The following is a 72,089-nucleotide window of genomic DNA, read 5'->3' on the forward strand; positions in this document are numbered from 1 at the left end:
AGCTTCGAAATGGTGGGTCCTGGACCTTCATCCGATAATCGTAGTGCTTTTGGTGCCAAAACCGCAAAATGATGTCAAAAACTATTTTTTTGGGTTAACACTTAACCCCATTTCCGGATTTTTCTGGTTTCCTCTAATGCTTATGGAACCCTATTTTGATAGTATTTGGCATTGGTTTATGGCTCGTTATCGAGTCTTATTGTACTTGTTTGCATGTTTTAGGGCGTGACGGTGGTTTACGACGCTCCTTTGACGGAGGTGTATGAAATATCATTTTCAAACTTGGTGAGTGTACTACGCACATGGGTGTTACTATATGGCTTTAATACTTGAACTTGATGCGTTGAATGTTTACTGCACCATTGATATTGATTGAAGGGAGGGTGTACTTTATCACTCTCACTTATATGCCTTATATCATTGTTTATCATGTTATTGGAATGTTACATGAAATGAAAGTACTTGACTTGGTGTCGTTTGGACGAGTATCCAACGACCAAGATTTGTTATCATTGAGCTCAACCCCATTGGTAGTTGATTGAATCGAGCCGGCGAGGGCTTGGTCGTGCCAATTAATGAGCCTTGGGGACTGTTATATGGAATCTTATAGTATGAGAGACTCTCGATTCCGGTATACTCGAGTAATACCACATTGCAAGTGTTTGGAGTGCAGGCCCGGTAGGGGAATGTTAGGTGGACGGAATGGAAGTAAAGTGGAGCCTACGGTTGGTTACTTTTAAATATTGACGGAGGGTCAATGAAGTCCGATCAAGTATACAAACGAGGAAAGGGGCTCTTGAGAGCCGTCCGTATCCTTTTATTAATTTATTGAAATATGACCATGGCTTACTTTCTTGTGGAATGCAAATCTCATGCTTATATGAACTTGGTTGCTTGAGTGGTATTATCTCACTGGGCGTAAGCTCACCCGATTCCTTTTGTTTTCCTTACAGGAAATAAACACTTTTGGAATGACTTTTGATAGTTGGTTGCCGAATTGAGTTAGTTGGACATATCTTTTGTATAGCTCCTTGATTGAAACCCTAAATGTACTTTTGGGTCTGTTTCTCTTTTGATTTGGCAAACCGTACATGTATCCACTTTGGAATAATTTTTGTATGCCACTTTGGATTGTATATGCTTAATTTCAACATGTAAATATTTGCTTGATGTTCGGTTGGATTTTGACATGTCGGTTACTATTCATGGCCGACTCCGGCTTCATTTTTTTTATTTGGACATGGTGACTCGGTTACGCGCGTTAGTATGTTCCGGCACGTCTTAGATCGATGTGAACTGAACCGTTAGTCCTGGCGAGAGTTGGGCAGGCAGTCCGCTAACCCCTTTGGTTCGCATTAGGGGAAGGTGGGGCTGTCACAATCAGGGCCCCTCGGCCAGACCTGGATCTTGTTTATTCATCACCCTATCCATACTACCCAAACTCCCGTCCTATCCACCATACTACCATTAACCATTTTCGATCTCGACCAAATTATCGTAATATACTCACACCACCCTTTCAAAATCCTCAACCAAATCTCCAAATTAGACCTCTCCCTCCTTTTAGCCCAAGACCTATTCCACCCCCTAGCCCAAATTACTACTACCAACAAACCAATGACACCCAAAATTCAACACCATACCGAACCTTCACCAATCTAGGTCGGCCTGTTGACCAATTATATGAGCAATTGAAAGCTGCCGGGAAAATTGGTGTTATACCCCCTAAGATCTATTCTAAGTGCTTTCCCTCTGACTATGACCCTCAAGCAGTCTGCGCTTATCATTCTGGAGCTCCCGGGCATTCCACCAATGATTGTCGGGCATTGAAACATAAAATCCAGGATATGATCGAATTCGGAGAAATAGTGCTAAGGAAAAAGGTTGAACAAGGACCGAGCATAAGTACAAATCCCTTTCCCGAACACAAGGAAGCCTTTGAGGCATCCACCCCCAATGAAGAAATTTGAGAATCCTGGAAGGGGCAGAATTAGTGAGATTCCTCTCCCTTGAAGGGAGTTTCGATAAATTTGGGGAGTTGTTGTGACGGCCCCACCTCACCCTAGGCGTACCAAAGAGTTTGGCGGGTCGCCTGCCCAACTCTCGCCGGGACTCACTCACTCGTATCATGTATATACATCCATAGACAATAGATGCTCAAGTAAAAGATAAGAAACTTCTACACACCCGAAGTCTTCAAAGTTTTTACCATTCAAGTACAAACATCGAATATACAAGGGTTCTCATTCCTCATACAACCAACCCGTGCCAAGCACTAGGGCGAGAACCATTACAAGGCCAAAGAACTAGATCAACTAGACTATACGGAACTCTCGTCCTTGCCCGCCTTCCCCTGCTAAGGAAAACAATTGACGTGGTATGAGCTAAAAAGCCCAGCGAGGTTCTATATATATAAACAAGTAATTAAACAAGGAACATTAGTCATGTAAACACAATTAATCCAGAAAACATGTCCAATATAAAGCAATGATAATACATTCATTAAAAGGATACAGGCTCACAAGGAGCTATTTGTTTGTTCGTTCGTTCCCTTGACATTTCCCCTTATTCCTCCAATGATTTGAAAATTTCCTTTTTGAGAAGTAAAACCCTCGTGCCTGCGTTCGTTCATTCATCCATTTCCGGACGTTGGCCGGACTCCACCCATCCGGACGTGGGCGGACTACAAGGTAATACTCGAGTATACCAAATTCACCCAGGTCACCATATCGCCCGACCGAGTCCGCTTCTGGCTCGAGTCGATCGGTAACAAGGGCAAAGGCCCCGTTCAGCCAAAAGGCTTACATTCATGCGCAACTAGTATTTCAACATTTAATCACCGAAAATTTCATATTTATTTAGGTCGAGTGCGATAAAGTACACACTCGCCTAACAAAAGTTCATTTTAGAAATCATAGAAAACATTTAACATTTAATCAAATGTTCACAAATAACCACATAGTCACAACAATCCACATAGTCATAGAAACAAAACGTATATAGAACACTCACCTATTTACGCACAACAACGTGCAAAATATCCTTCCGGATATTATCTTTAGTCACTGAGAAAACCTAAAATTAAATGAAAAGAATATTACCACTCATTTATCACAAACAATTAGGTGCAATCAAAGAAGCTCGACAAATGATGAGTAGAACGTATAAAAGACTTTAAAGTGGAACGAGGACATTTGGACCTGTGGACAAAAATAACTAGGGTTTCCTAGACCATACGTATAGAATTTTCTAATGGAAACACTTGAACTAAAGACAAGTCAAAATCCAACTAGATAGACTGAGAAATACCGTTTTCAGAATCGTTTATATGGTTGAAACTTATCTCATTTTCAAGTAGATATTATAGACTACTTGTCTTAATGAAATTCATGAAAAAGAGAGGACAAAATACTCAAGAAACTCCTAAACCACTCCTCTTTATTTGGTAAGAGTAAGTAAACATTTGGAGTTTCCAATTGAAGAAAGATCATGTTTTTAAGATGGAAAAACGGTCATAGTATTATACAAGTTTAAATAGAACTTAGCTTTCGGGCGAAAATTTGGGCAGCATGCCCTTTGTGTTTACCTAATTTTCCAGCCATTTATGGCTTCATGATTTTTCTCAGCCAATCCCAAAGTCATGTACACCACAAACTCATCATAATAGCCATTTCATAGGCTCAAGACAATATAAGAACAAAAATCAAAGTAATAACAGTGTGGAAATGCAATTTGACAAAAGACAGTTTTGACGGGTTCATGCATAACGGTCACAACTGGAGTTACACTTATCGGATTGGGATGAAACTTATGCCGTTTCGAAGCTAAGACACAGGGCTACAATGTTGAAGAAGGTCACTCAGTCCAGTTTGCCCTGTATCTAGGTCGAATTTATCAAAATGATCCCAAATTTTCTAGTTCAAGGTTTACTGTGGTAGTCTTGATTCATCCACTATGATCTCAGCACACATAACTCCAAATCCAGTAATTCCAAAGCCATATGAAAGCTAAGACAAATGTATACAATTCTCATGAAGATGCCTTAGTCAGATTTACAATGCAATCTAGTCAAATTCCCACTTTACAGATCCAAAATCCAACTAGTCGGTTAATTAACCGCACTGCATTCAAATGACCATATCCCAGTCTACCGAGGTCCGTTTAAGACGTTCTTGGTGGCGTTGAAAAGATAATACAGGGTACTAAAACTTTCATGTTTTGACAATTGGCTAAATCTGAACGGATTATAGTGAACAAACACAACCAAAGAGACTAAACTGTCCACGCGGAATTCTGGAAAGTAACCTAGATCAGCGAGGGTATTTTCATCTTTTCACAAGCTACGTTGCTCCGATTGAGCTGAAATTTTGTGGGAAACTATAAAATACCATTCTATAGAACTTTCATGTTTTGACCTAAGGCCAATTCGGCCTCTAACATGAGGCAACAAAACCAGACAGAAAGGGGAAAGAAATTTCCAGAAATCTGGAATTTTTTATTGTTAATGGAACCTTTCTTGATTTCTTGCTCCCATCATCACTACAACCACTTATCTAAGCTTAGATACAACATAGATCATCCATATAGCAAGTATAGACAGCACATACCTCAAAAACAAAGCTTGCAAGAGTACCACTTCACCTCCTCTTGAAAATTTTTGTTCCCCTAGCTTCCAAAGATCACAACTCACTATTTAATCGGTTTAGAATTTGATTTCCTCACTTGGTTGGTGCAAATCAAGAAGAAAATTGTTTTCTCTTGCTATCCCTTTCTCTCTCTCTTTGGTCAGCCATGAAGAAGAAGAAATGAGGAAGATTAAGCTTAGTTTGTCTTATAAGAAGGTAGAAAGATAAGAATTAATTCTAACCACAAGTTTGGCCAACACTTGGTTTAACCTCAACCACAAAATTTTTCTCTTTCTTTCCTTGCATTTGAGCCACAAATTTCGGTCAAGAGATAATCATGAGGGGGAAGATATTTTGGTCAATTAGTAATGAGCTTGTATGGTAAGAAAGTGGTGATCAAGTGGAGGTTAAATCGGTAGTGCATGGTACACGTCGGTGTGACGCGTTTTCTATTAAATCGCACGTACTAGGGTTTTTACTTCCAATTCACTAACTTTTTATCATTTCTTCTAATCACATATTATTTCTCACTTAAAAGTCACTCTTAAGCACCAAATTTGATCCTTACTCGGTACCGGATAATTATACTGCGGTTACACGAAAAAATCCGATTTCACCTTGAATTGAAAACGAATAGGAAAACCCTAATTTCCTATGGTCATTGGCACTTTTCTAGGGTGATTGAACCATGGATAACATGAAATAATAATTTCCAAATAATTTTCAAATAAAAGGGAATTTTTGAGAAATATGTAAGGAATTTGTGAGTCCTCACAGTTGTTTTGGTTAAAACCAATGAAAATCATTCATACATGTGTTTTTTTGTTTAACTATGTTTTTTGTAAATAGTTTTCAATCAAGTGACTGCTAAAGACACGTTTCATGAATATTAAGTTTGGTTTTTGTCTGGAAATTCAATAAAATGTACAGTTTTATATATTGTGACTCACACATTCTTTTCAGATGGCCCAGAATAAGACCGTCTGACCCTTTGGATACCACTGTTCAGAAATTTGATGGCAGCAATCTCACGAATGTGAATTTCAAAATGAGAGGAGTGGGGAAGAGACATTCGAAAATGTTTCAAAGAAGCCCGAATGGAATAAAAGAAGTTCAAGCCGAATCGGGATCAAGATTAGGAATAAGAAGCAGTTAAACACAGTCCATCATGGTCAATATGATCAAAAGGATTGGTCCATGATTACCATTAAAGGGTCAAATCATGACCATTCAAATGAGAAGGCAAAGCATTAAGGTGGTTTTCGTCAGTACAAAATGAAGCCAAAAGGAGAGTTTGCCGCGAATTGGTAAGGTGCTCTTATTATCAAAAAGGTATCGCCTGGTGGAGCACTTGTTCCCTCAGCCAATCAATTCGGAGATGTGTAAGCAATTTTCATCTGATAAAAAAAAGTTTTCTTTTAGAGTTAATGCGAAGAATGGAATGAAAGTCAGGCCCTCTTCTTTTCCCATTAAGACATTATATCCCTAGTTATCCCTTTTGAGCCTTCAGAATAGATTATTTCATTTGGCAACCTCTGAGAATCGCAAACCCCACACTGGGGCAAATTTAGTTTTGAAAGAAAAGAAAAGAGAGAAAACCCCACACTAGGGTAAATTCAATTTTTGAAGGAAAGTCAAAAGAAAAGGAAATGAACAAAAGAATGCCTCAGTTAAAAATAAACTGGGGCAAATTTTCAAAATTTTGAAAGATGAATGAAAAAAAAAGGGGGAGAAAATGAAAGAAAAGAGAACCTCAGTTGAGAATAAATTGGGACAAATTTTGATTTAACCCTAAAATAGGGTTAACATGAAAATGCGATCTCAGATCATTTAAACCACTTTTTGAAGTCTGCCTTCAAGCCTTAACATTTCCTAGCACCTCACCAGACCCCATTACAAAAGCCAAAAAGTCTTGGCTTCCATTCTTGGCATCACCTCTTTTAAGGAAATTTTCTAAGTCACATGGCAAATGATGTCAATACGCCTTCACTCATTTTGTAAGGGAAGGGGTTGTCGCACTGATGCCATTATTTCTTAAAACACATTTTTTGAGTTGATAAAGGCTATTGGCAGGATTTGTTCATCAGGTGAAAATCCGAAAAGGGCACCTTTGAAAAGAAAAGGAAAAGAAAAGAAGAAAAGAAAAGAAAGAGAAAAAAAAGCAAAAAGAATGAAAAATGAAAAAAAACAAAAACAAAAGTGGGAGTAGCTTTAGTGAAAACATAAAAGGGCGCTAAGGTAGAGTTTCATGAGGAAAAGTGAGATTGGAATTAGAAAGCTGGTGGTTCGGTTCATTTGAGATTCCTCCTCGCATTGTGGTTTTTCTGTGGCCAACATCGAACTCCGGGCGGATGATATCTAAAGGGTCAAGCGTGGCATTTTGTTTGAAGTCGGAATACTTTGGTTTCTCAAGCGTAAATTACCGAATTTATAGATTCATTTTTCAAAATTAATTTTCTTTCAATAAAAATAAATGATTGTTTTCATGTTACAGAAATTTTCATCATTTGTTGTGTAAATAGAATATTCTTTCATAAGTTTCATGGTTTTATTTATCTCTTTGGGTTCATCAGATGGCAATCCCCCTGATTTATTTAAAATCCCTGGATACCAAGGGCCTTATTAGCATTGGAAGTCAATGGAATTTGATCAGATCATAGAGCAAAGTTGAGTTTTCGAAGTATCAAGGGGAAATCATCAAAGCACTCATGTTTACACATTTCTTGAAGGAGGAATTGATCGGATGGTGGTGGCATTATTTGTTTATTTCTTTTGCAGGTCTATGCTCGTTTCAAATAACGAAACTGGGGCAAGTTTTGAACTGTGAGATGTCGTCCAAGAATTGAATATTCATGGTTTGAGCTAAGAAAAGGGACTGAATCAAAGTCTTGAGGAAAAGTAATAATACCATAAAGCAGATCGAAAGATCGGTGACACAATAATTGAAATTGGGGCAAATCATTTTTTGAAAAGATTCTCCCAAATATCAAAAAAAAAAATCAAAAATCAAATCAAGTTTAAATTTTTGTTTCTTTGAAAATTAAATTTAATGTCTTTTTTGGCGAAATTTCAACGTCTGCCGCGCACCCTTCTATCCCCACCTTGACAATCACATTTAATTTTTTTGATTAACCTCGTCAGGACCGGATTTTATCCCGCTGACCGCTTATATCACGTTGGACCTGGATTTTGTGCCGCCAACATCACAAACATCACGTTGGGCCTGGATTTTGTGCCGCCAACATTACAAACATCAAGTTGGGCTTGGATTTAGTGCCACCAACATCACAAACATCAAGTTGGGTCTGGATTTTGTGCCGCCAACATCACAAACATCAAGTTGGGCCTGGATTTTGTGTCGCCAACATCACAAACATCACGTTGGGCCTGGATTTTGTGCCGCCAACATTACAAACATCAAGTTGGGCTTCGATTTAGTGCCACCAACATCACAAACATCATGTTGGGCCTGGATTTTGTGCCGCCAACGCCGCCAACATCACAAACATCATGTTGGGCTTGGACTTAGTGCCACCAACATCATAAACATCATGTTGGGTTTGGACTTAGTACCACCAACATCACAAACAGCACGTTGGGATCGGGTTTTATCCCACCAACTACAACAGGATTGGGTTTTATCCCACTGATCATTCACATCACATTGGGCTTGGATTTTATGCCACCAATGTCGTTAGGACCGGTTTTCATCCCGCCAACCTCGGCAGGATCAGGTTTAATCCCGCTGACTGTTTATATCATGTTGGGACCGGGTTTCATCGCGCCAACCTCGGCAGGACTAGGTTTTATACCACTGACCGATTCCCACTGACCGATTCATCACACTGGAGCAAATCTTTGGATAATTTTCCGAAGCAAGTCTTATACAGTTTCTTCGTACATACCAGCATTTCATTTTCTTTGCCGCTAAACATAGGTCAGTCCCACTAGCATGTATTTCATCTTTATTACCACTAAACATAGGTCAGTCCCACTAGTATGCATTCAGTTTCAATTTCCTGTTCGGATCAGTCCCGATTTTAAATTTTTGTTCCGGGTCAGTCCCGATTTCAAATTGCCTGTTTCGGGTCAGTCCCGATTTTTGAGTTTCCTATTTCGGGTAAGTCCCGATTTTAAATTTCTTGTTTGGGTCAGTCCCATTTTTTTAAAATTTGGTAAAAAGGGGTCAGTCCCCATTTCTAAGGCGTCCATCGTTTGAGTTATTCGCAGCCGAATAACACAAGTAAGTATTTGGTGTCTACTTCTTTGTCTCAAGTTTTTTCAAAACTCAAACAAAGAGGGGCAAACTGTAGACACCAAAATTTTAAGTTATTTTTGTTTCATTTTTTTAATTATTTTATTAATTTCACGATTTTTCTGTTTTTAGGCATTTTTTTAGCATACTAGATTATTATTATTTGTTTTTATTTCTATATTCATTCTCGCGCATTTAGTCGTTTAATTTTATTTTAAGACTTTTAGTATTAAAATTTGTCGGAAAAAGAAAATTCTTCAAAAAATATGCCTTATTTAATTTTTATGAAATGTTTATGAAATGTTTATTTTTATTTTCTAAATTAAGTGAAAATAAAAAATTAAAAAAAAAATTCCATGCATGCGGCAGATGTACATACCCATCGGAGGGCCCTAGGATGCCCAGCAAACCTCCACTCTCATCCTCACCTTTCAGGTGAGGGTTTGAGAGTATGTGTTTGGTATAAATAGAACAAAAAACGCAGCTTTTGAGAGAGAATAGATGATGGCTGAAGGAGGGAGCTGAGAGTGAGGTTTTGGGACGGCAAAAGAAAAACAGAAGAGTGAGGTACAGCGGCTGGGAAGGGGAGTAAGAGAGATAGCAGAAAAAAAAAATGGGGAGCTTCGGCTGGAAGAGAGGGCAAAGAAAAAGGGAGCGAAGAAAAACGGCGGAGAAAAACTCTGGAAAAAGGAGGGTGTGTTGCGATTGGAAAAAGGCAAAGCTGAGAAACCAAGAGAGAGCGAGTGAAAGAAACAGAAGATGAAGAAAGCAAGAAAGAGTTGGCGGCTGGGTTGGGTAGGAAAAATTAGAAGAAAAGAGGGGAAAGGAAGAACGGCAGAGTTTTTGAGAGGGAAGGATCTGATAATGGCTGGAGAGGAGGTGAGGTCTGATGAGGGTTCTAGTTGACGGCGGCTGAGAGAGGGCTTTGAGAGGGGAGTAGGTGGCGGCTAGGTTTTTGGGTAGGAAAAGAGGGTTGAAGAGGGCAACGGCAGATTGAGAAGCTACGGGTTTTAAAGAGGAAAAACCAAAAAAACAAAACCGAAGGGGGGAGCGTCTGCGGCTGAAAGCAAAGAGAGCCATTGGAACTGTCACGCCATCTGCAATCGCGGATCTTCATCAAAAGAAGCCCGAGCACTGCTAAATCTTGTAGCTGTGCGTAGATTATAAGGTGAGTTTCGAATTTGTGTGATTGAAAGCTTGTGAACCTAAAAAGCCATCAGCTTTCACGATTTCCTTTGCCTCCATGAAACTGAAATGGATGATTATCTGTTAGTTGTTCCTTCGATGATATCTATTGTTTCAAGAACTTGGTTTTATGGCTTACGTTTACCTGAAAATTTGGAAACAATTTGAAGTTTGACGGCTTGAGTGAAGTGGTTGAATAATTTCTTTTGTTCCTGATTGTGACGCCCCCGCTTCTCCCAAGGGCGAACCTTAGGGTATCAGCGGGACGCCTGCCTAACTTGCGCCAGGACTCGAAACACAAAGCTAATAAAACTATATTAAACCACAAGAAAACTATTCATAATATATACAACCGCCAAAAGTTCTATTTACATCTTCAGAAGTATCGAGGCGAACCACTCTAATACACTATAACAACAACCAGCAGAAGGTAAACCCTGAGGAGGGTCCTTATACAAACCACCAAAACAAAAACAAACATCCTAACTGTCCAACTATTACAAACTAAACCTAACTATACTAGCGGCAGTGTCCCAAAGTTCCCCGCATCGTCCCCTGCTAAGGAAAATAAAGAAAACGGGGTAAGTTAGAAGCTTAGTAAGTAAACAGGGGTAAAAGTGTAAATTTCACATTTTAAATAAACAACTATTTCACAAAATGTCAAGTCAAGTGCAAAAGTAACAACACAACAAAAGGATACAGGTTGGCTCCAAAGCCAAGTCATTTGCCATGCGTGATCTCCTGCCGACACTCCGTCGACCACAAATAATGGTCTGTAGAACTCCACTTGTGCTCCTACCGTACACTTTATCACCCTCTCTGGGCAGACACCTCACAAACTTGCTCGAGCGAACGAAATTGAGATTGGTTCACAAGCTCGGGTCACAAACATGGTCCACATACTCGGTGAACCGGATTCACAAACTTGGTGACCTCAAACCAGGTTGGACTGACTTCAACCAAAGCCTAACCGGCTCGAATAGTCCATCTAGGTCATGAGATCGGGCCCCAAACTCACAAACTTCACAAACTTTACTCAAAAGTCACCCCGAGCCACAAGCTCCAGGGGTTTAATTCCAAAATGATTCATATACATATGCCATGTATAAATATATGCGCAAATTAGGGTTTAGGTCGAGTGCGATAAAGTACACCCTCGCCTAGGTACCCTTTTCATACATATCGAAACACATAAGCAACTAACACATAAGATCGGCCTGAATACTTACCCAACGAACAAAAGAGCTAAAGTTCGAAATTTGTGCCGCGAGGAGTAGCTAGTAGGCCCCACCCGCTCCACCTAACTCACCAACGTCTGAAATAGAAGATTGTGTCACAATATATCACAAACGGCTACTAACATAGTTAAAACAAGCAAAACGGCAAAATCGGCACATACGAGTGCGGAAACGGCATACGGAAATCGGAAATGGTAACCTAATCGCTTTGCCATCAAAACTGTTTTGAGTCTAATTGAAACTACGAGTGTCGGATCAAGGTACATGAGGTACCGTTACGAAGCTAAGAGGAAGGGTTACACTTTTCATGAAGACACCTCAATCCGGATCTAAACGGAAATAGGTCGAAAGTATAGAAAACCGTTCCAGGAATTCGCACTCTAAAGTAACAGACAGGGTATGTTTGCTGGACCATAACTCCCAGCTCACAAATCCAAATCAGGAAATTCCAAAGGCATTAGAAAGCTGAGACATAAGGCTAAAACTGTGATGTTTTGGCCAAGACCTGAATCCACTCAGAACAGAACAAAATTTAAGTGTCAAAGTACCCATTAGAACTGTCCAGATTCAAAGGTAGTTCTGACGATCGATCTTGTTTTGGTCATAACAGGAGCTACGGATCTCGGATTTCGACGAACTTTATACCGTTTCGAAGCTAAAACCAAGATATACATTTCGTATGAAGGAGTCAACACCCAGATCATACGTTATCAAAACAGAAAAATGCACGGTCAGAGGCTAACTTCAAAACGCAGCACAAACTAATGTCTAAAACAGGCCTGAGTGTTCTGTCTATAACTCAGGATACACTAATCCGTTTGACCTGAAATTGTACAGGCATATTCAAGACTTAAGGGGTTACAATGTTGAAGAAGGCCACTCAGTCCAGTTTCGAGTGTAACTAGATCAAAATGCAATATACTACACCAGAATCGCAAAAACAGGTTCACAAACCGCATTCTGGGTCAAACATCATAAGTCAGGCTACCTAAGTCCAAACCAAGTGATTCCAAAGCCATCCGAAAGCTAAGATACAGGGTTACATTTCATTAGAAGACCTCAACAACTAATTCTGAAGCATTCCAAACCAAAATAACCAATTACAGTCGCAGTTCTCAGGTTCGGGTAGAAACAGGACAGCAAGGTTAATTCCGTCTTTTCACGAGCTACGCTACTCCGATTACCTGAAATTTTGCAGGCATCTCTAAAATATCATTCCCTACAACTTTTATGTTTTAATCCAAGGCCAATTCGGCCTCTAACTATGTGCTACAGTGCCGGGCAGAATGAAGAACAATGAAACCCTAACTTTCTAATTTTCTTTCCAAAACAGAAATTTTGTGAAGACCCGAAAAAATTCTTATTTTATCAAATATTAATGGTTTAATTAAGTATTTATTCACCTGTTTTCCCCAAATAATTTATTACGACCATTTTAAATCCATTCGTATGGAATAATGTCTTCATTATGTTTTTGAAATGTCCCGTTAACAACTTCAATTTTCGGAAGGATTGTTTAGGTGAGAAATAGTGAACACGAGTGTTTTAAGGTGATATTATATTCGAGAGTATGATTATCCTGGGAAAATTAAGAACGGACAATAGCAGATTAAGAAAAGTTAATCGAGAATTAAAGGTGATTAAGTTCTAAGTGAGCATATATTACTCACGCGTGGATAGTTTTCCAAAAGACGCATGGATACAAATTTATTGGAGATTTGCGGAGTTAATACTCGACTCATGTAAAGACTCGTAAAACTCCTATTAAAACCCTATTTTGAGCCTATTTAATTATTTACTTGTTCATTTATTCCGAGTATTATTTTCTAGACCTATTTAACCTAATTATGTGGAAATATAGCTCCATTATATTTTTAAAGTGACTTGTTTCAAAAAATTAATTTCCGGGAGCGCGTTTAGTGAGAACAGTGATTAGTGCTTGGAAATTTTATCTGATTGAGAGTACAATAGGCTTGGAATATTAAAGACTTATACAAGGGACCTAAATTAGGTATTTTAACGATTAAATACTCCAGTGATTGTTATTAGTATTATCGTTATAAGGATTTCTTGGAGGTTTCGCGTTATCGCGCTTAAATTGGTGGTACGCGTTTGCACACGCTTGATTTTAATTGAGGGACTTTAGACCCTTATTTCGGGACAATTAAGAGTGAATAATATTTACATGAATATAAGTGCATTAGAGGATTAGTGCACTAGTGAAACAAATGCGAGAGAAATCGAGCCGAAACGCGCCCAAACGCACCCTAGTGAGAGTTGACTTTGGGGATGATTTTGCACCACACATTGTGTCTTCCTTAAGAAGCTAAATTTGGACCAAATACTCTCTCTCTTAGTCTCTCTCTTGGCCGAATTCTCAGCAGCAAAGAAACAACACAAAGTTGTCATTTTCATCTTCAATTCTTGCACAAAACCTTCATAGATTCACACCAAATTTGAACTACACTTAGCTTGTCACTTGGAGAGTTCATCTAGCTAGCAAAAGGAGGAGTTTTTCACGGTTTCTTGGAGCATTTTGAGGGCCAAAAATTCTGATCTAGGACACTAAGAAGGTATAACATGATCCATAATCTTAAACTTGATTTATAGTAGTAGATATGCATCTCTAAGTACTTGCATGTGTATGGGTGACTTGATATTGTTGGAAATTTGAAAAGTGGGCTCTAGGAATTCCCACACTTGGGTTGTTGCTGATTTGATGATTGATGGTGGTTATATTGTTGGTTTAGTGGTTAAAATGATGGATTAATGGTGTGTTAATGGTAGAAACTTCATTGGGTGCAAGATGCGAAAAATTTCCGAAAATACCCCTGTTTTGTTCGGCCATGATAAGGCCAATTTTAAATGATCTAATGGCTTGAATTGGATGCTTATATGATGTATTAGATGTGTGGAAAATTTCATTGAAAAATAATGAGGTTTAGTTGGGCAAATGAATTTTTTTGTAAAAACTAGCAAACCTAGAAACTGCTCACGTATGGCTCAGACCAGCGGTGGTATTTCGGCTATAACTCTGTCCTCGGATGTCGAAATCATGTGCCGTCGGTGGCGTTTGAAACTAGACATCCCAGGCTTTAATTTGAGATAAAATTCATGTTCTGGTTCCTTGTGAGTGAGCCGAACCATTCGTTTTAAGATAGCTGTCCTGTCTCTCGGATCTGCTGGAATGGTTTGTAGAAGTAGTAACTTGAGGCTCAATTTCGACCTGGTTACTTGCCAAATTTCAAAAAATTTCCTTCTGTGAACTTTTAGTACTCTGAATGTATTATCCAACGCCATAAACCATGCCCAATTCTGAGCTAAATTTATTGAGTTGTGACTAAAACATTAGGACTGCCCTGTTTTGGAAAACGTAATATTTGGACTGATTTGGGACAAAAACTTGGGAGTGATCTTATTAATTGAAATTTTGATGCTAAACCATTACCAATGGTATCATGGTTGTATCTTAGACCTTTATTTTACCAATGAACCATGGTTGGATAGTTTTCATGATTAAACGATTTGAATTTGGAAAATGAAAGTTTAAAGGCAGATTGCCTTAGAATTTTCCTGAACTTTGGTTGACTAATTAACTATCTTTCCGAGGGTATTTTTCCCTGAATTTTGACAGAGGGATACCTTCCATATAGTATTGAAATACTGCCAATTTTGGTACCAATCCAAGTTCATTTCGATACCCAATTAAATTACTAAAGTTAGAGGTTCAAATCTGGAAATTCTTCTCCAGTCTTGAATTTCCCCAAATTCGGGCTACCGTATCTCGGTACTCGAAGCTCCGATTCTTGATCCGCTTGTTTTGTTATACACCTCACTTGCAACACTAATTGAGCTACAAATTTCAGAGGCCGGTTTGCAACGTGTGAATCGTGCCGAATTTCCAAAGTTGGCCGAAATCCAACTTAATTCTGCCATGAAAACCAACCCTGCGTCTTCAAGCTCATTTTTGAACACATTTCACTTCGATTCATAGAAAAGTGTCTTCTAGAAACTTATAGTACTTTCTAAGAGGTTTCCAACGGTATAAAGTTTTCCAATTCTTGACTTATACCGAACGAGTTACGATTTTTCAAAGATTTATCGTAAAACTGAAAAATTTTCCAATTTCAAAGAAATAGAGTTTTTCAAGAACTCTTTATTCTTTTGATATTCTTAAACGTTTTGCCCTCGATTTTCATGATAAAAACTCAAATAATATTGTACATAATAAAAGGCAAGTTGAACCTCGATTTACGTGTAATTGAGGTCCCTTTTTGCAAAATAATTCTTAGATTGTACTAGTGTACAATCTTCTTGATAAGTGGGTTAATTGTATGATTATCCGCTATTAAATTGCCAGGCGCGCAAGGAGACCTTCAAGAGGATCTCACCGTGGACACTTGAACTCCCAGAAATATATTTCTTATCGAATTGCTCGGTGAGTGTCAAGTGTGTGAATTTTGATACTTGCTTATTTGTGGTATTTGTTGGAAGTTTTAAAAATAAGGGCGGTGCGTACTTTATCGCACTCGTTCTAATTTCAAATGAACGAATGAAATGTAATGAATGAATGAAATGCAATGTTATGTCATGAATGCTTATGTCGTTGGAGTGAACCTCCTCGACTTTCAAATGAATGGGGGACGCCCAAACTCATAGGCCAACCTTAGACTCGAGCCGGTAATGGGTTTGGTCGGGGACTGGGGCGAGCCATGAGATACACATAAGCTCGACCTAATAAGAGGTCTTGCTTGGCATACTCGTAGAGTATCGCCCAATAATAGACTTGTGGGCCCTTGGGGTGTACGGTGGACGGAGGGAAGTAAGTGGTGATCTACGGAAATGGAAATACCGACCCGGTTGACAGGAGGGTCAATGCGGGAAGGTATACGAATGACATCGGCAGATCGAGTGGAACTTAGCTCCTGAGAGCTACTATATCCTTGAATTGTTTCTGATTACTTTTCCTGTTTAAATGATTGATTATTGAAAAGACATGACTTTATTTATTAAAGTTGGGTTTGTTATTTGACTAAGTGCTTGCATGTGTGTTCTTGGCCTCACGAGCGTTTAGCTCACCCCATAGTTTTGTTTTCCTTAACAGGATCGAGTCTCGGAGAAGTATGGAGAAAACCTTCGCTGTACTTTTGTTTTAAGGTTTCTATTACATTTTGGCTATGCCCTTTGTTGGGGTTGTATTTTGGAATTGAAGTGTAACTTTTGGGCCTGACGTATATTTGGGATTTAAGTTGTATCTTGAACGCCTTATCTATGGGTTGGATAATGGATGATTGTTAAGCTTGAACGCTTTCGCATTTTGTGTTTATGTTATTCTATCTTGTTGTGACGTTCGGACTGGCGTTAAGCATGAATAGTATTGCTTGAGTCCTGGCGAGAGCTGGGCAGGCGTCCGCGGATACCCTTTGGTCCGCCTTAGGGAGATGTGGGACGTCACAAATTTCTTACAATTAACCACCATATACACCTTCTAGCTTCATCCTATATCATTTCCCATCATCATAAATGACCATATAATAATAATCATAGAAAAACAGAAAAATCACCACTAATTATAAAACTTCACCAATTCAACCCAAAATCATGAAATAGTGCCCACAATCATCACCTCAACTCACATAAGTTACTAAGTAAATATTATTGGAAAGAAAAGAGTAGTTTCTTAGTCACTCACCTTATAAAACAAGAAAGGAAGCAATTCAACACCTTAGCTTTTCAAACAACTTCACCAATCACTTCAAAATCACCAAGTGGAGGAGTTTTGTGGAGCAAAACCAAAATCAAACGATAGGAGTGGAAGATTGAGCAAGTTTGGATCAAATTTTTGGAGAGCTTTTCTTTTCTTTTCTTCCTAGGGAGGGCCGGTTTCAAGCTTGCTATTTTTGGGTCAAATTTTTGAGTTATTTGGTAAAATGGTAAAAGCATGAATAGTAAGTCAAAAGTAGGATTAAATCTCTAAGTGACACATGTCACTTTCATTAATTGCTTGCCTAACTTTTGTCTCTCTCACACCTATCCATTTGGTACCTCTAAATATCTCATAACACCCGATAAATTAAACCCAGTATCCAAAACTTAACCTAACTGGTCGAATTTTTTCGAACTTACCGCACTAGTGGGTCCCACGTCTGATATACGTTCTTAATTTCTCAAAAACTAACTAATACTAGAAAAATCATCTAAAAACTATATTTACTCATAAAAATTATCTGGGAAATTTTCTAATAAAAAAAATGTAGTAAAGGCGGGCGATTAATAAAATAAACCCTAGAAACGTAGAAAATTCTCGGGTTCTCGCACTCCTTCTTTCGGGGCGTCACACTGATGATCCCCTATTAATTCGTCAGAAACCAACTGCAGTTTTCTTTACCTTGCAATTCCCTCATGTTTTCATTCGCTTGGATTGTCAGTGACTATGGTGTTCATCAAGGGGTGTTGAGGGTTTCTAGGGTATCTGTGTTGATGAATGTTTGCTTTTGATTTGAGTTTGGTACCAGAATTCATTGCACGTAATTGCTGGAATCTCAAAGTACCTGAAATTTGCTGTAAAATGTTGATGTAGTTTAGTTGCACGTTAAGTTCAGCAGCTTTGTTGTATTGTTCCTCTCTCTTGTCCCAAGTTTTTGCATTCTGTTTAGCTAGCGAACCAATTAGAACTCTCTTGTGGTGTTCGGCATGTATGCATCTAAGCTGCATAAAAAAAAAGTGTGTAAAATGGTTGCAGAAGAAGGAAGTGCAGAACCTTCATGGAAATAACGTCTCTTTGGTTTGCATGCATGAAGATCTTTCAAAATTTGCATTTCAACCTCATATGTTTCTCCTCGTACTACAAAGGCCCAATTATGTGCTGATTTCTTGCAATTAGGTCCTAGAGTAATTGCAATTTGAACCATTGCTTGACCTTTTCATTATTTATGGGTCTTGAAGTTTCCTAAAATGTTTAATTGGGTTTGAATGCTTGGTTAATATTTGTAATTGGGTCCTTGGTAGTTTTTTCTATTTTAGAAAATTTGATCAATAATTTACCTTCTTTGAAATTATGCATTATTTGAGTTCATTTAAGTTGCAATTAAGAGGGATTTGATGATTTGTTAAGTTTAACTTGTTTTGTTTGATTATATGTTACTATTAAATTGGTGCCTTGACCCCTTTATGGTTTTTGAAGCTAATTTCTCTTTCATTGGATTTCCATTGCAAGGGAGGTAACCTCTATCCTCTTGATTTTATTTCTCCTACGTGCTCCTACGTGTTATGTGTGAATATGCATGCTTTAATTCGCTTTTCATTTTTAATTGCCTGTTTCGCTTTCTTTTTATTTTGTTTTCTTAATTGGCAAATCATTTGAGGGCATTTGAACCCCAATTTGTGATAGCTAGGTTTTGACGCCTCTTTTGAAGACATGTCTTAGCTAGCCAATGTAATAGTTAGGATTTACTTTTCTAAGTATTCCCCCTTTAGATTGTAGTAGGCATCCCCCTTTGTAATAGATAGGGCTTGCGTGCTATGTGTTTGTGTGTGCCTATATGCCTATGTGTTTAATCGCTTTCCCTAGGATTATGCATCTAGACAAGCATGCTTATGTGTTATGTGCTCTATGTGATTTATGTGTTTACATGCTTTTAGTGGGTCTTACATAATTTATTTGATTGTAACCGATGTGTGACGTCACCACACTAGTCCAATGCTAGTTGTGGTCAATTTCTCGAATCCACACTAGTCCAACGCTAGTTGTGCCTCTTTGTTCCGACTTTTCTCACTAGTCCAATGCTAATGGGAAATTGTAGACATGGGTTAATCCAACGCTAGACCCTTAGGAGCCCCTCGAGCGTTAGATCATGGTTGTGTGACACTTCATCTCATGCATGTTTTCACCTTTAGGGTTTTACCATGTTGCATGACACTTTCTTATATATGTACATCCTTTATCCCATATTCCCTTCTACTTATATCCCCTATTCCGTATTTTCCTTTATATATATATTCTTTACCCCTTTGTATGAAACATGACATTAGACTTGCTTTTCATCTAAGCATTAGACCTAGATTAGTACATTTGCTTGATTAGACTAGGAAAAACCCCCTGGATATGGGATATGGACGAGTTTGGCTTCTCTAGCCTTAACACGCTCGCATTCCCTCTATTAAAGGGAACATTGAGTCACAAACATTAGTCCCCCGCACCCATTATGATGCATTCCTTTAGGTCATACACATTTGTATATTATTATTTTCTTTACTTTTTCTTTCTTTCGAGTCTCATGACTTGCATTATTTGTGACTTCTTCGAAGAGTTTTTATTGGGCGTCACAATTAATGTGATTGGTACCAAGTAAGTTTTGAAGATACATTTCGACCCCCTGATACCCTCCTAGGTCTAGGATTTGCATTCATATAGTACATCCAAATGTGATAAATTTTTAGGTTAAAATAAGAAAATTTTTGACTAAATCGCGCAACTAGCCTTGGCTAGGTTGAAAGGGTGCCTTGGATTCTTATCCTTGCCTTCCCTTTCTTCAAATGTGACTCCCAAATCTTTTTCTCTGATTTTCGTAGACTTGGAATCGTTTAAAAAGGGTTCAAATTCATTTTTAGGTGACTTGGTACACCTTAACTCTATACCAAGTGGCGACTCCATTTTTCGTTCAAAAAACCCTTTTTAAACTACATTTTGGGTCAAATCGTCGCATTTTCAAGTCCCATTTAGACCCAAGTTTTTTTCAAAAATTCATTTTCCAATAAAAAATTGAATCAAAAGTCATTTTTTCTAAACTCGTCATTTATTTTATTTATTTTATAAAAAATGGGGCTCGATGGCTGGCGACTCCACTGGGGACTTAGAGAGTCCGAACAAATTTGATTTAGTCAATCCTTTTCTTTTTTTAACCTTTTCATATATCGCATTTGGATGTTTAGGGTTGCATTTTTCCTTTGTTAGGATTTTTGCATTTCGCACGTATCAACTCTCTCCCTCACACATTTGCGTACGATTGATTTGATGGGTGAATGATTTATGTGAGTGATCTCGCGCTTTGTATTGCATTTGGGTAGGGGGATATTACCTTAGAGCCTTGCGTTGGTTCTCGATCTCTCCCCTCCAAACGAAGCACTTCATACGTGCATGTATAGTTTTATTTACCCTATTTTTTTTCTTTTTCGTGGGCGCCATCCCACACCTCCTTGTAGGATTAGGATTGATTGCCTTGGGTAGGCGGATGGTGTACTCTGCGTCCATAGCGCTACCTAAGGGATCACTCGAGCCACCGATCAAAGGCCCTGGGAGTGATGACCCTTCGCCTTTAGGTCTGAAGGCTTGGGAGCCGAAGCCTTATTGAGTCTAGATGCATTAGTGAGCCAAACCTCATGCATCCATATTAGAATTACCTAGGGTAGAGTCGACCTTACCCTATTAAGGACACTATGCACGAGGGGAGGGGTCCTACCCTTTTTTCCTTACTTATCTTTGTTGCTTTTTATATCATCTAATTGCCCAACGTCTTATGTGATTATGTGTTGAACTGACGTTTCATTGTCTCTTGTCTTTTGCATTCACAAACGTTAGGAAAATAAGAGGTCTAGCATGATCCTCTTTTAGGACCAACCCTCATAGATAGGCTATTGCACGTTTAGAAATTTCGGTATATTTCATTCGTAAATTAATAATGGCATGTCATTTTTAGGCCTACCCTGGCATATTAAAGGGTTCCTTATGTCACGTTTTCATGTAAATTGTATATTTTATTGCTTTAATAAACTGGCATCATGCATCCACCTTAGAAGGGAATGTCATTTAGGGGATCCCGTATTATGAACAAACCGCCCTATATCTCGGATATATAATCCAATGAGACTTGCACGTTTATATTTCCTGTACTGTCCGAAGGGGGAGTGCACAAGGTAAGGTAAGATCCGATCTTTTCAAAGACGGCAAAGCAATTTTTGCACATTGGAATATGGGCATCTAACACTCATTTTTTGGCCATTTTTAACAAAATTAGTAAGCAATTCCCTTGCGTAAAGGACTTTAATTTGAAGAAATTCATAAATAATTTCCCATTGTTGAGACGATAAATATATGGAGGCCAAACCTTGATTTTAGAAGGCTCATAGACTAATGCATCGCAATGAGTTTTGAAACTACCAATGGGTCGACAATTCAATTGATTTTCAAATGAACCATCAAATTCATCCAGTCCATTTTATCAATCCACTCATTTTTAGGGCAATCTAGTCGTTGTTGAATAACTCATCAATTTTGTCCGCTCCATTTGACCAGTTTACCTGTTTTTAGGGCAATTCGATCGATTTTGAATAAATCATTATTTCACTCGATCTGTTTGGTCAATTGATTTCATTCAATTCATTTGATTAGTTTACTTCATTTTTAGGGTTATCCATTCAATTTTGAATAAATAATCATCAATTTCAATCAATTCATTTGACCAATTTACCCTTTTTGGGTAATCTGGTCGATTTTTGAATAAGTCGTCAATTTCATCCTATCCATTTGACCCGCTTATTCCCTTTTAGGGTTTAAGTCTAAGGTTCACTGAATAAATTAGTCGAGACATTGCAACCCTTTCAAGAGCAGGCTCTTTTGCACATCATGCGTCGATCAAAACAAGCAATCCATTCGGACTTTGTCCTCATTTTTAAGACAAATGTCTCTTCTCACTCCAATTGGCCAAGTTTTCAAATCATTTTTTCACTCAATCAGTTAATCGGATTCATCAGGTATGGTATAGTGCCTACCTCAGAGGATTACATCATGTTAGGCTTACCCTTGGCACAAAAAGGGTCCTCCAATAGGACATGCATCCGAATTACTTTAATTTTTACTAACTCCTGTCTTTTTCTTTTCTTTTTGACAACAGTCAATCAAGAAGGGCATCTAATAAGGGTTTTCCTACATTCTCAAGTAGTAATTACAAATATAGCTACCCGAAGAAGCCCCATTATCACCCGATCACGTAGCCGAGCTTCAAGAGATAGTGTAAACATGAGTACCCATCCAGAATCATCTGATAGGCCCGCAACCACATCACCGATTGACTCGGCAAATCTGGGAGCTCAACTGAGCGAAATTCTAAACCGATTTAATGAGCTAAGCGTTGAAATGATGGCCCAACGGCGCGTAATCGATCAACTGGTAGCCGGTGGTGCTAGCGGTGAACAACATGAGCCCTTACCCCCTGGCCAATCTGAATCTCAAGCCATATTCTTACCTTATATTCAAACCTTTGTTACTTTCCAAGTTATAAATCCACCTGAAGAAGCCTCTCCCTATCCCACTCATGGCCCACCACCTACTTATGCATCTAACATCCAAATTAACCCTTCTCATGCCCAAATTCTCCAAAGCGCCAATTGCTATGAGCATGCTATTCGAACCTCAGGGACCCCATTATTACTCTACCGCTGAGCCATTTACCCTAGATACCGCTGCCCAAGGAAAAGCTGAAGTTGGGGAATCATCTGCACCAGTGGATAAAAACTTGCTAAAGAGATTGGATCGGTTTGAAGAGTTCATAAGGAAAAACCAAGGTTTGAACAAGCAAGGAGGTTTGGATTACAACGAGCTGTGCCTGTTTCCGAATATGCAATTGCCAATGGGTTTCAAAGCACCCAAATTTAGCAAGTATGATGGAACTGGCAATCCCAAAACACACCTTCGGATGTTTGCAAACAAGCTAGGGAAGCCGATAGATGATGAGAGTCTACCTATGCGCTTATTTCCCGAAAGTCTAGAAGGCGACGCGTTGGATTGGTATTCCAATTTGAAGCCTGAGGATATGAGATCTTGGATGGATTTGTCAACTGCTTTTATGAGGCAGTACGAATATAATTGCGAGCTTGCTCCAATGAGGACCACATTGGAGGGGACTAAGAGGAAACCATCGGAGGACCACAAGACGTATACGAGGGGATGGAGAAAATTGGCTGCCAAAGTGGAGCCTCCCATGACTGAAAATGAGATTGTTCGCACGTTCATCAAAGCTCATGACCCGCCCTATTTTGAGGAAATTTTTCGAATGACTGGGTGTTCCTTTGCCGAAATTGTCAATAAATTGGAAGAATTTGATGAGTTTGTGAAGGCCGGAAAAATTGTTAATGTGTCAACATTGAAGATGCAACTAGAGGCTCTGCAAGGCCAGAATAACAGTGGGAAGAAATCCCAATTTAAGGGTAAAGAAGAGGAAACTGCTTTTGTTGGGGATCAGTTTGAGATCCCGAAATTTATTGGGTTTTTCATGATCTTGTTTTAGAATTGAAGGTATTATGTTTACTTGTTACTTGTTTCTTAACGACTTGTTCTGATGAATTGTAGCCTTTTGAATCTAGTTTTCGACACCATAAACCATTCTCAATTTGAACTTGTATTGAGTGAGTGATGATCTGAATAACCAATACCAAATTAAAACCATTGCTGCCCTGTGTACGTTTAAGAGAGAGAAGATCAATAGCCAGAAATTTCCACCTCTTCTGAAAAGAGTCTTCTAGGTGATTCAAATGAAGAAGTTTTGAGAGCCATTCATGAAATTTGTGGCCCCCATATAATTCTCCTTGGGATTCTACCTTATATATTTCTTCAACTTTCATGCAGTATCTTTCCTTGCATCTATATATATTTTGCTTGTTTAAATCTTGATTTTCTGATCGCTATTAACCTCATTTTTTATTTGGATTCAGCTGTCTTTGTACGGGTTGTTTTCTTATTCTCAAACGCTACAGTATTGGGATTCATCTACATTTAGCTTAACGGAAATTACTGCAAATTTGAGCAATCATGTGTGCAGAGGAAGGTACTGTGGAGCATGATATTAAAACCAAAATTATGGATTACTTGAACATTCCTGAGAATGAGTTTGTACTTGTTTTTACTGTTAGTCGAGGATCTGCATTTAAATTGTTGCTGAATTTTATCCTTCCCATTCGAACAAGAGGTTGTTGAATTTTTTGGACATATACTGATATACATGGGACAGCATCAGCAGCGGAAGCCTACCTTTTGATATCTTCTTTTGAATTTCATGTTTCTTTCAAACATTATGGGAAAAAGTCCAAAGGCTCTCTTACTTTGGCACAAATCAAATACAGCAACTGTAGTCACGGAATCAAAGAATATATGAACTCCTTGCCCTCAAAGGTCTAATTATATTAGCAGAAATGTAAACAAAAATATCAAAATCAATTGAAGTATAAGCACAAAGTATTATTCCACTTAAAGGTCTAATTAATCCATGAACGCAATCCCATTGTCTCGTCCTCCATTTCTTCAGAAGCATCTTCATTCAATTTTCCCATTTTCAACAACTTGTTAATCAGAATCATTATTATTTTCAAGTTCTTGTGCCTACAAAAACGGACCCAAAGTTAGCAAATATATTGAATTATAATTGTAAATTATCAAACTAATATATATAAGATTAAACAATTAATCAAGGTTTTTTCTTACTTGGACAAAACTTATTGATGCATGTTGTTGTGCTATTGAACTTGAAGACATCAAATCATAGCCTGTTTTGCTCCATTGTTAAATCATGCTCATTGTTCCATCACTTCACTTCTTCTTGCTTTTTCCCAATGTAAGAATTTGGTTACATTCTTTACAAGACATACTACACATTGACATCACCGAGACAAAACAAAGAATTTTCTCCCTTAGTTTAACCCCATGTTGTCACAATTTTGCACAATATTTTACGTCACACTCAACATCCCAACGACTTGAGGAAGGTTCATTTGGAAAACACTACCAATACTCTTTTTTTTTTTTCAAAACTACCAATACTTTTGTGGCTCAAAAAATTACTAGTCCCATGTGAGAGAGTCTGAGTCCCCATCGTGGATGGATACTTGATATTGAATTTCACGGGTCTTATAAATAATAATCATAAACAAGAGATAAGAGTAGTAAGACCAAGGTTGCCAATTGAATTCACAGTCCCTATCACAGATCAAAGGACGAAATTTCAGAACATTCAGTAAAGTATCCACGATGCAACCAATCAGCAGTTTCACTCAGTACATTCAACAATCAACCGCCCAAATATCCCTCCACTTTAACCAGAAACAAAACCCACCTAACGCCATCCATCAAAAACCTCAAACAATAAAAAAATCACTACAAATGGCATAAAAAATAAAAAAAAAAACCGCAACCGAGAGAACAAAAAATGAAACCGCAATAAACTCGTCCAAGGTGCACTAAAAAGCAATCTGGATTTTCTAGAAAGGCCAAAGATAAAGATAGCAGCTTGATACCCGACAATAGTTTCAATTGCTTCAATGGAGTGAATGCCATGCTTCGGAGCAGCGCATGTGACAATTTTGAAAAAGCCGTTGGAATTCCATCGATGGGTTGGAGGGGGGAAAAGGGAAAAGGTTTTGAGGAATCCGAAGGAGGAGGAAGAAGAAGAGTCAATGAAGCAGAGGCTGAAACGACCGTAATTATGTTTTAATTTTAATCGGTTTTGGTTATATTGGTTAAAGAGATTAAGTTTCTTTGCCCGATTAATCGATTAATTAACTTAATATGGTCCAAGTTGAGTTGTTTGAGGGTTTGGTTTATTAAGGGACACTTGGCGAGATTCTAAAGAGTGGGACAGAATGTGAGACAGGGTGTGGTACAGAAGATCCGTTGCCCCCCTAAAGTGGTCTGGAGTAGCAGTAGGAATATGAAAAAAAAAAAAATCCGATGCCCCTCTTAAGCAGTGTTGGTGATCGGCATTCACAAGATGGAACTTTTTCCAAGTTAATCTCAATTTTTGGAAAAAGCTAACACCTTAAGGTCCCTCTAAGCTTCTCATGTGTGCTTTTTAACTAGTTTAAAAAGAAATCTATATCTTAGGCTTCAATTACACCCATCTCAACTAGATTCCATCATATGCTCTTTTTTTTAACACCGTCAAATACTTCTTTCTTCCAAGAAAACGAGTGACCTTTTGGCGAGTTTCATTAGGTACTCATTAAACAAACCCTTTCAATGTTCATTTCTCAGTCCGTTCCTTCATTCAAATTCATATCTTTAGAAAGAATTCATTCCCTTTATTTTGTTTGTTGCTTCAGTTTAGTACATTTGTACAAGTAATGATAGTCAATGAAGGAGATGACGAATAAAACACATGTTCCTGAAAATACGTTGCAAATCAATGTATCTAGAAACCAAATCCCATTCATTGTGCACATAAGCAATAAATATTGCCAGGATCATTCCAAAAACCTTGCTTAATTCCTTTTCAATCAGAAACAAATTAGCAAAGTTCCATCCACGCCCCTCTGAATTCTTTCACATTCTGTATTCAAATCTCAAATTTGCTTATAAGTTTCTTTTTCACACATAATAAGGAAACATTCCATGAATACTCCATTAAAAATCTTCCACATTTCGTATTTCTTTCTCCATTTTTGGTTCCAAAACAAATCTCCTTGTGACTTTCCATATTCTTCCGTTGAACCCTTAGGTTACTATAAGATGGTAGGAAAAGAATACCAATCAGATTCATATTTTCTCCAGGCATCAATCTTCTCAAAATTCCTAAACCATGGCTGCAAAGATTTCTGTTTTCTGTATCTTTTCCACGCTAAGATTCCTTGTAACCTTGATTCTTATCTCTGAATTTCCACTCATTGAAGGAAAAACTGGTGGCTTCTCTGTTGATTTAATCCATCGTGACACTCAAAAATCCCCCTTTCATGATCCCTCCAAGTCACACTACGAACAACTGAATAATGCCTTTCACCGATCGTTCTCTCGAGCTGCATATTTCAAGAAACGAACTTCTCAATCTGATTCCAACCATGCACTGGATTCATCAGCACAAATCCAATCCTACATCACATCTAAGAATGGGGAATATCTAATGAAAGTATCCATTGGAACACCGCCAGTAGATGTTCTAGCAATTGCTGACACGGGCAGCGATCTGACATGGACACAATGCAAGCCTTGTAGTCAATGCTACAAGCAAGATGCCCCAGTTTTCGATCCTCACAGAACATCAACCTACAGAGAAATATCATGCGAGTCTGCATCCTGTGCTGCTGTCGGAACTTCCAGTTGTGATGATGGAAACAATTGCGCGTACAGATTGTCTTATGGAGACAATTCTTACAGTATTGGTAGTCTTGGTGCAGAAACGTTTACATTTAAGTCGAGTTCTGGAAAAAGTATTTCGATCCCAGGAGTTGTTTTTGGTTGTGGGCACCAAAACGATGGCACGTTCAATGAAACTGCTTCTGGAATCGTTGGACTTGGAGGGGGAGCAGTTTCTATTGTCACGCAATTGAGCAAATCAATTGGTGGAAGATTTTCCTACTGCTTGACGCCTTTGGTTTCTGAATCAAACGTTTCAAGCAAGATCAAATTTGGCAACAATGCTGTAGTTTTGGGCTCTAACGTAGTTTCAACTCCATTGATCAAGAAAAATCCGGACACTTTCTACTTTATCAATCTTGAAGGCATTAGTGTTGCAGATAAGCAGATTGCATACGAAAATTCGTCCTCGTCCAAGTTGGATAACACCACTGACGAAGGGAATATAATTATAGATTCTGGAACAACCTTAACATTCCTCCCTCAACAATTTTATGATGATTTGCAATCTACATTGAAGGAATCCATCAATGGTAAACAGGTATCCGATCCTAATGGCCTCTTGGGCCTTTGTTATCAGGTGGAGGATAACATCAAGTTGCCAAATCTTGTGGTACACTTTACTGGTGCAGATGTGGTATTGCCTCCAACTAGTACATTCATTCAAGTGAGTGAAGGGACAATTTGTCTCACATTTGTTCCTTCCGATGATATTGCCATTTTCGGAAACTTGTCGCAGATGAATTTTCTTATTGGATATGATCTTATAAACCAGAAGCTCTCCTTCTTGCCAGTTGATTGTACCAAATATTAGTAGAGAAATTTGGTATGCTTTTAAAGCAATTGTCTGCAGTTTTATTAGATCATATTGTGATTCACATTTCACCGTCCAAATACTGCTGTATTTTTCTGCTATGCTAGTTTGAATTTATTGTGATTAATATTCCAAAACTCATCTGTTTTGACCTCATCTCAAGCCAGATTTGGTCCTTTAAACTATACTTGTATTCCCATTTTTTCCTTTAATTTTAAAATGAGATACTTTAATCCTTGCAATATAGAATTTGACCCAAATAAGTAAATTCTTTAACTGAACCTTAGATGTTATGTCTAAATGAGACAAAATTTTATACTTTAAAAAGGACAAAAGTGAAATGAATTTTGTACTTAAGAGATTAAAAATAGAATAAATTTTTATATTATAAGAATTAAAGTGGGCATATTTCATATTTTAAAGGGTAAACTATTCCATTTTAAAGTTTAAGAATAAAGTAAGAATTCAAATATAATTAAAAGGTACAAAGTAGAATTAACCTATATTGTATTTGTGACAAATGCTGCCGTGCTGTGAGATAGCATTGGAAATGTATGTTGAAACAAGTTTTATTTGCTTTAGATTAAAAGGGTAATCAAGAAAATTGGTTATGTTGAAACAAGTTTCTTTTCATCTTGGAATTTGGCTCCTCAATTTTCTGGTGAGTTTTTCTTTTGCAATTTTTTTTTAAAAATTTAGTTACAAGAACCTTAAAAAAATTTCTCAGAATTTTTAAAATGCGTACTTTAAAATACTTTTAAAAAAAAAACACACTAAACTTTTTCCCTTCCTTCTTTTCTTCTTCTTCCCTCCCTTCTTCACCTCAACCGCCCACCACCAACATTGTCGGTGGCACTAGCTACTCCTCTCTATTTGCTTTTCTTTTTTTTTTCTTTTCTTTTCACCCTCCCTCCCTCCCTATCCTCCTCGCTCCTTCCCCTATCCTCCCTCCTCTTACTCTCCTCCTCTCCTCTTCCCATCTCCTCCTCCTTTCTCCCTTTCCCTACCACCTATACTCCCTCATGGAGGCAGGTGAGGGACGGGTGAGGGACGGATGAGGGAGAGGGATCGGTAGGAGAGGGGAAAAGGAGAAGGATGAGGGATACGAGAGGAAGTGGGAGGAAGGAGAAGGGAGGGAGAGCGAGCAAAAGGAAAAAGAGAGGAAAAAACAAAGAGATGCCAATCCAAGGTGATGATGGCCAACGAAGGAGGCCGTGGTTGGTGGTGATGGGATTCGTGGCAGTGGCAAGGATGAAAAAAAAGAGAGAAATGAAAAAGAAAAGAAAAAAAAGAAATTTTCATTTTTTTTACAAAAATATTCTACCACTTCTACGGTAAATTACTATAAAGTTTATACAAACATCCAAAAAACTCACCATTTAAGTGGGGCCTATGTTATGGACTTTCTTTTTTGGTTTTCCTTTTTGCTTATATATAACGATTTCTCTGTACAAAAATGTAATCATGTTACACGTTTGTCTTTCTTCTCACAAGATATTTCATTGGTTGATGAATGATTTTATTGGTCTAAAATGTCGAATTTCTTTTGATCAAGTGATAATCAAATAGATGCTGACAAGTGACTAATTTATGTTATATTTGAATGATATTTTTAGTCATTTTGGCAATATTGCAGAAAAGAAATGGAACATTTTGGCTATAATTGGTGTAAAATGCTTTTAAGTGATTAAATAAGGTTTTTGTCACTTTTTACTTGCATTTTGTCCATAATTTGTATAGGAGTTGGAACTATACTTCATTTGGATGAAACAGGAAGTTGACAGCTTTGACACATCTTTGTATTTCGGCTATAACTTGAGCTATAATGATCAGATTGAGATGATTCTTGAACTATTTTGAAGATAAGAGATAGAACTACAATTCATCGGGAGACATCAAAATCCAGTTTGAAGGTTTTCCAGGTCAAAAAGCCGAATTACAGTAGCTAATTTTCTATGGTCGAAGCTAAGACAAGGCAGTGAGCAGTCAAGGGTATTTTTGTCATTTGTCCACCTACACAAATCCAAATGAAATGGTTCTTGATGCATTGGAAAGCTAACTCAAAGAGCTACAAGTTTTATGTTTTGGTCAAGAGTTAATTCAGCTTCTATCATTGAGAAAAGTCCAATTGAATTTGATAAAAAATTGGAATGCCTTGAAGACTAGACAGAAATTGCTAAGTATGGCAGGGGAGCAATCCGGCAAGATGAAGGCCGGATTTGTGGCCGGATTCTAGTCAGAAATGGCTGCTCTCCACTTGCACAACTTGTTTCCTCCTCCAATAATTCACAGCTATTATGGACGTGTGACAACAACTTTGTAGCTGTAAAAGTGATGTTTGAAGCCTCATTTCTTGACTAAATCATCTATAAATAGCCATGGACTTGCAAGGATCAAGAGAGCTTGGAGAGTGCAAGAAATACCACAAAAATGTAGTTCTTACATTTTCTTAGTGTTAGGTTAGTATAGTATAGGATAGTTTAACTAGTAGTTCATCCTTCTTGTTTATTAGCTAAGCAAAGATGAAGATGGAGATGAAGAAGGCAAGGAAAGAGCTTATATGACAAGGGTTACTTTTCCTTTCCAACTATTTATCTTTTGTACTTGATTCTAAGTTTAGTTAATATACAAGTTTGGATTCTATGTTTATTATGTGTGTCTAAAGCTTATGCCTTGGGTTTGGTTGAACTTTTTGTGATTGTTGGTGTTTATTTTTTGGCTATTTGATGCTATTATTTTGAGCAAGTTATTTAGCACTTTAGCTCTTTAAATCATGATTAATTTGGTACCATATAATCGTGATTATCCAAAGGTGTTATTTCTTCAATGAAAATTCAGATTTAACATTAGTTCAAGAAGTGTTAAACCTAGGGAGTACACTCACGAGAGTAGAGGTGCACCTATGTTGCTTTAATGATTCATTTCATATAATTTCATAGAAGAAATGAACTTGTAGCTAAGTTCATAACCACGAGAGTAGGTATGGATTAGTTATAAGTATAGTTGATTCACTACGAAAGTAGGTATGGATTAGTTATAAGTATAGTTCATTCACTACGAAAGTAGGTTTCACATACATAAGGAAGTTACGCCAAAACTAGCCCAGATAGTAGTATTGAATGATTCAAAAATAACACTTGCATGAGTAGTTAGGAATATCATGACCTAAGGAGCTTTCATTTGTTTTTATCTTGCATAGGTTTAGCATAGTTTTATCTCTTTTAATTCATTGATTTTCTAAATGATAGAGAAACTTTAGTAGTGCCGGTAATTGCCCAATCTTCCTTGTGGGATCGACCCGATATATGCCCTAAACTACTAGTTGACCTGTATACTTGCAGTCAAACGGGTATAAATTGGTTTTAAACTTGTATTTGTATTAAAATCCCGTCAGATGCTTTTAATATCTCATCAACAAAGAAAAAGCTATGTATTTCCAAGGCATTATAGATGCAATGTTAAAATCAAATAACTAGAAGTAATTAATCACAGCAGAAAAGGCAAGGTAAAGCAGAATATCTCGAACACATGAAATAAAAACCATGTGAAAAATAATGCTGGCAATATTTGCCAGAGCAAAATGTAGCTTCCAGAGCAGAGTTTGCATTAAAAAAAAAACAATTTTGTCCATCATCAAACAGTATTGTTTTACATAGCTAAATAATTTTGGCACCAGCATGCATTCATTGACAAAAGTTTCTCACTTTAGCAACTTGCACTAGTCAAACATTCTTGTTCTTGTTTCTTCTGTGAGGACTTGAAAATTCGTTTATTTTTTTATAATTCTCTTTTATTTTGAATAAGTTAATTTATATTTTCTTTAATACTAATTTGTTTCCCTTAATAGTTGTAATAAATAATAGAGTCGAGAGTTTTGCTTTTACTTTTATAGTTAGTGGATGCCCCAAGGTTTTGGTGCATTGGAGTAGTGTGATCAATTGGTGAGGTGTGTGCACTAAATTTGGTTGATTAGAGTGGGTATTAAGCAAGAGAAAGTATGTGATTAATAGTGCTATGAGTAAATTAGTGAATCATAAGTTAAAAATACAAGAGAGACAAAGAAATAGGCTTGAATCGAGTCGATCTGCTTGTTACCGGTCAAAGACACTACTTGACCAAGATTTTATTTCTTTAATCTTCTTATTTTCCTTTTGTTTCCCATCCCTATTTTTCCTTAGCATGTTGGCTGAAATTTTTACTAAAAAGAGAGGAAAAGAAAAAAAAAGCAAACAAGGAATGGTTGGATGCCAAGTGTTGGCCATCAAGACAACCGTTGACCAAGAACCTTTCTTCCATCTTTATCTTTCCTTTCACCGAAAATTCCCTCACTTTCAGCCCTTCTTGGCCGACTCTTAGAGAGAAAAAAAAGAGAGAAGAAAACTTCCATTTTCACCTTGCTTTTGCCTTGATTGAGTGAGGAATCAACAAGAACCACTAATCTAATCCGAAGGAAGTTTCAGCAAGGTGACAAGAAGGCTTGTAGTGGAGTGATTTGGAGAGGAAAGATTTGGTTTTTCATTTTCTCCTAGAGGTTTGAAGGTATTAAGTTGGCAAACTCTCCTTCTCTTTCTTATCTTGCATTTTATTGGGTAGATGACTTGAATATAGAAGTTTTATGGAAGATATCATGGATTTGTGAAGATTGGTGAATTTTCCAGCTTTGTCTTATATTTTCCAGCCATGATATGATGATATCTAGCCTTGTTATGGGCTTGAGAGTGTTAATATGAAGATTTCTAGCTATAATATGACTTTTTAGCTTCCAAATAAGAATTTCCAGCTTTAGTTCCAAATTTCCAGCTTTGGTAGAGAATTTCCAGCTTAGGTATATGATGAGTATATGCTAGGTATATGTTTGATATAGTTAGTTTTGTGCCTAAAATAAGCACCCTATGTATCTTATAACTTGTAGACTTGATTGGGGCTGTTTTACTATGGAATGTTAGCTTTGCAATTTGAGGAAAAGTTGAGGTAAAATAGGGAAGTGATGCCCGTTTTTCTTCTTGTGGGGTAAGTGAGTGAAAGTGGAAGTAGAGGTGCGATTTGTGATCGATTTCGACTTAACTTGCTTAGGAATGTTTGAGTTGACCTTGGTAGTGATATGTAAGCTGAAATTTTGCCAAAAACTATATATTTTGCAAGCGGAAAGTAATGGCCACTTTAAACAAGATTTTCTAGATGCATATATCAAGCTATAAACTTAAAGATTTCAATCATTTCTTTATCAAAACCAAAAGAGTGGGCATGTATTTTTTAGGGTTTATTAAGTATTATGATTACTATTTAGATTAGTTTTATTTACTTGATTTTTCTTTGATATTAATAAGTGAAGATCGTATATTTCGAAAACCTATTTGATTACTTGTTGCTATACGACATTTTATCGCAGATTTTGACTCTGGCTAGGGGGTTGGACCTGAGCTTGATTCTGATAAAGAGTGAATCATTGGTGAGTGTCTCCAATTGCATGACCAAACTTGATACTTGAATGCAATGCTTTGTTAATGTGATTGGAAAATACTTGACTTGTTTGGTCGGGCAAGGGTGTAATTTATCGCACTTGTCCTAATTTGATTAATTACTGTACATTGGTTACGAATGGTTTGATGTATATGTGTATGACTTGAATACTGCTTCGGATCCTAACCCTATTGGTTAGTTCGTCGAATCGAGCCAGCAAGGACTCGGTCAAGGAGACTAGCGAACCATAGGTACTGTTTATTGTTTATTGTATAATCCACTGGATATGGTCCACTGGATTCGGTATACTCGAGTATTACCACCATTGTTAATATTGGAATTCGGGTCCGGTAGGGAGTTTGATTGGTGGATGGTGTTGGAGTTAAGTGTCGCTCTACTAGACTTGCTACAATACTTTGAAAGTTGACGGAGTGTCAACTGCTTCTTGACAAGCTGCGGCTGAATTAGCTCGCAAGAGCGAACTATATCCTTATAACTGAAAATGTTGAATACCTAATTAACTTGTTGCTTGAAGTGTTATTGTTAACTTTCATGAACTTTTGTGCTCGCCCACTTTGAGGTTTCAAGTTTTATATAATGGCCAACTTGCTACTTGTTTTTGCATGATATTTTGGAACCTCACTGAGGTTTAACTCACCACATTAGTTTTGTTTTCCTTACAGAGGATGCGAGCATGAGCGTGATGCTAGGACAGGCTAGTTTTATCTAGACCTTTTGATTTTTGTATTTGTACTAGCGCTAGTGTTCGATTAGGGTTAGGAGTTCAAGAATTTTTGCTACATTTGGGTATGTATAGATATTTGAGATAGCCATGTGTATAAATGTAAATTTTAAATTTGAGAATTGCTACTTCTTTTGCTTTTGAAGTTTTTAATTTATCTTTGAAACTGTGTGAGTGAGTCTTAGCGCGAGTTAGACAGGCGGTCCGCTAAACCCTAGGGTACGTCCTAGGGAGAGGTGGGGTCGTCACATTTTCCCCCACCAAATTGCGCTTGAAGAAAAACTAAGAAAAAATTTGTAGAGTTTGAAATTCTCATTTTACAAATTGTGATATGAAACCAAGAGGATAAGAGATTTCGAAAGGAACAACTATAATTTCCAATGTTCAGCAATCATCACATGCTCTTGAAACCGCCAATTATGTTTTTTATTTTTCATAATTTTCCAGGCTATTCTCTTGCTTCCTTGCTTTTTTAGGGAGAGAGGGAAAGACAATTGATTTTTTTTATATAAAGGTTGGATTAGATATGGGGAGCGTGTGGTGTGGTAGAGGAAGTTTGTAATGGGTCTAGAAGGCTTATTAGTTAATCAGAAAATTAACAAATATTGATTAATGATGAGTAAAGTTGTCCCTTAATGCAAAATTTGATATGGAAGTGAAATTTTGCTCTGACAATATTGCCATCTTAAAAACAAATAATTAGAAATACTTAAATGGAAAAAGCAAAGAATTTAAAGAATTTACCTTTGAGGATGGGGGAAGCAAAGCACAAGAGAAATTAGCAACGAAAGTAAAATGAGGTAAGCAAAGGGAAATATGGTGTCAAAGAAGCAAAGATAAAGAAAGCTAAAAGGAAAATTTGAAAGGCAATTAAGAAAATGTTGTTTAACTTATTATCCAACTTGCCGTTTCCTTGTTACATAATATACTATCCCGTAAGTGTTCGAGTTTTTCTATTTCATAAGAAGGGCAGTACAACATATGGCTAATGATTTTTTAATGATACATGTTAACATACCTAAATTATACTAGACTTATTATGTAAATATAGATATTCATAATTATTACATATAAAATTTATAACATTAAGAGCTTGACCCATTAGGATCACATGAATAAAATCTAACACCCAAAAAGGCACATAGAGGAAATGAACCAATATGTATTGTTCATTAGGCATACATGGTGAAGGGAAGATTTGTTTCTCATTTATTCCACTTTCTACATATACATAAAAACACATCCCTCCTTCCCCATATTGAGTCGTGTGACGGAAGGGAAAGAGTTGGGCATGGAAATGCCTCTGTTCACAATAAAAACCCTCTATGATTGTACATGGGCATAGAATAGTGACTGACTATCCAGAGGCATTTATGTCATTCAGCTATAAAAGATTGATCTTGCTTCCCCAATATAAAATGGGCATGTAATAGTATTGAATTGTTGGCAGGCATTGGTGTCTTAAAAAAATTGATTAATTCTTTCTCGTCCTGGCTCATTTGTACACTTGTATATATGTGGGCCATCGGAATTAGTTTTAATCAGGGGATATGTGTTAGATTCTCAACCATTAGGTTTGTGCTTAATTTAGTTACAAATATCAACAGCCATTAGATGCATTCATCAGATGATTAAAGATGGGCTCTATTGTGCAATTTAGGGAAAAAAAGGAGCAATAAGGAGAATTCAGGCAACTGGTTCTCTGCTGTCTCCCACCTCTTGCCTACGGCCTTCAAGAAAACTAAAGTGTTAAGTAACATTCTCCCTCCCACCATATGCTTTTGTTCACCAAATCTCTCTCAATCTCCTTTGTAAAATGGACATCCCTTACCCGCTAATGCTAATTATTACCATGGAAAGTAGTTATTGCGTGGTTAGTATGTGCTTCTACACCAAAAAATCAGGAATTTTTACCGAAGAAAAATGGGTTTCCATTTTTGTATGCTTAGTTTGTACCCGATCTCTTTTTGCGCCCATCGGATATTTGTGGAAAAAAAATCATTCAAGAATTCCTTTTCTTCGATTTGATGTAACGGAAAAAAATAGATGGTAGCCATTTATGTTTTGTAGCTTTAAGTATAGAGACAAAAGCCTGGAAAGGAATCGCATATATAAGAATTTGTTCCTCTATCTTAGAAGGCTTTTTGGAAAGTGGAAAAATTCTATAGCCAATAAGGAAGGAAAAATAGGTATCAATTCGTATCTCATCTGAAGTTTTTCCGTTGGCCAGAGAATTTATGATGGGAACCCGAATCTCCAAACTCCCGCTCTTAAAGAAACAAATTGCACAGGCAGCAGAAGGATCTATCTTAACCAAATAATGGAACAAAATTGATGGAAAACCTCGATCCCTCCCCTAAGGTGTGAACCTTAAATCTAATCTTGACCCACAATCTAATGAATTAGCGAATCAAGATGTGTTGGTAGAATGATGCCACAATTTAATGTAGTTTTGAATTAATAAGTCAAAACTTGAACAAAGAAGCCACAACTCACTTTGTATCAAAAGCATTCTCAAGAAACAAGAAAGAGATGTCTCTCTCAAACTTTATTTCTCATAATTGTCTAACTACTGAAAACATCATAAGTTTGGCTATTTATAACCTTACATAACTCAAAACCCTAACCTATTTGCAAAACTTTAGGTTTCCTAAAAAGACACAAAATCCCTAAACCTAAAGAACACTAATATTTGTGTCTAAATATGCTAAATATGCCTTAATAGGCTCACAAGACCCAAATAAAATTACTTAAAACTACGAAAGTCGCTAAAAATTGGAAAAGTTGGTCCGACAAGAAACCATCAGATGGTTTCTATGTTTTCTCTACCGATTTTTTCAACCAGTTATAATCCATTCCACGGTTAGATCGGTTAGATCTCCCAGTTACACTTCTTCCAAACTTGGATTCGTATCAATTTATGTCATTGTTTTCTTATGCATGATATCTACATAAAAAATGCAGAAAGTGAGATCATTCTTACACAAAGTCTTGCTAATTACCTTATTTCTCATATTTTTTCCCCACGTGATTACTGTCTTACATCAGTAAAATTTCCATAAACAAAATGCTCTCATGTGAAGGTATGTTTTTCAGATTTCATCAAAATATAGTGTTAAGTGTTATTAATTATCTATTGCAAAATTTTTTTAAAATGTCAGTATGTTTATGGAACCTTTTAGTAATTCCTTTCTCTCCATGTTTCTGTTTTTTTTTTCCCCTCTGACTCTTTGCTAAAGGTCAAGAGTCATTCGAAGGGAATCTCTTTGCTTCTAGGTTCACTTCTCTACTTTTCTAAACATGCTATGTCATATCACACAACAAATACTACTCATAAGCATTAGTGATTAGTACTTTTAATAAGTTAGTACATTTCTAGAATTATTAATTCTTTTTTGTTATATTTCATGATTTTGGTATTGTAGATATGAATTATTACTGTTATGCCTTGGAAAATGCTGATCATATGCAGATTTTAAAAGTTATTATTCTCTTGGAATTAATAGCTTTTTTATATATTGGATTATTTAGGAAGTAAGTTTATTTTAACTTTTTGAATTTTCTATGCTAATGAGATGTTTCGTTTGGGTTGACCTTGCTTGTATGCATGGAGCTTTTTTTTTTGTCATCCATTTAATTATTTATTAGTTAAAAATTAGTTTTATGGTTTTCATCGATATGAAAAAAATAAACATTAATCGAAATCTTGATTTGATGGATGAAATCTTTAATGAAACTTATAGGTGATACGAACCTACTATGAAGGCCATGAACTCATATCCCACAAGACCCCGGATCTAGACGAAGAACCAAGTTGGCAAGGATGTGAAATGTCCTTAACCCTTCTAAATCCCGAGTTTATAATGTGAGAACCCGAAAATTTTCTGAATTTCTAGGCCTTATTTTCTTTCTTTGTACCCGTTATCTATGTATTTGTTATTATGTTAACTTTAGAGATATTTTTATAAGTAAATACAGTTTTTAAATTATTTTTCTAGTATAAGTTAGTTCATGAGATATTTGAAGTGTATATTAGACGTGGGACCCGCTAGTGCGTTAAGTGCGGTTAATTCGGCCAATTAGGTTCAGTTTTGCATTAAGGGATTAATTGACTAGGTGCTAGGAGATAATTAGATGTTAGCTAGATTAATTTGTTAGGAAAGACAAAAGGATAAGTGTTAAACCTAAAAAGTGCTAGGTGGCGCGTTTTAATTGGAGGGTGGACTTTGACTAATTTCTTTCACCTTTACTAAACATGAATTTTGACCAATTTCATCTTCATTTTTCTTTCTCTTGGCCGAACAACATAGAGAGAAAAGAGAGAAAATTCCTCAACTTTTGCCTTCTATTCTCTTGCTTAATCTCTTGATCCAACCATTTAAACTTCAAATTCCTCCATAAAAACCTATTGCTAGTAGGATTGAAGAAGGTGGTGGAGTGGTTTTAGAAGTGGAGGTGCTAAGTTGCCATCTTTCTTGAGTTGTAAAGGTAAGTTGCTAAGAAATCTCCTTTTTGTTCTTAATAAGGAAAGATTAGTGGTTTCTAGTGGCTTAACATGTTAATTTGTGGAAGACTTCATGGGTTGAACTAGTGTTTGTTAAATTTCTGATTTAATGGAGATTTTTCTGATTTTATGGGATGATTATGGTTTAATCATGGTATAATAGCTTGTTATGGTGTAAAATGGAGCTTGTATATGTTTGTTAACGGAAATTTTCAGTTTTGTGCGGAAATTTTAGCTTTAGGGTTCCAATTTTCCCTGTTCTGTCTGGTTTTATTCGAGCATGTTAGAGGCTGAATTAGGCTTAGGTTAAAACATAAAAGTTGTAGCAAATGATGTTAACTAGCTGCCTACAAAATTTCATCTCAATCGGAGCAGGGTATCTTGTGAAATGACAAAATTGCCCCTGCTGCCCTATTTCTGTCAAAAATGATAATCAGCCTCTGTAAGTGGTTAGTTTGACTAAGAATATTACCAAATTGGTTGTCAATATATGATTATTAAGAATTATAGCCTTGTATCTTAGCTTTCAAATGGCTTTGGAATTACCTGAATCGGAGTTGTGTGTGCTGAGATATGATTGAATGAATCAGGACTGCTAGTTGAATTGTACAGTGAGCTTCGAACTCGAAAATCTTGGTTTTTTGGTAACTTTGACCTAGTTTGGGTGAGAACTGGACTAAGTATTCTTCATCAAAGTTATAGCCCTCTATCTTAGCTTCGAAACGGTATAACTTTCACTTCAATCCAATAAGCGTAGTTTCGGTTATGTCCGATACACTAAGTAGCGGTGAATTTGCCTTTTTGGTTTCTTAGCTTAAAGCTCATTTCCGGTCATTTTCCTAGCTAAATCTTGTACTTGAATGACTTTGAGCCTATTGAACGGTTGTTGTGATGAATTTATATTGTGTATGACTTTGGGATTGACTGAGGAAAATAATGAAGCCATAAGTGGCTGGAAAATAGATAAATACAAAGGACGTGCTGCCCAAATTTACACTTGAGGATTAGGTAACAATTTGAGAGCGAATACCATATGAACCATCTAGGATATTTGCGTCTTCTTTTATCGAGGTATATAAGTTCGAATCTAGCCGAAACTTGTACACTTAAAAAAATGAAATTTAAGACTAATAGAAATACGTTTTCTTCATTTCTTCGACTCAAATGGATATTTCAAAGTTTTACGAGCGAGCATAAGTTTTCCAAATATTTTACTCATGTCCTTTGGTTTAAATGTACTCTTTTCACTTCCAAAATCATATTTCCAAAAGACTAGTAGTATTTGAATTGTCTTCGATTCACCTAACTTTTGCTGGAGGAACTGTAATATTTTCTCTTGATTAACCTTAGGGTTCATCGGTGATTGAGAGTGTTATCCGAAAAGATATTCTGTGAGAACCCGTAATTTTCTCATTTTCTAGGTTTAATTTTATTTAATGGCTTATTTTCTGCATTTTCGTTATTAGAAAAATTTTCTAGATAATTTTTATCCGTAAATATAGTTTTTAGATGATTTTCCTAGTATCGGTTAGATTTTGAAAAAATAAGAACGTATATCGGACGTGGGACCCGCTAGTGCGGAAAGTTCGATAAAGTTCGGCCAATTAGGTTAAGTTTGGGATATTGGGATTTAATTACTAGGTGTTAGGAGATAATTAGAAGTTACCAATATGGATTAGTATTGGAGAGACAAAAGGATAAGTGTTAAACTTAAAAGGTGCCACGTGTCGATTTTTCATTCGAGCTTGGACTTTGACCATTATTTCTTACCTTTACTAATACTCAATTTTGACCCAAAAAGCACTCAAATTTCTGCAAGCTTGGCCGACCCTCCCTCAAGAAAGAAAGAAAGAAAACTCTTCAAGTTTTTGGCTTAAATTTTGCTCAAATCTACCAAATCAACCACATAATCTTGCTTTTGTTCCATAGAAAACCTTAAGTGAGTGATTGTGAGGTGTTTAGTGGAGTTGTTTGGAAGGCTAAGGTGATTGGTTGCTCTCTCTCTTGTATTGCTAAGGTGAGTAGTGAAGGAACCCCTCTCCTCCATCTAATGATGTTTAATTCATGATTTGTGGTAGTCTAAGATGTAATTTTATGGATTATATCTTGATTTTGGTTGAATTGGTGAAGTTTTATATTTATTGGTGATTTTTCTGTTTTCATATGATTATTATTATGTGGTCATGTATGATGATTGGAAATGATATTTAAGGAAGTCAGAAGGTGGAAAGTGTGGTTAATTGCAGAAAATTTCTGTTTTGGAAGAAAAATTGGAAAGTTAGGGTTTCATTTTCCTTCATTCTGCCCGGCACTATTTATCATAGTTAGAGGCCGAATTAGCCTTGGGTCAAAACATGAAAGTTGTAGGGAATGACATTTTAGAGGTGCCTATAAAATTTTAGGCCAATCGGAGTAGCGTATCCTGTGAAAAGACCGAAATACCCCTGCTACCCTGGTTTCACCCGAACTTGAGAATTGCTTCTGTAATTGGTTATTTTGGCTGGGAATACTTCTGAACTGGTTGTTGAGGTCTCTGAGGAAATGTAGACTGATGTCTTAGGTTTCGGATGGCTTTGGAATCACTTGATTTGGACTTGGGTAGCCTGAATTACGGTTCGTTAACCAGAATGCGGTTTGTTAACCTGTCTTTACGGTTCTGGTTTAGTATATTGAATTTTTAACCTTGTTTCACTGCAAACTGGACTGAGTAGCCTTCTTAAATATTGTAGCACTATCTCTTAGCTTCAAAATGGTGGGTCTTGTACCGATAATCATAGTGCCAATGGTGCCAAAACCGCACAATGACGTCAAAACTGTTTTGAGTTTTAGGGCTTAACTTTCATTTCCGGTCATTTTCTTAGCTAAATCTTGTACTTGAATGTCTATGAGCCTATTGAATGGCTGGTGTTATGAATTTATATTGCGTATGACTTTGGGGTTGACTGAGGAAAATAATGAAGCCATGATGGCTGGAAAAGTAAGCAAATTTAGGGGAAATGCTGTCCATTTTTCTAGGCCGTTTAGTCTCTTTAGATTTGAGTTGCCTTTTGAAAGAAATGAAGGGCTTTTGGGTCGTTCAAATCCTAGGTCCTCTCGTTACTCTTGTTTTCAAAAACATCATGCTTTGCACCCTTGCATTAGTAATTAATTGGCAAGGCATACGACTAGAAGTCGAGCCTCACTTGTATTTTCTATTTACTCGATTTGGATGTGAACCCTTCACTTGTTTTACTTTGGGTCGTTTAGGGTTTCTTGGCGATTAAAGCCAATTTGAAGTGAAAACTTTTGAAGTATTTGTACCTGAACCAGTGAGTGTACCGCTCCCCTCACTTGTTGTTTAACTCGATTTCTGTACATGCAATCTGTGATATGAACGTCTGAACTATCTGTTTATTTTGTTTGAGATGAGAGTGTATGTGAGGACTCGCAAAAACTATTATTTTATGGCTAATTTATGGCTTAATAAATTATTTAATTGGATTTTATTTCCAAGGAATATTTTCTAGTCTTATTAGACCCAAATAAGTGGTAATATAACTTCGTTATATTTTTAAAATGATTCGTTTCGAAAATTAATTTCCTAGAGCGCGTTTAGCGAAAATAGTGAATATTACTTGGAGATTTTATCCGCGTAGTAGCACAATAAGCTTGGAATATTGGAGACCTGTACCATGGTCCTAAAATAGGAAATTTTATGAATAAATATTCAAGTGATAGTTAGTAGTGCAATCGTTATAAGAATTTTTCGAAAGTTTCGCGTTATAGCGGTAAAATTGACGGTACGCGTTTTCACACGCGCAACTTCGATTGAGGGACTTTAGACCCTTATTTCGGGACAACTAAGAGTGAATAATAATTACATGAATATATATACATTGGAGGTTTAGTGCACTAGTAAACCAAACGCGCGAGAAAAATCGAGTCCAAACGCATCCTAGTTGCACTATTTCAAGTTGACTTTGGAGCAATTTTTCACCACACATTTAATCTTCTATGAGAAGCCAACTTAGATCAAAATCACACTCTCTCTTCTCTCTCCTCACAGCCGGCCAAGCTTCCCCCTCTCTCTAACTCATTTGCAACAAAAATTCTGCACACTAATCTCACCCAAAACCACCCCAAATCACACCAAACTTGGAGACCACTTAGCAAACCTCTTGGAGATTATATCTAGCTAAGGAGGAGGGGAGCTTTCACGGTTTCTTGGAGCTTCAAGAGGGCCGAAAATTCTGACCTTGCAAACCAAAGGAGTAGGTAATGATCAACCCTTGGATTCTTATCTTTTGGAGATTATATGACAAGATTAAGCTCATGCATGCACTTAGTTACTTGTTTATGGTGTAAAAATGTGATTGTGGGCTCTTGGAATTCCCACACTTGGGTTGTTGTTGCTGATGTGATGATTGATGGTGATTATATTGTTGGTTTAGTGGTTATAATGATGCATTAGTGGTGGGTAATTAGTAGGAACTTCATTGGGTGTAAGAAGCAAAAACTTCCGATTTTGCCCCTGCCATGTTCGGCCATTTCCAGGCCAATTTTTAATGGTTTAATGGCTTGAATTGGATGCTTATATGATGTATTAGAGGTGTGGAAAATTTCATTGAAAAATAATGAGGTTTGAATGGGCAAATGAATTTTTGTTCGAAACCAGCAAATCTGGAAAACTGATTCGCGTATGCTCTGACCAGCAGTAGTATTTTGGCCATAACTCTGTCCTCGGATGTCGAAATCATGTGCCGTCGGTGGCGTTTGAAACTAGACATTCCTAGCTTTAATTTGGTATATAATTCACATTCTGATTCTTTGTGAGCAAGCCGAACCAAATGTTTTAAGTTCGCTGTCCTGTTACTCTGTTCTTCTGGAATGAAGTGTTCAGGCAGCAACTTGATGCCCGAATTTGAACCAAATGGGAGCCAAATTTGGAAACGATTTCTTCTGTGATATTTTAACTCTATGAATGTATTTTCCAACGGCGTAAGCCATGCTCGATTTCAAGCTATAATGACTGAGTTGTGACTGAAACAAGTGGACTGCTCTGTTTTGGAAAACCCTAATGTTTGGACTGGTTTGGAACCAAATCTTGGAGTGAACTTGTTAGTTGATGTTCTTGATATTAAACACTTACCAAAGGTATCATGGGTATATCTTAGACCCTTATTTCACAAATGAACCATGGTTGGATAACTTTCTTGGTTAAACGGTTGGAAATTTGGAAAATGAAAGTCAAAGGCAGTTTGCCTTAGGATTTTTCTTGAACTTTGGTTGGCTAATTAACGACCTTGCCGAAGGTATTTTTCCCCGAAATTCGATAGAGAGATACCTTCCATATAGTATTGAAATACTGCCAATTTTGGTGCCGATTCAAGTTCGTTTCGATACCCAATTGAATTACTAAAGTTAGAGGTTCAAATCTGGAAAATTCTCATCCAGTCTTGAATTTGCTCAACTTCGGGCTACCGTATCTCGGTGCTCGAAACTCCGATTTTTGATCCGCTTGTTTTGTCCTACACTTCACTTGCAACACTAATTGAGCTGAAAATTTCAGAGGCCGGTTTGCAACGTGCGAATCGTGCCGAATTTTCAAAGTTGGCCAAAATCCAACTTCATTCTGCCTTGTGAACCAACCCAGCATCTTCAAGCTCAATTCTGACCACTTTTCACTTTGATTCATGGAAAAGTGTCTTCTAGGAACTTATAGTACTCTCTAAGAGGTTTCCAACGGTATAAAGTTTTCCAATTCTCGACTTATGCCGAGCGAGTTATGATTTTTCAAAGATTTATCGTAAAACTGAAAAATTTTCCAACTTCAAAGAAATAGAGTTTTTCAAGAACTCTTTATTCTTTTGATATTCTTAAACGTTTTGCTTACGATTTTCAAGATAAAAACTCAAATAATATTGTACCTAATAAAAGGCAAGTTGAACCTCGATTTACGTGTAATTGAGGTTCCTTTTTGCAAAATAATTCTTAGATTGTACTAGTGTACAATCTTTCTTGATAAGTGGGTTAATTGTGTGATTATCCACTATTAAATTGCCAGGCGCGCAAGGAGACCTTCAAGAGGATCTCATCGTGGACACTTGAACTTCCGGAAAATAATTCTTATTGAATTGCTCGGTGAGTGTCAAGTGTGTGAATTTTGATACTTGCTTATTTGTGGGATTTGTTGAAAGTTTTAAAAATAAGGGCGGGTGCGTACTTTATCGCACTCGTTCTAATTTCAAATGAATGAATGAAATGTATTGAATGAATGAATGAAATGTATTGAATGAATGAATGAAATGCAATGTTATGTCATGAATGCTTATGTCGTTGGAGTGAACCTCCTCGACTTTCAAATGAATGGGGGACGCCCAAACTCATAGGCCGTCCTTAGACTCGAGCCAGCAATGGGCTTGGTCGGGGATTTGGACGAGCCATGAGATACAAATAAGCTCGACCTAATAAGAGGTCTTGCTTGGCATACTCGTTGAGTATCGCCCAATATTGGCCATTGTGGGCCCTTGGGGTGTACGGTGGACGGAGGGAAGTAAGTGGTGATCTACGGAAATGGAAATACCGACCCGGTTGACAGGAGGGTCAATGCGGGAAGGTATACGAATGACAACGGCAGATCGAGTGGAACTTAGCTCCTGAGAGCTACTATATCCTTGAATTGTTTCTGATTACTTTCCTGCTTGATTGATTGATTATTGAAAAGACATGGCTTTATTTATTAAATTTGGGATTGTTATTTGACTAAGTGCTTGCATGTGTGTTCTTGCCCTCACGAGCGTTAGCTCACCCTATAGTTTTGTTTTCCTTAACAGGATCGAATCTTGGAGAAATATGAAGGAACCATCCGTTGTACTTTTGTTAAGACTCCTGTTATATATTTTGACTAGGCCCTGGTTTGGGTTGTACTTTTGGAAATTGTAAACTTGAAAAGTTTGGGCCCTGATGTGTACTTTGAATTTAAGTTGTTTCATGATTACCCGATGTACTGGTTATACATTAAGTGACTTATTAAGCTTGAACGCTTCCGCATTATTGTATTCATGTTGTTCTCATCGAAGTGATTAGTTCGGTTTGAAATTGAATGGAATTGCTTGAGTCCTGGCGTGAGCTGGGCAGGCGTCCGCGGATACCCTTTGGTCCGCCTTAGGGAGACGTGGGGCGTCACAGTTGGTATCAGAGCTTAGGCTTCAGATCTCTGTAGCGTATTCTAGGCTTAAAGTTTAGGATGCTTGACTGTGGGATTAATTTGGATATTATGTGAACAAGGATCTATTGTATCTTAGGGGTTAAAGAAATTGATTATTCGGGAGTTCTTATTTGGGACTTGCAGAAGAAACTGAGGAATTAGGTGATGTTATATTGAAGGAAGAGATGGGATGAGAGATTTGAAGTGAAAGATTGGATGAATTTGAATTATCATTATATTTGTAAGTGTGGAAAGAATTGAGATAATTATTAGTACTGGCTATGGAGGATAAGAGACCGAGATTTGATAGTCAAACTCCATGTGTGATGATTTTGAACCAAGATAAAAGTACAAAGGAATAAAATGTATTTTCCGCCCACATATCTTCTAAAGATATTCTGCTTTGAAAATTTAAAGAAAAACTAGGATGTACTAGTTTTATTTGTAAGCGATGAGTGGAAGTAAGATATATATGCTTTAAATATGTGTAATTTTCCGATTTTGGTAAAAGGGTGAGTTTTACTTGAATTTCACATTTGAAAATTTGTGAATAACTAATGAGTTGTTGAACTTTGTATATGATGGGTTAATACAAGATTAACATTTTCTAAACTAAGTTTTCCCCCTTGATTGTATATTGGTGTAATCTCACACTTGAATTTGTCCATGCTTTACACGAAGAAAAATATATATATATCCTGAGTTTTCGAAAGAATGGCAAGCTTATGTTTAATAATGTGAATCCTGAACTTGATAAGATTTCTGATTACTTGAAATACTCTTCTTATGTTTTAAAATTCTTGACTTTCAAGAAGAGTGAGCCAATTTTAAATGTACGGACTGAGGCAACTTTGAGATATAGAGCAACTGCATTCAAGAGTACAAGTTAGTGTGAATTGATTTGGTTTCCGTTTGACACGTAACGTAGCAAGTTGTACTTATTCTTGGGTTTGAACTTGGAGCTTGAAACTTTAATTACAAAACCCTAAGACTGGTTATTTTGGAGATGATGGTGTTCCGACTGGTGGCTGGTTATTAAAGATTTTGAACTTCGAATGGATAATCTTGGTTTTAGCTTGCGTTATGGCTTTATTGGATCTAATTTCGTAAAGGCGTGTGATCTGATTGAAATTAGTGATGTCTGGACCCCTTTGGTTTAACTATGGACTTAGAAAGGGGTAGTGCACGCTGTGAGGCCTTTTGTATCCTGCTTGTATGTACTTCTATATTTTTGTGGCACTTAATTGCCTTTGTGCAATATTGGACATCTTGGTCTTGTTTTGTAACTTCTAACCGTGCTATAACTTTTGATACATGTAATGAATCATGACCTGATTTTAAATGTTTTTGCAACTTGTATACGCGTTACGCTCTTTATGCTTAGTTATGCCTTTTCCTGTGCTTATAGACTTTTCTTAAGTAGGGTAGCAGGAATGAGAAAAGGGGACCGTGACCGAGGGCTTAGACAACCCTGTACTTGTGAGACAAATTGATAGACAGTTTCATATAATTTAATAGGTCCCTAGTACCGAATATGAATCAAACATAAACCCGAAGATCCGATCTACTAGTGTATAATGGATTAACCTAACCGGAAACTTGGTGAGATTTTCTTGTGCGCAACATATGTTATGATTGGTTCTGTGCCAATATTTCAATCTTAGGAAGTTTGAACTCCGAAAGTATTGCAGTAGGTTGGTAAGAGAACTCGAACTGCCTGAAACCGATTAGACTGAGCTTACTTGAGACTTGAACCTGTTTAGGCTAGTGTGCTCTTGCGTATCCTCAATGGACCTAATTTGACTGAATATATGGAATGTGGACTTGAATTTTGTGACTGTTTAAGAATGTGAATTGCTGGACAGAGGTTAGGCCAGTGTGTTCTTACTCGTACTCATGACCCTTGAATTTGAACTTGAACTTGCACTTGAACTTGAACTTATACTTTTGTTCGTACTCATACACCATGAACCTGAAGTATTTGGCTCTGCTTTGACCCTACTCTTGAAATTATTCGTACTGGTGTGGTTGTAGACCGGCTACTATTCTTCTGCAGCGGTTGAACTGAACCTCTCTGGTGGGGCATTGCTTGTTGTGTTGTCCAGCACCACCAGGGATGAACTTTTGATTTGAAGCTTCGTTATATCCTGAATTTCTTCCAAATGTCTAGGACTTTACGTCCGACTTCAAGCCTTTTGCCTGTTTTATCTGATTACGCGATTAATTCCCTATTGGACCATGACTATTTGATAGGTTGGATTGGTGTGATATGTAGTACTTGAACCTGATAAGTGATTATTATATAAGCCATGCTCTACTGGATGTAAGGGGTAAGTTAGCCTCGTCTGCACTTATTTCGGGAATTCGGGCTAGAAAATTTTTAAATAAGGGAGCTCAAGGATATTTGGCTTTTCTTATTAATACCCCTAGCGATAAGGTGAATCTGGAGGACACACCGGTAGTGAAAGAATTTTCTGATGTTTTTCCTGAAGAATTGGAGTCTCTACCCCGGAACGGGAAATAGCTTTTAAAATTGATTTAGCTCCGGGAACAGCACCTATATCAAGGACACCATACAGGATGGCTCCGGCTGAGTTGAAGGAGTTGAAGTTACAATTACAGGATTTGTTGGAACGGGGTTTTATTCGAGAGAGTGATTCCCCGTGGGGAGCCCCAGTTTTGGTTGTAAAGAAGAAAGATGGGAGTTGAGGTTATGTATAGATTATCGAGGCTTAAATGATGCTACGGTTAAGAATAAATACCCACTACCCCACATTGATGAACTGTTTGACCAACTGCAAGGGGCGGTAGTATTTTCAAAGTTGGATCTAAGGCAAGGTTACTATCAATTGAGGATTTTAGAGAAGGACATACCTAAGACTGCTTTTAACTCGAGGTATGGGCACTTCGAGTTTGCAATAATGCCTTTTGGGTTAACCAATGCACCTACCGCTTTCATGGATTTAATGCATAGGGTTTTTAAGCCTTACTTGGATCAATTTGTGGTGATCTTCATTGATGACATTTTGGTGTATTCTAAGAATGTGAAAGATCATGAGAAACATTTGAGAATGGTTTTACAGATCTTGAGGGAACATCAGCTATATGCTAAGTTTAGCAAGTGTGAATTCTGACTAAAGGAAGTGACTTTCCTAGGGCATATAATTTCTAAGGATGGAATTAAAGTGGATCCAACTAAAGTGGAAGCTGTTTCGAAATGGAAACGACCGGAAAATCCAACGGAAGTTCGGAGTTTTATAGGATTGGCAGGGTATTACCGGAGATTCATCCAGGATTTTTCGAAAATCGCTGGACCTATGACTGAGTTGACCAAGAAAAATGGAAAATTTATTTGGAGTTCTAAGTGTGAAGGAAGTTTTCAGGAGTTGAAAAGACGGTTGACTAGAGCGCCTGTTCTAGCTCTACCAAATGGACATGATAGTTTTGTGGTTTATACCGATGCATCTAAGGAAGGTTTGGGATGTGTTTTGATGCAAAATGATAAAGTGATAGCTTATGCCTCTAGAAAATTGAAGCCGCATGAAGGGAACTATCCGACCCATGATTTGGAGTTAGCGGCTGTGGTCTTTGCTTTGAAGAAATGGAGACACTATTTATACGGAGTGACATTTGAGGTTTTTACAGATCACAAAAGCCTTAAGTACTTATTTTCTCAGAAGGAACTGAATTTGAGGCAACGTAGATGGATGGAATTTCTGGAAGATTATGACTGCATTATTAAGTACCATCCTGGGAAGGCCAATGTAGTGGCCGATGCTTTGAGCCGTCAGGTACAAATGGCTGAATTGATGGTTAAGGAATTTCGATTGTTGGAGGAAGTTAGCTATTGGAATCCTCGATTAGAACCAAGGAAAGTGATTTTGGGGAATATTGTGATAACCTCCACTTTATTGGGACGTATTAAGGAATCTCAGGAAAAGGACCCTGAAATGCGAAAGTTGGTGGAGAAAGTCAAGATGGGAGACCAGACCGATTTCACTTCGGGATCAGATGGAATATTAAGATTTCGAAATCGGGTGGTTATGCCAAAGGATGAAGGGCTTAGAAAAGAAATTTTGGAAGAGTCACACCGATCAAAGTTTACAGTACATCCAGGAGGGAACAAAATGTACCAAGACTTGAAAGGTCTTTATTGGTGGAAAAATATGAAGAAGGAAATTGCCCAATTTGTTCAGACATGCTTGGTTTGTCAACAGGTTAAAGCCGAACATCAGAAACCATCTGGGCTTTTGCAACCTCTAGAAATACCTGAGTGGAAATGGGAAATATTACCATGGATTTTGTATCAGGCTTACCAAGGACACAGAGAGGCCATGATGCCATTTGGGTGATAGTAGATAGATTGACTAAATCAGCTCATTTTCTGCCGATTAATATGAAATATCCATTGGAGAAGTTGGCCAGATTGTACTTGAATGAGATTATCAGACTACATGGTATACCTGTGAGTATTGTGTCAGATAGGGATCCAAGATTTGTTTCGAGGTTTTGGCAAAAGATGCAAGAAGTGTTGGGGACTAAGTTGAACTTTAGTACCACCTATCATCCCCAGACTGATGGACAATCTGACAGAACAATTCAAACTCTTGAGGACATGTTGAGGACTTGTGTACTGGATTTTGGAGAGAATTGGAGTAAGTTTTTGACTTTAGTGGAATTTGCTTATAACAATAGTTTCCACTCTTCTATTTAAATGGCTCCATACGAAGCACTTTATGGTCGGAAGTGTAGATCCCCAATTTGTTGGGATGAAGTAGGTGAACGGAAAATCTTAGACACGACTACTGTATCTTGGATTGAGGAGGCTAATGAAAAGGTGAAATTGGTACGGCAAAGAATTCAAACCGCCCAGAGTAGACAAAAGAGTTATGCCGACAATCGGAGGAAGGATTTGGAGTTCACTGTTGGAGATATGGTATTTCTCAAGATTACGCCTTTAAAAGCAAGTTTGATGTCCGGAAAAGGGAAGAAACTACAACCAAGGTTTGTAGGGCCTTATAAGATTATTCAGCGAGTTGGGAATGTAGCCTATAAGCTGGAATTACCACCGAGTTTATCTCGTATTCATAACGTGTTTCATGTGTCCATGCTTAAGAAGTATCATCCAGACCCCTCTCATGTTTTACAACCGGAGAATATTGAGATCGATGAAACCCTAACCTATGAGGAGAGACCGGTAAAACTTCTGGATCGAAAGGTGAAGGAATTGAGGAACAAGCAGATACCACTAGTGAAAGTTTTATGGGAGAACCATGGAATAGAGGAAGCGACATGGGAAGTTGAAGAGACAATCAGGGAGAAGTATCCAGACTTGTTCACCGACCAAGGTAAATTTCGAGGACGAAATTTTCTTAAGGGGGAGAGGATGTGAGGACTCGCAAAAACTATTATTTTATGCCTAATTTATGGCTTAATAAATTATTTAATTGGATTTTATTTCCAAGGAATATTTTCTAGTCTTATTAGACCCAAATAAGTGGTAATATAACTTCGTTATATTTTTAAAATGATTCGTTTCGAAAATTAATTTCCTAGAGCGCGTTTAGCGAAAATAGTGAATAGTACTTGGAGATTTTATCCGCGTAGTAGCACAATAAGCTTGGAATATTGGAGACCTGTACCATGGTCCTAAAATAGGAAATTTTATGAATAAATATTCAAGTGATAGTTAGTAGTGCAATCGTTATAAGAATTTTTCGAAAGTTTCGCGTTATAGCGGTAAAATTGACGGTACGCGTTTTCACACGCGCAACTTCGATTGAGGGACTTTAGACCCTTATTTTGGAACAACTAAGAGTGAATAATAATTACATGAATATATATACATTGGAGGTTTAGTGCACTAGTAAACCAAACGCGCGAGAAAAATCGAGTCCAAACGCATCCTAGTTGCACTATTTCAAGTTGACTTTGGAGCAATTTTTCACCACACATTTAATCTTCTATGAGAAGCCAACTTAGATCAAAATCACACTCTCTCTTCTCTCTCCTCACAGCCGGCCAAGCTTCCCCCTCTCTCTAACTCATTTGCAACAAAAATTCTGCACACTAATCTCACCCAAAACCACCCCAAATCACCTCCAAATCACACCAAACTTGGAGACCACTTAGCAAACCTCTTGGAGATTATATCTAGCTAAGGAGGAGGGGAGCTTTCACGGTTTCTTGGAGCTTCAAGAGGGCCGAAAATTCTGACCTTGCAAACCAAAGGAGTAGGTAATGATCAACCCTTGGATTCTTATCTTTTGGAGATTATATGACAAGATTAAGCTCATGCATGCACTTAGTTACTTGTTTATGGTGTAAAAATGTGATTGTGGGCTCTTGGAATTCCCACACTTGGGTTGTTGTTGCTGATGTGATGATTGATGGTGATTATATTGTTGGTTTAGTGGTTATAATGATGCATTAGTGGTGGGTAATTAGTAGGAACTTCATTGGGTGTAAGAAGCAAAAACTTCCGATTTTGCCCCTGCCATGTTCGGCCATTTCCAGGCCAATTTTTAATGGTTTAATGGCTTGAATTGGATGCTTATATGATGTATTAGAGGTGTGGAAAATTTCATTGAAAAATAATGAGGTTTGAATGGGCAAATGAATTTTTGTTCGAAACCAGCAAATCTGGAAAACTGATTCGCGTATGCTCTGACCAGCAGTAGTATTTTGGCCATAACTCTGTCCTCGGATGTCGAAATCATGTGCCGTCGGTGGCGTTTGAAACTAGACATTCCTAGCTTTAATTTGGTATATAATTCACATTCTGATTCTTTGTGAGCAAGCCGAACCAAATGTTTTACGTTCGCTGTCCTGTTACTCTGTTCTTCTGGAATGAAGTGTTCAGGCAGCAACTTGATGCCCGAATTTGAACCAAATGGGAGCCAAATTTGGAAACGATTTCTTCTGTGATATTTTAACTCTATGAATGTATTTTCCAACGGCGTAAGCCATGCTCGATTTCAAGCTATAATGACTGAGTTGTGACTGAAACAAGTGGACTGCTCTGTTTTGGAAAACCCTAATGTTTGGACTGGTTTGGAACCAAATCTTGGAGTGAACTTGTTAGTTGATGTTCTTGATATTAAACACTTACCAAAGGTATCATGGGTATATCTTAGACCCTTATTTCACAAATGAACCATGGTTGGATAACTTTCTTGGTTAAACGGTTGGAAATTTGGAAAATGAAAGTCAAAGGCAGTTTGCCTTAGGATTTTTCTTGAACTTTGGTTGGCTAATTAACGACCTTGCCGAAGGTATTTTTCCCCGAAATTCGATAGAGAGATACCTTCCATATAGTATTGAAATACTGCCAATTTTGGTGCCGATTCAAGTTCGTTTCGATACCCAATTGAATTACTAAAGTTAGAGGTTCAAATCTGGAAAATTCTCATCCAGTCTTGAATTTGCTCAACTTCGGGCTACCGTATCTCGGTGCTCGAAACTCCGATTTTTGATCCGCTTGTTTTGTCCTACACTTCACTTGCAACACTAATTGAGCTGAAAATTTCAGAGGCCGGTTTGCAACGTGCGAATCGTGCCGAATTTTCAAAGTTGGCCAAAATCCAACTTCATTCTGCCTTGTGAACCAACCCAGCATCTTCAAGCTCAATTCTGACCACTTTTCACTTTGATTCATGGAAAAGTGTCTTCTAGGAACTTATAGTACTCTCTAAGAGGTTTCCAACGGTATAAAGTTTTCCAATTCTCGACTTATGCCGAGCGAGTTATGATTTTTCAAAGATTTATCGTAAAACTGAAAAATTTTCCAACTTCAAAGAAATAGAGTTTTTCAAGAACTCTTTATTCTTTTGATATTCTTAAACGTTTTGCTTACGATTTTCAAGATAAAAACTCAAATAATATTGTACCTAATAAAAGGCAAGTTGAACCTCGATTTACGTGTAATTGAGGTTCCTTTTTGCAAAATAATTCTTAGATTGTACTAGTGTACAATCTTTCTTGATAAGTGGGTTAATTGTGTGATTATCCACTATTAAATTGCCAGGCGCGCAAGGAGACCTTCAAGAGGATCTCATCGTGGACACTTGAACTTCCGGAAAATAATTCTTATTGAATTGCTCGGTGAGTGTCAAGTGTGTGAATTTTGATACTTGCTTATTTGTGGGATTTGTTGAAAGTTTTAAAAATAAGGGCGGGTGCGTACTTTATCGCACTCGTTCTAATTTCAAATGAATGAATGAAATGTATTGAATGAATGAATGAAATGCAATGTTATGTCATGAATGCTTATGTCGTTGGAGTGAACCTCCTCGACTTTCAAATGAATGGGGGACGCCCAAACTCATAGGCCGTCCTTAGACTCGAGCCAGCAATGGGCTTGGTCGGGGATTTGGACGAGCCATGAGATACAAATAAGCTCGACCTAATAAGAGGTCTTGCTTGGCATACTCGTTGAGTATCGCCCAATATTGGCCATTGTGGGCCCTTGGGGTGTACGGTGGACGGAGGGAAGTAAGTGGTGATCTACGGAAATGGAAATACCGACCCGGTTGACAGGAGGGTCAATGCGGGAAGGTATACGAATGACAACGGCAGATCGAGTGGAACTTAGCTCCTGAGAGCTACTATATCCTTGAATTGTTTCTGATTACTTTCCTGCTTGATTGATTGATTATTGAAAAGACATGGCTTTATTTATTAAATTTGGGATTGTTATTTGACTAAGTGCTTGCATGTGTGTTCTTGGCCTCACGAGCGTTAGCTCACCCTATAGTTTTGTTTTCCTTAACAGGACCGAATCTTGGAGAAATATGAAGGAACCATCCGTTGTACTTTTGTTAAGACTCCTGTTATATATTTTGACTAGGCCCTGGTTTGGGTTGTACTTTTGGAAATTGTAAACTTGAAAAGTTTGGGCCCTGATGTGTACTTTGAATTTAAGTCGTTTCATGATTACCCGATGTACTGGTTATACATTAAGTGACTTATTAAGCTTGAACGCTTCCGCATTATTGTATTCATGTTGTTCTCATCGAAGTGATTAGTTCGGTTTGAAATTGAATGGAATTGCTTGAGTCCTGGCGTGAGCTGGGCAGGCGTCCGCGGATACCCTTTGGTCCGCCTTAGAGAGACGTGGGGCGTCACAGTTGGTATCAGAGCTTAGGCTTCAGATCTCTGTAGCGTATTCTAGGCTTAAAGTTTAGGATGCTTGACTGTGGGATTAATTTGGATATTATGTGAACAAGGATCTATTGTATCTTAGGGGTTAAAGAAATTGATTATTCGGGAGTTCTTATTTGGGACTTGCAGAAGAAACTGAGGAATTAGGTGATGTTATATTGAAGGAAGAGATGGGATGAGAGATTTGAAGTGAAAGATTGGATGAATTTGAATTATCATTATATTTGTAAGTGTGGAAAGAATTGAGATAATTATTAGTACTGGCTATGGAGGATAAGAGACCGAGATTTGATAGTCAAACTCCATGTGTGATGATTTTGAACCAAGATAAAAGTACAAAGGAATAAAATGTATTTTCCGCCCACATATCTTCTAAAGATATTCTGCTTTGAAAATTTAAAGAAAAACTAGGATGTACTAGTTTTATTTGTAAGCGATGAGTGGAAGTAAGATATATATGCTTTAAATATGTGTAATTTTCCGATTTTGGTAAAAGGGTGAGTTTTACTTGAATTTCACATTTGAAAATTTGTGAATAACTAATGAGTTGTTGAACTTTGTATATGATGGGTTAATACAAGATTAACATTTTCTAAACTAAGTTTTCCCCCTTGATTGTATATTGGTGTAATCTCACACTTGAATTTGTCCATGCTTTACACGAAGAAAAATATATATATATATCCTGAGTTTTCGAAAGAATGGCAAGCTTATGTTTAATAATGTGAATCCTGAACTTGATAAGATTTCTGATTACTTGAAATACTCTTCTTATGTTTTAAAATTCTTGACTTTCAAGAAGAGTGAGCCAATTTTAAATGTACGGACTGAGGCAACTTTGAGATATAGAGCAACTGCATTCAAGAGTACAAGTTAGTGTGAATTGATTTGGTTTCCGTTTGACACGTAACGTAGCAAGTTGTACTTATTCTTGGGTTTGAACTTGGAGCTTGAAACTTTAATTACAAAACCCTAAGACTGGTTATTTTGGAGATGATGGTGTTCCGACTGGTGGCTGGTTATTAAAGATTTTGAACTTCGAATGGATAATCTTGGTTTTAGCTTGTGTTATGGCTTTATTGGATCTAATTTCGTAAAGGCATGTGATCTGATTGAAATTAGTGATGTCTGGACCCCTTTGGTTTAACTATGGACTTAGAAAGGGGTAGTGCACGCTGTGAGGCCTTTTGTATCCTGCTTGTATGTACTTCTATATTTTTGTGGCACTTAATTGCCGAAAATTATTTCAATTTTATCTTATTTCAATAATCGTAGTTCCAATGGTGCCAAAACCGTAAAATGACGTCAAAACTGTTTTGGGTTTTACGGCTTAACTTTCATTTCCGGTCATTTTCTTAGCTAAATTTTGTACTTGAATGTCTATGAGCCTATTGAACGGCTGGTGTTATGAATTTATATTGCGTATGACTTTGAGGTTGATTGAGGAAAATAATGAAGCCATGATGGCTGGAAAAGTAAGCAAATTTAGGGAAAATGCAGTCCATTTTTCTAGGCCGTTTAGTCTCTTTAGATTTGAGTTGCCTTTTGAAAGAAATGAAGGGTTTTTGGGTCGTTCAAACCCTAGGTCCTCTCGTCACTCTTGTTTTCAAAAACATCATGCTTTGCACCCTTGCATTAGTAAATAATTGGCGAGGCATACGACTAGAAGTCGAGCCTCACTTGTATTTTCTATTTACTCGATTTGGATGTGAACCCTTCACTTGTTTTACTTTGGGTCGTTTAGGGTTTCTTGGAGATTAAAACCAATTAGAAGTGAAAACTTTTGAAGTATCTGTACCTGAATCGGTGAGTGTACCACTCCCCTCACTTGTTGTTTAACTCGGTTTCTGTACATGCAATCTGTGATATGAACGTCTGAACTACCTATTTATTTTGTTTGAGACGAGAGTGTACTTTATCACACTCGTTCTCTTGACTGTTCATATGCTAATTTTGGTGCAAATTTGAATTTGTTATCTGTATCTGTATCTGTTCGGATGTCGTTTGGAAGCTTGTCTGCAACAACCTTTCTGTGACCTCTGAGCTCAACACTTGTGGCTAGTTACTCGAGTCGGGCGGACAAGGGTCTGGTCGATTAGATAACGAACCACGGTAGTCTGTTTTGGGATCTTTGGGTATTGAGACCCTTGATTCCGACATACTCGAGTATTACCATTTCTGAACTGATTGAAGTTCGGGCCTGGTAGGGGTATGTTGGGTGGAAGGAATGGAAGTAAAGTGGAGCCTACGGTTGGTTACTCTCAAACATTGACGGAGGGTCAATGAGATCCGATCAAGAATGTAAGCGAGGAACGGGGCTCTTGAGAGCCGTCCGTATCCTTTCTATCTGTGGTGTTGTTCATTTCCTTATTTGATTTGCATATGTGATTAATTGAATATGAAGTTCCACGTTTCTTACTTGCTATTATTTTGGTACCTCATTGAGCGTAAACTCATCCCCTTCCCGTTATCTTTGTTTTCCTTACAGGAAATTGAATACTTTTGGAAAAGCGATGAATATGGATTGCCGAGTTGAGCTTATGTACATATATATTTTGAATAGCTCCTTTTGGGCAAAACCCTAAACGCATGTTAATCCAACCCATTTGTGGAACCGTACATGTATAAACTTATGGGATAATTTTGTATGCTATTTTGGCTTGTAAATGCTGAATTTCAATGTGCATATGTTGGACTGATATCTGATTGGGTGGTGACGTGGCAACCACTATTCATTGTGGGTTTGATTTTCGTTTTGCCTTTGGCGACTTTGAATCGTTTAAGCGCGCTATTTCCTTCCTGAACGTTTTCGATTTCATTTAACTGCTCGATAGTCCTGGCAAGAGTTGGGCAGGCAGCCCGCTGAACCCTGTGGTTCGCCTTAGGGTAAGGTGGGGCTGTCACATATTCTGGACATTATTTCACCTTAATTGGTGAGTGTACCACTCCCCTGATTTATTGCTAAACTGGTTATCTGTACTTGGAAATTGCTATTTGAATGTCTTTCTCTACTATTTACTTTGTACGAGACGAGTGTGTACTTTATCACACTCGCTCTCTGGCCTGTATGACTTGTTTCCTGTATATACTTGAATCTGTTACCTGCGCCTGATATAATGTCGTTTGGAAGTGCATCCAACGACCTTCCTGTTAAGTCTAAACTTAACCTCTTGGGGAGTTAATTGAATCGAGCCAGTAAGGGCTTGGTCGAGGAAATTGACAATCCATGGGTACCTGTTCCTTGGGAATCTATGGGTATTGGAGACTCTGGATTTTCGGTATACTCGAGTATTACCATTCCTGTTCCGGTTTGGCATTCGGGCCTGGTAAGGGGTATGTTTGGTGTATGGGATTTTGGCATTAAAGTGGTGTTTTACTGGATTGGTTTCTTTATTTGAACGTTGACGGAGGGTCAACGAGGCTGGATCAACTATTGCAAAGGGGATTTGGCTCCTAAGAGCCACCTGTATCCTTTACATTATTATGTTTATTCATTTCTCGTATTTGACGTGCATATGTGCCTTAAAAGAAATTTCTTATGAGTTCTACTGCTTCTACTGTTTATACTTTTGGTACCTCACTGAGCTTCTAACTCACCCCGTTCTATTATCCTTGTTTTCGTTACAGGGAACCATCTTTTGCACCAATGATCATTTTGAAGAATGTATAAATACCCTTTTGTATAGCTCCTTGGAAGTTGGAAAACCCTAAATGTACCTTGATCCAAATATTTCCCTTTTGATTTGTAAATTTCAAACGTATGTGTATAAAACTATTTAACCATGTTCATGTATCTGATTTGGTTTGGAAATATTTTTCTCCGAGTTATATAACGTTATCTGTATTCGATTGGAGTCTGGTTGGATGGTGACATGGCAGTCACTATTCAATTGCGGTTCTGATTTTTCATTTTTCATTTTCGTTTTGAAATTTTGAATCGTGTAAGCGCGTTATTTTACTTCGGTACGTCTTAGATTGTGTATATCTGTCTTCGTAGTCCTGGCGAGAGTTGGGCAGGCAGTCCGCTAACCCCTTTGGTACGTCTTAGGGGAATGTGGGGCTGTCACATATAAACTGAGAAGGATTCTCAACCCACAAACTAGTGATTTAGTGAACCAAGGTGTTGGGTAGAAGACGCCACAACCAATTGTGGTTATTGGTTGATAAGTCAAAAAACACTCAAGAATAATTTCTCAAGTATTCAAGTTGGATCTCTTGGGGAAAAAAAGTTACAAAATGCACAAGTGCTTGGCTTGAAATTCACTCTTATTAATCTTATCAAAATGTTAAGGTTGAAGGCTTATTTATAGCCTTCTACAAGATACAAGATTCCTAATCAAATATGGAAACAAATTACTATTTTCCTAAAACCTGAATCGGCTGTAATATTGGTCAACATGACCTGGCCTTTAGTTCCTAATTCAAATGACTTACTTAACTCTTAACTAATGACTAACAATGTTGGAAATGAACTAAATAGAGTGACAACACAACATAAGCTTAAACAGCTTTGGATCCGCCAAGAACTTGTGACCCAATTGTACTACAATTCGCTTCACTCGCATCAATGACCTGAATAAGTATATAAAGACTTGTTCCGTCATGGCCAAGCCCTAAATGCTTCTTGTATTCCCAACTTGAGTTTGTACATCACGAACTAAGTCTTGGAATGACTCTCAAAACTTTGTAGCATGAGCTGTTGTTATCGGATAGCTTCGAACAAGTTGGACTTCACTTGAACTTGGAGCTGTCGACCCTAGAGGATATATGCTTCAATTTTATCTTATTTCTTTGAGTATATTTTCTCTACTTTATTTTATTTCCTTAATTTCTCATATATTTTATACGAGAGTCAAGATTTTAATCATTTTTCTGCTATAAGTTAGTGCATGATAAGTTCATGGTGCATTATGGACGTAGGACCCACTAATGAGGTGTGTATGATAAATTTTTGAAGGAGGACCCGAAAATTATTTTTATTTTATCTTGTTTCTTTGAGTATATTTTCTCTACTTTACTTTATTTCCTTAATTTCTCATATATTTTTATAAGAGAGTCAAGATTTTAATCATTTTTCTGCTATAAGTTAGTGCATGATAAGTTCATGGTGCATTATGATGTAGGACCCACTAATGAGGTGTGTATGATAAATTTTTGAAGATTAATAGGAGTTTCGTGCAAAGGGATATTATTTTATGAGGTGTTAATGGATAATTAGATGTTGGCTAGATATTTTAGTAATTGGAAGACAATAGGATGAAGATTAACCTTTGGATGCCATTGGTCATCAAAGCCTTGGACCTTTGTGTGATGCCCCACTTTTCCCAAGGGCGAATCCAAGGGTATCCACGGGACGCCTGCCCAACTCTCGCCAGGACTCAAGACAATTCAATTCAAACTTAACGATACATACCAAATAATACAAGTCTAAATGAAGAAAAGTCGCTTCCTTAACTGAATATCCAAATCTTACATCATGTTCTCAAAAGATACATCAAGTCCCAAAATACAACCATTTAAAAGTCGACTAAACCTTTACAACCAAGATTCCAATCAAAAGTATAACCTAGTCGGCTTTTTCAAAATCTTCCAATCCAACCTGTTAAGGAAAACAAACTAATGGGATGAGCCAATACTCAGTGAGGCCAAGAAACACAACAAGTAAGCACGTAATCCAAGTAGCAATCACAATTTAGCAATTAAAACAGCGGTATTCAAGTAATTAACAATTCGAGTGAGAAAAGTAAATAGAAACAATTCAAGGATATGGAAGCTCTCAGGAGCTCAGTTCCACTTGCTTTGCCAATGCTCGATCAATTACCTCCCCGCGATGACACTCCGTCAACCGGGTCGGTATTTAGTCCGTAGAAATTTCACTTACTCGTTTCCCGTTCACCATTACATACCCCAACGCCGGGCCTGCTCTTCTTTTATATAAGGCGATACTTATTCGAGTATGCCAAGCAAGATCTCTTAATATATCAAGCTTATGTTTTTCTCATAGCTTACCAAGGTTCCCGACCAAACCCATGCTGGCTTGAGTTCAAGGTCAGCCAATGAGATCTGGGCGTTCCCCACTATTACCACTAAGAGTCGAGTAGATTCACTCCAATCGACTTATGCAACCATAGCATAAATAATCATTAAAACAGTTCACTTAAGTATTCACTTCAAGTAATTCAAATACACTTCACTTAAATGAGGACGAGTGCGATAAAGTACACACTCGACTCGGCATTTCAAAACACCCAATCACTAATAACAATTAAGTACGTAACACTTTTTCACACACTTGACACTCACCAATCAAAAACAAGGAAGTAGTGCCCAGTTGAGGGTTTAGGTGCCCACTATAAGATCCTCTTGAAGGTCCCCTTGAGTGCCTGAGCAAATAATAATTAACTATCACACACTATCGCTTATAAGTCTCTTGTTAACAAAAGAGATCGTACACTTGTACAATCTAAGAAAATATCATGAAATAGAGCTTTACTTGTGTGACAGCCTCACTTCCCTCTAAAACGAATCAAAGGGTTCAGCGGACCGCCTGCCCAACTCTCGCCAGGACTCACTCAAACTCTTCAAAAGAAATAAGAAATAACCTCGAGGATAAAAAAAAATAATTCCCAAACTTGAAATGCATACTTACATTCATTTTATCTCAAAATAATATACAATCCCAAATAAAACGAAAGTTCTCAGTTCTTAATACATCCAACCATATTCAAGCATTAGGACGAGAACCATTACAAAAATTCAAAAGAACTAGACTAGGTGTGAGAACCCTGAAAATGGATATATAAGCTAGTGCATATTTCATTTGCATTTCTTTTATTCTTTAATAATTTCTAGCATTACTTTTACTTGTTCGAAATTAAGTACGTAAAAATAGGTTTATGTGAAAAATAATATAATTTTCCTAAGTTATGAAATTTCTTGGTTTTGTTAGACTAAATTAAAATCTTTAGGGTTAGATTAATTTTTGCCTTAACATAAAATCTTAGAACGCTTAAATTCCTTTATGCTAAATTAATGATACTTGAGTCGATAGACTTACTATCTTAAAATAAATTATTTAAGTTCCTATGATTAATTCCAATTAGTTGCTAATGTTAAATGTTAATAAGAATTTCCACGTTAAGATAAAAACCAATGAATTTTAGATAAATATAGTACTAATATACTAAACATATTTAAGGCGTGAAAATTCGATAAATATATCCTTATCTTTCTTTGTTTTCACAATAAGTGCGTAAAAATAAATTTTATGTGCAATTTGACACCCTTGGATTTAATTATTATTTCACTTGACTTTATATTATTAAATCGAAAAATTTCGAGTTAGAATAACTCTATTCCTTGAGAAATAATAATTGGAAATTTTAATAATTAATTTAATCGCTAAATAATATAAGAATTACTAGGAACCTTAATATTCAAGTTTAATCGATAATTATTCAATAAAAATGGTTTAGGTATATTAGGGTATAATTAGGCGTTTAAATCACGCTTGGAGATAATTTTTAGAATTAAGTTGGAATTGAGAAATTAAGTTGAGGTTAGGGAGCAAAGTGAAAAGACTAAAATGCCTTACATTTCCATGCAAACCAAACAAACCCTCTGACAGTAATTTTAATCACCGCAACTATCGACCAATTACATTATCACCAATTCTATACGCAACCGATTCTTACACGAAACCTCTGCTCCAAAACCGTAAACCATTCTTTCTTCCTTCTCCAAAACCGCGGCACCATATTTTCTACTTCATTCCTATATCACAAACCACTACCGCAACTCCATTCCATTTCCTCTGCAACAATTCACCTCAGACCACACTCCACCTTCACCTCGTTAACATCGACTGAGATAGAGAGGGAGAGATTGGGCCGCACTCTGCAATCCGAGAAGGAAGAAAGGAATCCGCGAGCTGCAAATTTTTCCTGCTCTGTCCGTGAGCTGGAGAGAAGAAAGGGGAGCAGCACCGCGTGAGCTCCACCCCTTGTCGCACTCTTCACCTTCCACCAACCACAACCATCTTCACCGCAACACCATACTAGCTGCAATTAGTTTCCAGCAGCAACTACTGCAACCAAAATCTGCTGCGTGCGTGAGAGCCGAGAGGAGAGAAAATTTCAGTTTCTCTGTCGTGTGAGTGAGCTTCGGTCTGAGGTAATTTTCTGGGCTGAGATGTGTTGATCAGAGGTAGATTAAATTGTTTATGGCCATGCATGTGAAGGTTAAGTGTTCGGATGATGAATTGAATAAGAGGAAAATCTGATTCGGGAAGAAAATGTTTCTGCCGAGAGTTGATTAGAAATTGCAGCTTTATTTTTGTTTCCCTGTGACAATCTGAGCTTAATTCTGTGTTTAACCAATCATAAACAAGAATATTAAGCTAAGTAGGGGCATGCATGTATTGTTTATGCAGTCGGTTGATGAAATCAAAACTCTAGAAAAATCTGTTTTGCAGACAAATGATGTTGCCGAGAACTTGTCCTGATTAATGCAGCTTAATTCGGTTTAATTTGGTTGTCTGAGGTTATAATCATGATTAACTAGTTAATAACAAGATAATTAAGCTCTGCATGTAGTTAATTAATGGGTTTAAGTCAGAGAAATAAAAATGAAACAGAAACCTGCCACATGCATATTTCATCCGAGACTTGTTGGAAAATTCTGGAAATTTTGGAGGACTTTTGTCGTTAATCGAATTTAATTCCTGAGCTAGATATGTTAATTAATTAGTTAAGTGATGGCATGTGGAATTGGAGCCTTAACACTCTGTTTTAGCCGAAGGAAAAACTAGATTAAGAACCTCTAATTGCTGGAAAATTTTGTGAACTGCCGCGAGGTTTGAACCTGGAAATTTTGATGATGATGGCTGTGATTTGAACTCGATTTCTGAACTGGAAATGTTTATTTTCTAGCTAAGTAATTGCATGATGAAGTTGAGAGTTTAAAAGCATGTTTTAACCAAGAAAATAAAATGAAAACAAAAAGTTTCTTCATGCATGTTCAACCGTGACTAGTTGGACAGATTTCTGGATTTTCCTGGATGATTTTAGTGGCTGTGTGAATCCGGTTTTGAAGTGGAAGTCTTTAATAGCTAGCTAAGTGTTTAAATGCTGAATTTGAGTACCTAACACCATGTTTAAACCAAGGGGAAATTTTGATCTAAAGTATATTAGTTGCTGGAATTTCTTATGTGATAGTCAAAGGTTGAGATGGAATCTTAGCTTGATTTTTAAATTTTCCTTGAAACATGATGGATGGAAATGCCTGGAATGTGTTGTTTTGGAGTTTTATAAGAAATATATGGAAGGTTTGAATAAAAATATTATGGTGTTAAATGAGAAAAAAGAGTTTTTCATAAGTGAAAAATGAAATTTCAGATTTTCGGATGTTCCTGACCAGTCTCAGTAAAATGCATATATCTTGGGGTAGGAAAATCTGTTTAAGGTGCCGTCAGTGGCATTTGAAACTAGAATCATAGGCCTTTGTTCTGTAGAAATTTCATATTTTTCCTCCATGTTTACTGCTGTCTGTGAATCCTCAAAGTAGACTGTTTTGTATGAATGTCCTGTTTCTTAGTGAAACTGAATTTTGATTTGGATCGAACCTTTAGCTTACTTGTGGTTTAAATTCTTGATTAAATTGTGGTTGGAAGTGATTGATGTTGTCAAGGGCTAATGATTGATGAAGCCCTTGGCCATTTGAATGATTTTATAAATATTAAAGAGTGATGGACTTTAATTGCTGGAATTTCTTGGAGGCTTTACCTTCCTTGTTGACTTATTCAAGATGTGATATGAACTTAACAAAACCAAGTGCTAATGATTGACGAAGCCCTAGTGAGATTTCTATTGAAATGTTGGTTTGTTATATTGATGGATCTAAAATATTACGTGCTTACAAATCGGAATCATAGGAAATCCGTTTTGGTCTTGTGAACTTGAGAAAAGTTCTAAAACAATCTATTTACCTCTATCTTCACTCTAGTAGAGTGCGATAAAAATCTAGCACTGTATGTTAAAGTTAGAAACGTCGTGTAGGGATTTTCTAAACCTTGCCAACTCGACATTTCTTCCTTTAAGTTTAAACTAGCCTTATTACCTTTAGAAAATGATTTCCCTGTTTCTAAAACTCTAGGCTTTGTTTTACTCCTTTTCTTTTCTCTAAGAATTGTTCTTGGCTAGTTAACTATAGGAAAAGTTCCAAAATACGAGTTTTACTAATTTTAGTTAAAAGCATAGAAACTTGCTCGGCAAGAAACCTTATTTTAGGTAAAATAGTTTTAGTGATAATTTTTGCAAGAATCATAGCTTTAAAGAAATTTTCTAATATATCTTTCTAGCTTTTATCTTAAGAGGTTGTCGACTTATTTCAAGAAAATAATACTAGTTACCTTTTATAAGGAAAAGTATCTCAAGGAAAACTATAGAAACATTTCTTCTACTTTTGTCAAGTTTCAAACTAAAGAGATTCTTGATTTTTCTAAGGGAAAGTAAACTAGTAGTATATTAGATATACCTCGATGTTTATAAACTTAAAAACTGAGTAGAAACTTATAGTTTCAAAATTTGGTTTTTAGGATATTGCGAGGACGCGGAATTCGATTCCCAACTTGATATCTGAACTCCACTCTTGGTGAGTGTCCCTACTTGTTCTATTCCTACTTGATTAAGGTGCTTTCTTGACTCAATATGTGATAATTTGCAAAACTAGTTTTTGATCCATCGAAGTGAGCAGTGTGTACTTTATCGCACTAGCCGTTCGAGTGGTGACTTGCGTGAATCATTTTCTCGTGAATCCATGAATCTAATTGTAGTTACGTCGTTGGGTGAATCCCTCGACGCGTGAATCCAACTACCATGAATCTAAATGTAGTTACGTCGTTGGGTGAATCCCTCGACGCGTGAATCTAACTACAATAACGTCGTTGGGTGAATCCCTCGACCAATCATCTATGGGTATATCTCGAGTATACTGCGTCCTTAGTCGGTGTGCGGGCCCGGGACAGGGGTATGAATGGTGACTGGTTAGGTATCAAAATAAGACGCTCTACATGGATTATAAGTAGTGAGAGTTGACGGAGGGTCAACTACGATAAATGGTGATCAAGCGAGGAAAATGGCTCCTGAGAGCCCACGTATCCTACCTTGTGCTGTTATACGCTTTCCTAACTGTTTAAATTTGCTAAATTATTAACCGCTGTTTGATATTACGTGATTGCATGTTTTGGGGCACCACTGAGCTTTAGCTCACCCCACGTTTATTATTTTCCTTAACAGGTTCTGGAAATTGAAAACTGGGATACTTACTTATGTTTTCCTTTTGGGAATGTATTTGAATACTATGACTTATTCTGTGGGCTGTAATGTGTTATTTGGAATAATGTACTTTCATTTTGGATTGCCACTTGAAGCTGGAAAATGTGTAAACCCTAATTCGATTGCTTGGCTTGTAAGTTTGTAATAAGGATTTATGTTTTTATCTATCCGGAATGGTGCGACTTTATAGCTTTGGTACGTAGCACGTGGGATGTTTAAGAGTCTCGACTGGCTATTTTTATCACTGCTATCTCTGAAGTTAATGTGGACTTAAGGATGATCCTATTCGGGAAAAATTGTTTTATCATAGATTAGGTTATTCTTCGGAAGGATTTGGGTTAGAATGTTTGCGTGAGTCCTGGCGAGAGCTGGGCAGACGGCCTGCCAACCCTTTGGTTCGCCTTAGGGGGAAGTGGGGTCGCCACACTAGGCTAGTCTGGTTTTTTTTTGAATTTTGTAATGGTTCTCGCCCTAGCACTTGGCAAGGGTTGGACGTATGAAGAATTGAGAACTTTTGTATATTTAAGTTGTATTCCTTTTGAGATAGACATGTATATAAGTATATGTTTTAAGTGTGGAATTATTGTTACGCTTGTTCTTATGGTCTTATTTTCATTTTACTTGAGGTGTGTTTGAGTCCCGGCATGAGTTGGGCAGGCGATCTGCTGAACCCTTTTGGTTCGCCTTAAGGGGCGGCGGGGCCGTCACAACTTGCTCAGAATTCAAGGTTCAAAGGTGGTGTTTAACAACACAAGCAAAACTGATTTCCTTCAAGAAGGCAAGTCTAAAATGGTCAATGAGTATCGAAGGTTAGTGAAGAGTTCCTAAAAGTTCAATTCCCTTTAAGTTCAAAAATTTCAGTTTTAAGGAGTAATTTTAAAAAATCATATCTTACACTTTGTAGGTCCAAAATTGGAAAACTTGGTACCATTGGAAACTAGTTTCAAAGTACTAAAAGTTCCTAGAAGACAGTTTTCCAAGATTCTAAATTGAAAATACTCAAATTTCAGCTTAAAGTGGCTGATTCGCACTACAAGACAGTTTCAGTATTGGTTTTCGGCAAATTTTGAAAATTCGAAAAAATTCACAGAAAGTGAACTAGCCTCTAAAATTCACAGAACTATTAGAGTTCCAATCAAAGTTTTAAACACAATAAACAGAACTAGAATCGGAGTTTTGAGCATCAAGATATAGCAGCTCAAAGTTGGTTAAAAATAAGGGCCGTTCGGTCTATTTTCCAGATTTGGAAGAACAAATTCGGTATCTTGTTTGTATATCAAAATAGTTTTAGAATGATACCAAAATTGGTACAATTCAACTTCCATATGAGGACTACTCCTCTATCAAATTTCATTTGAAAATTCGCACGGGAAGGTAGTTAACAAAACTACCAAAGTTTAAGGAATTTCCAAGGCAAATCTGTCTTCTTGCTTCCGTTTTCTTTTTCAAACATTTGACCCAATGAAATCAACTCAAATGTGGCTCATTTATGAAACAAAAGTCTAAGAAACATCTAATATACATTTGGTAGGTGGTTGACATCAGAATTTTCAAAACAACAAGTCTCAAGTCAAGTTAGGCCATTCGGCTAGCAAAAAATTAGGGTTTTCCAGATTTGGTACAGTTCGGTAATTAGACCACATCTCACTCAATTCAACTTGAAATTGAGCATGGTTGGTGGAGTTAGAAACTAAATTTAAAAGGCTATATTTCATCCGAAGAAGTCATTTTCAAATTCAGTTTGCAAGTAAGAGAAAATGGAGCCACAAGTTGCAGCTTCTAGCTTTCCCTCGGTTTGACAATGAAACAGGACAGCAGACTTTGCTCAATCACTACAGATGACTTAGTTCGAATTAGAAGGTGCATGATACACCATTAGAAAACTATGGATGTTTAGTTTTGAATGCCACTAACGGCACTCAATTCCGACGTCCGGACAGAAAAACACTGCCAGAGGACCACTATTATACGAATTTCCAGATTTGTTCTTGCCAAAATTCAATTTTTATCCAACCAATTCAACTATTTTTTGGTAGAAACTTTCTATACACACTATATAACATATCTACATCAGTTTCAAGTTCATATGATGATATGAACCAAGAGACACCATTGCGAACTATTCGAGTTCCCCTAGGACCCGTAACTCGAGCACGAGCTAAGAAGATGGGGGAAGAACTCCAAGGACTTGTTCGTGAGATACAAGGCCAAGAAATTGTCCCCAAGGTCATTGAGGGACTTGAGCATCAAGGAATGAAAGTCATCCATGTAGTGCACGTCAAAGAGAACCATGCGTGACCCTTCTCTAGTCACATTTGCTGTTTTAGTTAAGTCATTGTAATAAGGGCTTAATGGCCCATAACCTTGCTTTATTTACCTAAAGGATGACCTCATAAGATTATTTACCTAAGCGATGATCTCATAAGGTTATTTACCTAAGCAATGACCTCATAAGCTTTGGTCAAACCCACAATTCTTAGTCTTATGGAAATAGTCAAGCCTACAATTGTTAGTTTTAGTCAAACCCACAATTCTAGACTAGTTCCACATTATTTAGTTGTTCATCTCTATGTAAGGCTATAAATAGCCCACACTTCCAATGGTTTTAGGCATTCAATCAATAAATCAAATTTTGAGAGTTTTCTTGGTTTCTCCAAGGTTTCTTGAATACCTTAAAATTTCTCTAGGTGTTCGTGACTTATCAATCTAGAATCGTACTAGGTTGTGGCGTCTTCTACCATTATACCAAGGTTCGTTAACCACGTGATTAACGAGTTGAGGTCATCCACTGCAAACTTGGTGTCCTCTTGTCGATCCTGAAACTAATCTTTTATAGGTTTCGTCACAAGGTTGGCGACGTTCGTATCAGTTGGTAATCAGAGCTAGTTAAGAGGTATCACGTTATATCCCTTTATTTATTTCCCTTTCAAGTCAAGTTGTCCAAAATTCTATTTTCGTGTTCGAAGTTTGCTATTCGCAATTTCCAGATTTCTTACATCGTGTTCTTGCATTATTTTTCCAGATTTGTCGCGTCATAAACTTGCGTCTAGTTGTTGTTAATTGCTGTGGTTAGCCTTGTTTGGTCCAGACTTTTTTTTTGTGTTTTATTCTTGATTCTTTGTTTGTGTTTGTGTCTTGTTTCTATTCTGTTATATCCATTTAATTCCAGTCTTTTGTTCTATTTGATTATCCTAGGTTGCTGTTCATCTAAAAAAAATCAGTTTGTAGCAAGGGTTTTAGAGTCCTATCTAGTTATTACCTTGTGTTCTTGTTGTTTACATACAAAAAAAAAAAATAGCTGGCTAACCTTACAAAAATTCCTGGAAATCTGTCTTGATCTAAACTTGGGTTTCTTGAAGTTCCTGATTGTTTAAAACCATAATCTTGGAGTTCTTGGAACTTTAGTTGGGATTCTTGAAGCCAACCAAAATCTGTCTTGATGAAATCGTGAAATCTTGGATTGTTTGGGGAGGGAATCATCTTCAATTTCGTGTTTCTTGAATTCTGGAAATTACCATCTTGAATTCTTGAAAGAATCTCGAAGTTTCTGGGTCTTGGGAACCAAATCTTGGTAAACAACAAGGCTGCAAAATTCCAGCTGCCAAAATCCTTGTCTTCATCACAACAATCTTCTTTCTTGACTAAGAACATTTTAGCTACGAAATTTGACTCTTCTTGGCTGATTAGAAAACAAAAACAAAGGAAGAAGAAGAACATTCAGCCTATTTAAGTCAAATTTCCCAGCCTGTTCAAGTCAAATTTTCCAACCTGTTCAAGTCAAATTTTCCACCCTTGTTCCCAAAAACAACCAAATCAGTTCCAATCTTGAACTTGACCTTAGAATTCGTGGGAACCACCAAATAGGAAGACTAATCCTTGTTTCCAAAGGATTAAGGAAGAAAAGTCAGCCTTGGGTTTTCAAAACAATCCCACCGCAACACAAATTCCTTTTCCATTCGGATTCCATCTTTGTAACCGTTGGGAAATTTCTGTCCAATCATTAATTCTGGAAATTTTCGTGCATCATTAGGTCAGTTTTAAGTGTCATTCTAAAGCCTCTAAGTGTCCATTTATCTACCAAAACACTGACCAGAAATGCAGCAACCAGCAGTTCAAAATTCCAGTTTTGGGTAGAGTTTTGTCTAGGATCCTTAAAATTCAACTTTGAGTCATTCATTGAGTCGTGGTCAGTCTCTTCATCTTTTATTCTTTTTTTTCGTTCAAAGTGCTACAATCTTGTGACTTTGATTGGTAAGTTGATCCATACTAGAAGGAGTTATAACTTCTTCAAGGAGTTGACCGAGGAGCCTTGAAAACACCTTGGTGAGTTCATTAGAGTGTTCAAACATGAGAGCGAGAGTAAACATGTGAGGAAGTGTGCGAGATAAACTTTGCTTCTTTCCATTATTATTTTTTTTACCCTATACTTCACCATGGCTAACGAGGGGAAGCAAGCTCCCAAGCTTTTGATCTTAAACTTTTCACAGAAGCAATCAAACGCGAATTGGGACGCATGATGGACCAAAAACTTGAACTGATGTACCAACGCATTGACAGGTTAGAGTTGTCTCATGGAAGCTCCAAAGGCAGCCGTGGAAAAGCCTATGCACATGAGTCTAGCGACTCTAACTCAGACAACAACTATGAGCATAAGCAAAGTAGGTCCAAGCGTGATGCTAGGCCTTCAAATGACCACATTCCGGGCATAAAGATGAAAATTCTGCCCTTCCAAGGACGATCAGACCCCGATGCCTACTTAGAGTGGGAGAAGTGGATTGAACTTGTCTTCAACTGCAATACTTACTCAGAGGAGCAAAAGGTCAAGTTGGCCGTGGTCGAATTCACTGACTACGCTGTCGTGTGGTGGGATCAACTCTCCACTAGTCGAAGGAGGAGTCGTGAACCTACCATACCAACTTGGACGGAGCTAAGACGATTAATGAGGAAGTGTTTCGTACCAAGTCACTACTACCGTGACTTGTACCAAAAGCTTCAAACCCTCAACCAAGGAGCACGAAGTGTCGAGAACTATCACAAGGAAATGGAAATACTCATGCTACGAGCAGACATCATGAAGGATCGAGAAGCAACAATGGCACGCTTCTTGAACTGACTAAGGCCCGAAATCGCTGACCAAGTGGAGTTACATCACTATGTGGAAGTTGGGGACTTGGTGAAAAAGGCCATCAAGATTGAAAGGAGGATTAAGAGGAGGGGTTCGACTCGGATTTACTCCAACTTTTCACCCTCTTATCCCTGAACTACACCACCAAAGAAAGAGGATAAAGGGCCGAGTAATTCCACATCTTCAAGACCGAGGTCGGATATGACTAAATGGGAGTCTAAGGCAACACCAAAGACTACCATTGAGTCGAGCATGGGGTGAAATCGAGATACTAGATGCTTCAAATGCCAAGGCCGAGGGCATATTACTAGTCAATGTCCGAACCAACGCACAATGATCATCTTACCCA

General features: G+C 37.4%; 1 protein-coding gene and 2 long non-coding RNA genes across 3 annotated transcripts in view; all 3 read left to right on the forward strand.

Moving 5' to 3' along the window:
• The window catches only part of LOC140013787 (uncharacterized), a 2,817-nt gene extending 1,647 nt beyond the window's left edge, over positions 1-1,170 (forward strand). The window contains exons 2-3 of the long non-coding RNA XR_011820620.1: positions 223-285; positions 954-1,170. This is a non-coding gene — a long non-coding RNA (uncharacterized lncRNA). The remainder of the gene's footprint in view (positions 1-222; positions 286-953) is intronic.
• Positions 1,171-26,863: 25,693 nt separating this feature from the next.
• LOC113705801 (aspartic proteinase CDR1-like) lies at positions 26,864-28,228 on the forward strand. Its single transcript, XM_027227709.2, has one exon. It carries the CDS (start codon positions 26,864-26,866, stop codon positions 28,226-28,228), a length of 1,365 nt encoding a protein of 454 aa, XP_027083510.2.
• Positions 28,229-32,445: 4,217 nt separating this feature from the next.
• Positions 32,446-34,552, forward strand: LOC140013834 (uncharacterized). The gene is made up of 3 exons (XR_011820648.1): positions 32,446-32,767; positions 33,618-33,677; positions 34,372-34,552. It is a non-coding gene; the product is annotated as an uncharacterized lncRNA (long non-coding RNA).
• The last annotated feature ends 37,537 nt before the right edge of the window (positions 34,553-72,089 follow it).

Source organism: Coffea arabica, chromosome 8c (assembly GCF_036785885.1).
Source record: "Coffea arabica cultivar ET-39 chromosome 8c, Coffea Arabica ET-39 HiFi, whole genome shotgun sequence".
Classification (NCBI taxonomy): Eukaryota; Viridiplantae; Streptophyta; class Magnoliopsida; order Gentianales; family Rubiaceae; genus Coffea; species Coffea arabica.

Bases quoted from the DNA above. Each gene is read 5' to 3' on its own strand.
- LOC113705801 (XM_027227709.2), top strand. From the start codon at position 26,864: ATGGCTGCAAAGATTTCTGTTTTCTGTATCTTTTCCACGCTAAGATTC.